This window comes from Rhamphochromis sp. 'chilingali' (assembly GCF_963969265.1).
Source record: "Rhamphochromis sp. 'chilingali' genome assembly, chromosome: 14".
In the NCBI taxonomy this organism is placed as follows: Eukaryota; Metazoa; Chordata; class Actinopteri; order Cichliformes; family Cichlidae; genus Rhamphochromis; species Rhamphochromis sp. 'chilingali'.
Genome location: NC_137941.1, coordinates 8,253,806 through 8,325,894, shown reverse-complemented (window position 1 = coordinate 8,325,894; position 72,089 = coordinate 8,253,806). Strand labels below are relative to the sequence as shown.

General features: G+C 41.9%; 2 protein-coding genes across 4 annotated transcripts; both read right to left on the bottom strand.

The window, feature by feature from the left end:
- Nucleotides 1-25,497: 25,497 nt before the first annotated feature.
- On the bottom strand, nt 25,498-49,028 carry efnb2a (ephrin-B2a). 2 transcript variants are annotated; one of them, XM_080902652.1, is made up of 6 exons: nt 48,872-49,028; nt 48,132-48,687; nt 37,007-37,290; nt 30,234-30,326; nt 28,924-29,031; nt 25,498-27,227 (listed from the first exon to the last, which is right to left on the bottom strand). In XM_080902652.1, the coding sequence occupies exons 2-6, from the start codon at nt 48,242-48,244 to the stop codon at nt 26,818-26,820; spliced, it is 1,008 nt and encodes a 335-aa protein (XP_080758778.1). In that variant the 5' UTR covers nt 48,245-48,687; nt 48,872-49,028; the 3' UTR covers nt 25,498-26,817. The 2 variants fall into 2 exon arrangements, with proteins under 2 accessions (XP_080758778.1, XP_080758779.1); XM_080902653.1 differs by having other exon boundaries at nt 48,132-48,995.
- A 4,535-nt stretch (nt 49,029-53,563) lies between these two features.
- LOC308409455 (arginine and glutamate-rich protein 1-A-like) lies at nt 53,564-66,673 on the bottom strand. 2 transcript variants are annotated; one of them, XM_080902234.1, is made up of 4 exons: nt 66,120-66,670; nt 60,047-60,272; nt 56,383-56,466; nt 53,564-54,863 (listed from the first exon to the last, which is right to left on the bottom strand). In XM_080902234.1, exons 1-4 carry the CDS (start codon nt 66,449-66,451, stop codon nt 54,699-54,701), a joined length of 807 nt encoding a protein of 268 aa, XP_080758360.1. In that variant the 5' UTR covers nt 66,452-66,670; the 3' UTR covers nt 53,564-54,698. The 2 variants fall into 2 exon arrangements, with proteins under 2 accessions (XP_080758360.1, XP_080758359.1); XM_080902233.1 differs by lacking the exons at nt 53,564-54,863; nt 56,383-56,466 and having other exon boundaries at nt 57,020-60,272; nt 66,120-66,673.
- Nucleotides 66,674-72,089: the final 5,416 nt, after the last annotated feature.

The following is a 72,089-nucleotide window of genomic DNA, read 5'->3' as shown; positions in this document are numbered from 1 at the left end:
AAAATTATTTTTTACTTTCTTTATTACAAGCTAACAAGAGGCAGCTCCAGTGTCCACAGCGCCGATGAAGATCTCGTGGACTCTAGAGCCAAACAGCTGAGCTCACATTCAAATAAAATGATAATTGATGAGGTCTGCATGTCATCACCATCATGTGGAAAGCGCTGAGAATCTGGACTCCCTCTGTCTCATCTCCCTCTGCTCTGAGCTCCTCTCTCTCTTTCTGCTTGGCCGTGCTTCTGAGAGTCGGGGGAGACAGACGGGGTCTTTGACTCGAGCTGCGATGCTATCGCCCCTTCAGCACAGGCCCGTCTTTGTCTGCTCCCCTCTGCTTTGGCTCGACAGGTTTCCCGTTGCTTGTGGAATTTCAGAAACACGGAATAATGAGAGGTGTAAATCAGGACAGAAAAAATGTGAAATTCACCGGAGAAGTCAGAGGATGTGGAGATTTGCAAAGAGCCGAGCTTCCCTCGCCTCGTTACTCATGGAAAGTTATGGAGATGTCAAGGAAACATATCAGAGGCACAGCGGGGACCCTCACGTGGACTTTTGCGCCCTATTGTCACTTCAAACAAACTGTACCTCACAGGAGGTTTTCTATCAGATGTTTGAAGCCACTCAGGTTTAAATATTAGCATCTAACTGGCTAAACAAACTGAGCAGAAGCTCCAGAGAAATACCTCCACCCTGCAGCGATGGGAGATGATTCAGTCTCTCTGGACACACACATGAAAACATGAAGAATCATTACTGTTTAGTCATACAGAGAATACACTGCTGTCTTTCAAAAATGCTCATGTCTTCCTGAGTGGATACAGAAATGGTTCTCTAAGTGCTGCTGACACAGGCTGAGAGTTTAGACCCAGGAGCGAGCACGAGGCTTCAACAGTGCTCCTCTTTTAAACCACATGACATTAACTTGTCCACCATTTGAACAGCTCCATTCACACAGCTCTAGAGACCAATCACTGACTGCCTAATAACCAATGGTCAATGAGGAAAATGGTTAGGGAAAAATTCCCTAACCATTTGGCAAAAGGTCGCAGCAGGTTGCCGACTGTCGTTGAGTGAACTTGGTCACAAAGCAGTATTGAGTGAAACCTCTTCCTGATTGCTTGCAGTTTTCCTAAAAGACAAACATGGCTCCCTTTTACAGAGACTGCTCACCTTCAAAGTACAAGTTGTACCTTTTTGAGGTTTCTTCCTGTTAAAAGGGAGTTTTTCCTTCCTACAGTCGCCAAGCGCTTGCTCTTCGGTGTCAGCTTAGTGTCTGGGTTTTTTCCTGTATTGTTGTAGAGTCTCTGCCTTACAATTTCAAGGTGACTGTTGTGATTTGGTGCTATATAAATAAAACTGGACTGACTTCCCAATTGAAGTGAAACGTGTTGGTAGGCACAACTTAAACGTTGAAAGCAACTATTCTCTGTTAATTACCGCTCATTTGGTGGCAGATAGTTGGCTGTTTGCAGATAAGTCATCGTCTTCCACTGCAACAGTCGGATAGAAACCAAAGCAATCACAAGAAGGTTTGTGGTGCAGCGCCCTCTTTGCAAACTATTTCAGTGCTGCGAATCACACTGCATTTTCAACCTGCTGCAACCATTTGCAAATCTAGCGTCTAGCGACTGGAGGTCAGCATTGGGGTTCCAACCAGTGTGACTGAGGCTTTAGTGTGACCACACCTTTTAGAGCAGGGGTGCTCAATCCCAGTCCTCGAGAGCTACTGTCCTGCAGCTTTTAGATGCATCCTTGTTCCGACACAGCTGAATCAAATGAATGGCTTGTTATCAGGCCTTCTCCAAACTTGATGGCATGCTGAAGAGGTGATCAAACATTTGATTCAGCTGTGTTGGAGTAGGGATGCATCTAAAAGCTGCAGGACAGTAGCTCTCGAGGACTGGGATTGAGCACCCCTGTTTTAGAGATATACAGCATCATATCCTCATGCAGGGACATCTAATAGTTTTTTGATGCCTCGAACAGGATTCGAACCTGCGTCGTCACACTATTGTTGCTTGGAGTCAGCATTTATCCCCACTGCATCATCTTCAGCACTGAGAGTCATTTTGTTTGTGTTGGAGCAGGTGAGGAATCGCTGGTTCTCTTGAAACTTGTGATCCTGAGTCAGCTCCTGTTGACCTGCTGTGAGTCCAAACTCAGAAAGCAAAGCCGCAGTCGCAGGTCAAAGGTTCGACTCCCACTGCTGATTATGCAGTTTGGTTGGTTCAGTTCAGGGATTCTAGTTAACCGAGGTGAAGCCTAGCAGACAACTAGCAGCTATAGCCACCTGGGTCAATTCAATTCAGTTTTATTTATACAGCACCAAATCACAACAACAGTCACATCAAGGCGTTTTATATTGTAAGTTAGACACTACAATAACACAACAGAGAAAACCTTAACAAGCACTTTGGCGACGGCGGCCTCTTTGACTCATCCACCTGTAAGTCAAAGAGGCCACACCTCTAATAGTGTTAATTTTAAGCCTTAATACAATTTAAAGAGATGAATTACAAATAAATGATCCCCCTGTTCAGCCAGTATGAAGTTGGGGTGGGGAACTGCAGCTTTTGCTGTCACAGTCCAGCTCTTTGAGGTTGGTGCATGGTTAAAACAAACACAACCCTTCAGGCCTGTTTTCGCATTCGCTTACTCGTGACTATCTAATTGACTATGGCGTGTAAAATCAGCGGTGTGTCCCTTTAACAGCGGTGCTGCGAGTGAGCGCGACATAAATCAGTCGAGGGATTATTCTGCACGGTTCCCTTCACATCCTGCATGCATTAACATCAAGCAGAAGCTCTGGTCTATAAGTAGCTATTGTAATTTGAATTATGAGCCTCGAAACATTGAGACACCCCATGGCCCACCCGCCTCCTCTCTGATGCATATTATCTGTATGTATGAGTGTACACTCTCGGCTCATGCTGCACCTCCCAGAGAGACTCACTCATGTTTAAACTGAGCCGTACTCTGCTAATATCTGCGAAACCTGTCACCATGAGAAATGATCTTATTCGCATCTATTTAAAAAAAAAAAAAAAAAAAAAAAAAACAGGAACACGTTTGTTTCTGGGATTTCTTCGTGTTCAGCGGCTTGTTATTCTCATGAGTGTGTGTATATGTTGAAATTAGCTCAGGAATGTTCTCATTGTGCAGATGTTAATCCTGGACTGCGTTACAGCCCGTGGGATGATCGATAGTGCCTTCGCTGGAACCAGATCTGAATGGGAATTAAAAAATCTGAGAGCTTTAAAGCCAAGATCAGCAAAAGGATCAGAGCAAGCTTTTAAACCGCCTTTTAAAACACGAGTTTCAGGCATAACCTGATGTAATATAAACTGTTTAACCTGCTTTCATCTCATTTCATGGCCTTGATTTATATATTCTGCTGCTCTGGCTTCAGTTCATCTCTTTAAGTGAAGACTCGTTGACTCAGCTAAGGGTAGGAGAAGAACAACAACAAATGTGAGAATTCAGGTGACGAATGTAAACACGAGATGTCGTGTGTTTAATCAGGAAAAGTTTGATCTTCGGCAGCAGAAACATGGCTGTCGAAGTATGTGTTCAGGTGTGTGTGTGTGTGTGTAGACTTCCCCACCTGCTGACGCACCGATCCATCCGTCGAGTGTCTGACAGTCGGCGGTCACAGCTGACTGAGCTCCTCCATTGATCCCCTCTCTGCTCCTGACCAGTCCTGGCACATCCTAATCTATCCTCCACACACACACACACGCACACGCACACACACGCACACACACACACACACACTCCTTCCAACTAAGGCCGCACACCGGGACGGGCAAATAATTGATGCGTGTGAGCCAACCTCTCGCCGTCTGTCTGGACTCTCTGACAGCCTCAGCACGATTACACGACCTCCTCACCTCTAATGACTTCGCTTTGAGTTCTCCCTCATGCAATTGGCTCAGACACCTGCCAATCATCCTGCAGAGGAGCCGCTCGTTCTGGCGTCAGCCTCGCCCTGAGAGGCCACCAGCAAGAGCAAAGGTCTGAAAGCACTGACTTTGCCTCTCACGGGCATCACTTGAAGGCAGCTCGGCTTGGTCCATGTCCACCATGACGCACCAAAAGATTTGTGTGTTTCTGTCTATTTCGACCTTCTGTGCCACTTTTTCAACTCAGGGCTCAGCAGTTAATGAAATTATAGGTCAAATATAAGCTTACCACACTATTAAAACAAGCTAATCAAAATGATAATCCTCCCTCTGATTGCTTTGGTTGCGAACATGTTGCTTCTGTCGTAGTTTCAAAGTGAAAGTTGTGTTGCACTTTGTAAAGTTTTACTACCACTCAGCTAGTACTTTGTGAGTGTTTGTAGACAAACATGAAAAACTACAGGCAACTGTGGCAATCTTCCGGCAATCAAAGCAATTTTAGCGGAGGAAATTCTTTGTAGCTGATTTCATCAAGCGAGATCCAGAAACCAACAGGTTTCCATAGCAACTGTTGGTTGTCTCACAACTAATATGATGGAGAAACTCCAAGAAATGTACTCATGACGCCACGTGGAACACTGAAATAAACCAAACTTTAGCCATGACAACATCTGAGATGATCCATCCACAGATTGAGGTTAGTCGATAAATGTTGCTGTGTGGTGTGGATTGCTCGCTGTGGAAAAGTCCTGATCCTGACCTGTGAGGTGGTGGACTGTAGCTACTCTGAGACATTTTAAAAACGTTACAATTTTAAAGATGTGCTGCACATGGACGGGGATAATAAAAAAGACTGAAGTGTTTTAGTGATTTCCAAGTCTCTGTGTTTGGGGAGTACAAAGCTATCATAAATGTTAGAAGTTACAGGATAAAGTCACCGTTTCTGACAGAATAAATCTTCAGACCTGTCTTCTCCGTCAATGAGAGGTTTGGTGGTTTCTGTGATATTTATTTTATGACAATCTGTTCAATCTTTAATCTAAAGGCATCTTAAGTTGAGCTGTACAACTTTATTTTTCTCTTTTCCATCCAAAGTGGAGGTGTGCCCAGATTTAAGAGCTAGAGCTTCCAAAGATTATTCAGATTCAGGCGCACGGGGTGACTTCTGGTAACCCGACCTCCCTCCATCATCACCCACTGGGTCTCAGTTTTCTGGCAGTGTTTCCCGCTCATTGGCCGGGATAAAACTCTGACAGTCTTCCTGGAAGTCAACTGAAACCCCACGTTAGCTGCCGTCTGGGCGCGGCTGTTTTGGAGGAGCTCTGGAGTTTGAACAAAGCCCAACATCTTTGGCGTAAACTCGCCCTAACTCTCCCGTCTGTCTCCTGACGACTCTCCGAGGAGCAGCTCCACTTTTCATCTGGCGGGTGACATCACAGATGAACTCCGGGTCCCATGGACTGCATCTTGAGTGAGCGAGAGAAGAAGAGTTGTTTATGCACTTAATAAACCAGAGTAATGTCTGCAGAGTAATGTCAGCAGAGTAATGTATGCGCGTTTTAGCCTGGATTATTCTCTCTTTAATGCAGCACAGTCAGGGCGAAGTGAATTTCCTTGCACAGGCTTTAAGACACATTAGGCATATTACAATAAAGGATTACGCTCACTGAGATTTATAGCCAACTACACACATATAAGAATATATAATTTCATGCCTGCATCTTTTATAACTCTTATTTAAGACAGTGCAGCCTTCAGCTATGTGGACTGAGCCTTGTGTAAACTAAGCTTAGAGGGGAAGGCATGAATGCCCTTCTTTGTCTTCTATTTTTCTTGTAATGTGTCCATTTGTTGTTACGCTTGTTGGCTCTCTCTATCCGGGCTGCATTAAAAATTCCCCAAAATAAAGTCACAGTTTCACTCAACAGAAACTGCTTATACGTAATTTGATTTATTGGAAATTTGTCACAGCTCAGCATCAACAGGGATGGGACCCAGATTATCCAGTTGTTTTGTTTTATGGAAACTCATGAGTCATTCTTAAGTGTGTTTAAGCGGTTGCTCACTTCAGATGATACAATTCACGGGGTTGGTTGTTAGATTACACCCACTAGATGTGATGTAATGACTCGTCAAGAACGTCACTTCCTCTAATGTCCACTTGAGGCTATCTCCAAAAGTGAGTCACTCCCCACAGACTTCGTGGCACTGTAGCTCACCTGGTTGAGCAGACACTGACCACTTCCTGTGTGTTACACCCTTCAGTCCCAGCCAGAAGAATACTGTTTTGGTCTCTATAAATAATTGACCTTACTTGATCTAACTCACCTGTTTAAATTGTAATAAACCTCAAAGCCTGCATTATTAGGGGTGTGGCTTCTTTCACTGACAGGCAGATGGCTGTAGCTGCTAGCTTGCTGCTAGACTTCACCCCAGCTAATTGTGAGTCCCTGATCTGGACCTGTGGACCATGTTTGTCCTGTTGGATCACAAACACACAAGACAAGAAGTACAAAAAAGAACAAGATGCCGAAATCCACTCCAAATTATGTCCGGGACAGAAACATCTGGATGTTATATATTAGCAACGCAACATAAGCTCGAGTGATGTTAAAGCAGAGTGTATGCAGACCTCAGCTCAGCATCTTACCGTTTCTGCCTGTTTCTGCAGGAGACTCACTGTGGTGTTCATTTTGAAGTCTCTTTGTGTTCATCTATAAACACTAAAAGAAAAAAATACTGACAGCTGCCAGTGCTACTACCCCTCAGCCTCCTAGTAGATGCACCAGAGAGTTCTTTCTGCTCGTCTCCATATAAGGGTTGGTGGTTTGGGGTCATTATTAATTGTCAATCCCAGAGGGTTGTGTAAAGTGGCCTTCCATACATCCATTAATTATTCCATTTATATGTTTTGTGCCTTTATTCTTGCTTTAAATAGTTGCTGGAAATGTAGTGTCCTCTTTTTTTTATTATTGGCCTGCATGCTGGAAAACCATCTCCATAATGCTGAGATTTTCATCTAATATTCAGTTTTTAGGGTGACTTTGTACCATCTGTCCACATGAAAAATGGCCTGTGTGCTATCTTTGGAACATTTACAGCAATGTTTATTAATGTGGACGTTCCCTTTAAATAAACCAATAAATAAAATACAGAAAACCGTCCTCCATCTTCTCAGATCTACCTACTCCCCATTATTGCTTGTCCGCCGCGTGTCCTCTCATTATTCCACCATAATATCCGATCGTCTGTCACCCTGCTTGCGATTAGCGCCGCGTCCCAGCACCTCATCATCAGCCAATCATACGGATCAGTGCCGATGATCCTGCTGGAACGTGAGAAAAGAAAAGCAAGCTATTGTTTCTGGACTCGCTTCCTCCTTCCTCTGTCTCCACTGCAGAGGACAGACCTGTCAGTGAGGCTTTCCCTCTTTCAGCTAATTCATCCATTTATATGTATATATGCAAAACCTCCTCCACCTCACGATTAAAACAATGCAAATCAAACTGAGTTGCTCTGTTAACTTCTCAGTTTTCTGCTTTTCTTCACTAAAGCTATTAAGATAGATGCCGATCTGAATCTCTGTGCTGGTGTCACACGGTTGGAGATAACAACCGGTTTAAGGCAGATGAGGTGAACATCAGAGATCTGAAGATGAGGACTAAATGAGGAACGGGTGGCCTGAAAGACAAGGTCAGGGCGATCGTGGCTCAAGAGTTGGGAGTTCGCCTTGTAATCGGAAGGTTGTCGGTTCGAGTCCTGGCTTGGACAGTCTTGGTCGTTGTGTCCTTGGGCAAGACACTTCACCTGTTGCCTACTGGTGGTGGTCAGAGGGCCCGGTGGCACCAGTGTCCGGCAGCCTCGCCTCTGTCAGTGCGCCCCAGGGTGGCTACAATGTAGCTTGCCATCACCAGTGTTTGAATGGGTGGATGACTGGATATGTAAAGCGCTTTGGGGTCCTTAGGGACTAGTAAAGCGCTATATAAATACAGGCCATTTTTACAAGGTGAGAGTGACCGCTAAAAGGATCCCGAACAACAGATCTCTGTTCTTTAATATGAGACTCAAAGAGGTCTGTTAAATTGTCATTCAGGTGCTTTTCGAATTGATACATAATTAATTAACCACCAAACAGCTATAACAGTAAATGAAAGCAGGTACACGATTCTGCACAAAGACGTAAACACAAAACACACCCAGCGCATCCGAATCAGTGAACTGTCGCTTTTCCCACCCGACGTCATATGCGGACACGGACACGCCGTCGGGGCTGAAAGCCGACAGCTCACTGATTTTGAAGCGTCGGCGGGCGCTTTGTGTTTACTTCCTTTTTGCGCTCGATTCTGAAGCTGCAGGTTGTATCTCTCTCCAAACAATATTGACTGAACCAGCAGACAAAGACGATCCAAACTATGCTTCACATTTCGCTTCACATAAACATCGTCACGAATTTCCTCTTACTTTTGCTGTTTTGCTTCCACCACGATAAAATCACACTTCATGTAGAGCTCTCTCTCTAAATCTATAATCAAAACCCACCCCTACTTATTACCCACCAGTCTACAGTGCCAGCCGCTATTTTTTGTTTTGTTTTGTTTTTTGTTTTTTTACTTACTTCCGACAAGAAAGCCTCATTTCTGCTGTTCAATACTGAACAAATTTAAACTTTTTAAAATTATGCAAAATTGCAAAATGCTTAGCTGTGTCTCTAATCAAACCTCTGTAACTTTGCTCTGCTTCACTTCGTTTTTGATCTACTGCACAATATTTTTAAGGTCATCTGCTATAAAAACCCAGACCAGGAAAATCTCCGTCATGTTTTTCTGTGTTTTATCCTCAGTTACTTTGACACAAAGGGATCTGCTGTGATGCTTACACCTTTGATAAAGTCTCACAAGTGTCAGCTTTCTTCCAACTTAGGAAGGAGTTTAAACAACAATGAAAGTCAAACAATGTGAAGTGTTTGTTTGCTACATCTTCCACACTTTAAAATTCAGCTTCCTGAAAATGAAGAACATGATCATCCGACAGCATCACAGAGAGTTTCACAGGGAGTAAAAGCAATCTGCCACCCTCCACTGACGCTTTCAGAGGAAGCTGATGAGAAAAGGATTGGTAGTAGAAGAATGGAGGAGTGGGCAGGCGGGGGTCTCTATTGTCACCATCGCATTAGAGACCCAGGAAGAAGAAGATGTAGGAGAAGGGATGTGATTATGTGGGAAAAGGGTAACACGAGGTACTTTACAAAGAGATGGGGGAATGGGAGAAGGGGTGACTGGAGTAAGAAGGTCAATCTCCTTTTGGAAATGAGGCCGAGGGAAGCGGGGCAGCAAAAGCTAGAACGGCATCCGTTCCTTGTCCCCGCTGTGAGATGATCCCCTCCGAGGTGATGTAGATTAATTTAAGAATGGTGATTCAGTTACTTTACATTCAGCAGCCCGAGCGACGGCTCACAGAAAGTCTTAAACAACAACGTCACCCATGCACGGCCACCACGCTTCAGTCTTTTAGTACTGCAGAGGTTTTCCTACCGTTCGAGTTGGTGCTCTCAATTATTAATTTGTTAAAGTGTATTTTATTTTCCTCCATATTAGAGCAGCTTTGCATGATTCAAAGTTCAAAATAGTCTTCCATTTGCTCTTTTTAACTCTGTGTTAGGCTATTACGTAAGTCCTCGGCTATATTTTTAAGACATTATAGTGACTCTCTGCAATCTGTAGTGTTTCTATGTTAAAAAATGTTCTAATGTAAAAGTAATTAGGGTCTTCAGTCGGTTTTATCCAAAATGGAGAAACGAAAGACATTTATGTAGACAATCCTCTGTTGTTTCTCACAAAACAGTCGTTTTAAAAATGAAACAGACATGTATTTCCCCATTTTCCCCGTCCATCAGCCTTACAACACCCACAGATCGATTCATGTTACAAAAAAAAAACTGTAGGAGAAGCTGGCTGAGAAATTCATGGTTGGAAAAGACATTACACTTAAAAATATCTCAGAGAAATGGAGGCAAAGCTCTGCTGAATATTAATAAGAAGGTAGAAAATCAGTCTTTGGAAATTTTATCAGGTTACAAAAGTCGTTATGAAATGTTTATGTTGGTAAGGGATGACATTTAATTATTTGCTGCCTACTTTCTAACATTTTACATTTTCTTCTGTCATATTTGAGTATCTTCTGTTTCTAAAATGTCATTTAGAGGAAAGACTCTCTTTGTGCAGCAGAACAGGACAAAAACACGAGCATGACCTCGCCATTAAACCAGCAACCGCAGTGTGAGTGTGTTTCTGAGTGTTTGGGGACGCCAGCAGATCACGGTGAACTTCAAAACACTCCGCCACCTCCTCGGGGGTCTATTATGGCGAGAGCTCTAATGATGCTGGTGTGTAGGTAGCTGAGCGGTTCAAGGGAAGGGTTGTCCCGTGATGGCGGGATGACTGACAGCTCCCGGGCCGCCGAGGACAGCGGGAGGGACTGACGCCTGCACCGATGCACCCTGTGATCCGATGTCGGCGAGTTTTGATTGACAGATGATGGTGACACAGCCTCAGCGCTGCTTGCTTTGAGGTCCAAGAATCAGTTGGGAGATCAAAAAAAGGTGTTTGTTATTGTCTGTTAAAGGCCAGTTTTACCAAAATTAGACACTTTATGTGGCGTAATTTGTTTGCTTTTTGTATTTCAGGCACTAAAATTGTTGCATAGAAAACGTAAACATGGGATTTTAAACATGCAGCACCATGGATGACTTATCTGGAATTTTATTCTAAGCCAGTGGTCTGAATGTCCTTACACTAAAAGAGAAAGAAAAGTTTTTCTCTCATTTTGTGGCAGTTTTACCAAGTAGAAACATCTGTGGATAAGAAATGAGGTGAATGAATGAGTTAATTTTTAATGCAATTATCTGACCAATAATATAGCTAATGTGCAGTTAATTGTACTGTCCAATAAGTCTCTGCTTGGAAATATTGATGGTTGCCTTGTAATACATTGAATTCTTTCCGCATTCAGTGACTGATTGCAGGTAGTTCCAGGAACCATTTCTGGCAGGCAACCTATCTCCAAACAGTTGCAGCCCAACTCAGATTCACTGCAATCACTCTCAGACTGAAAAATTAAGGTTTGAAAATAACTGCAAATCTATACGTTCAGAGATATTGTTAACACTGCAATCAATCTGACAAACTCTGCACTGATGAGCACATCTGCAGTGCGCCATTCTGCAACGGGAGCCTCGACTCAGCTGGTTGCCAACTTGTTGTATTCGACTCAGTTGAACCATTTTATAGTTAAATCTCTATCCTGTATCAACTATGTCGCTATCAAAGGAGGAACTTCTGATTTGTTTCACATCTCTCAGGTTCTGACTGTAAGCAGTAAATGTGAATTTCTGCGTAAGTAAGGATTTTCAATTTTTGCAGATTTTTCACAGTTAATTGTTGTTAATCACAAACAGATTGCATGCAATTGCTAACTTGACTCCATTCGATCATCGACTGACTCCATTTGTGGCGGGGGCGTGGTCTTTGGCCGGCTGAAGAGGAGGGGTGACGCAGTGAGCTCACAGGGCGGCACCATTGTATTCCCGTTTTCTCCTCTTCGTGATGCACCAAAGTTGCGTTGAAGATGGCAACTATGAGCAATCCCAGACCTGTTCCCCATCTTTGAAGCAACCATTTAAAAGACATCGACATTGTGAATTCACTACACATGATTGCAATAATTTAGGTAATGCTGTGACTGTAGCATAAGTTAGTGCACCACTGTCTCGTCCAAATACAGTCGTTTCAGGCTTCACAAAAACAACAAGACAACAATGAGTAGTCCAAACCAGTTTATATCCAGTCTTGGTTTAACTGCTGTGGCTCAGCCGGGATTGGATTCAGTTGGGTTTGGTTCGACTGTTCAAATCACCTTTGACAAGCTGCCACAGTCTTCTGTGGATTTTAAAGCTATTTCAGTATTTGACATCTATCTGACGTTAGTATCTGATGCCTCCCTGATGACGCTGCATGATGGATTACTATAATGTGAAGATCTGAGGTCTTGGTTTTGTGTTCGTGCGAGTTTATTTACACCAAGTGTGCGGTTACAGCACGTGTTTACACGAACCGCAACATCTTGATGTTTCCAGGCTTAAATAAGGGTTTTGAATGCATGATGGCACTTTCACTAAAAACAGGTTACTCTGATCCTGCTGTTTCAGGCTTTCAGACCTTATTGTCCAAACCCTAAAGTCCAGATTTGCATCTACTGGTTCTGAATTTACCTTTACCAACAAGCAATTTCTTTGTTTCATTCTGTTGATGACTTATGAAAAAGTGAATCTCAAAGCATTATACATCACAGGTTTGTAGGGGATACTCTAGACACATTCCTTAAGTCAAAGTTGAAAGGATTCTTGAACAGGTGTTCCAGGTTCTTGTGATCACCTGTTGATGATTTGGTGATGTCGATGAATCCATGGTTACCAAACAAAGAGTTTCAGTTTCTGTTTGAGCAGTCAGACAACAACAAACCGTGCAGGTATTACTCATGAACTTTTGGGTGTTCACGTTGTTGGTACAGCGACAGAAACACAGCCAACACCTACGGTTAATCGTCCTGACTGTACACACACACAGCTGATAAAAATGTGTGCCTGCTCCCTGCCAGCCGAGCCTCTCTCACCTGTTGCTCTGCTCAGGCATTGTAAGGACGTCCAGCTCCACCCCTCACCTTTGTGTGCATGAATGGAAGGTGTTAGTGTCTGCAGCTTCCATCGCAGAGAGGGGAACAAAAGCAGGAGCTTTAAAACCACTTAATCCCTTCACCGGGCCTCCTCTGGCTTTGACTCTTCCCAGCCTGCATTTTTTGGATTTTGTCAATTTAATAACACACCTTGGCCCCCAAATCCTCATCCCTGCTACATGCTTCTGCTTTTACTCATGACGACGTCACCGTAATACAGGACTTCATGGAGTGCTTCTTGCTGTAGTTTCACTCAGTGATTCACGTGACTATGATGAGAGCTTTCAGCTGGCTCGTTAAAGACTAAAATGACTTTCTAATGATGTCTCAACAGGTGTGATTAAGCAGTAAAACGTCATAACACCTCTGTAGTAAAGTCCAGGCTTTAATTGTGTTTTGTCACGTTTAATGTGTATTTCACTTTTCAGTTTCACATATTAAAGGTCAAATATTATTTCTACATCAGTTTTACCTCAGACTCTAAGAACACGTCAGTGAAAATACTCCAAATCTAACCTACAAATACAACAACATGTTCTCCTGACTGTTGGGCATTAACTTCTGTATTGTGTTTTAATAATCTCCAATAATTCTGATCTTATATACATAATTATCTGTTCCTGATATCAGACAAGAAAAGTAGCATGAAATTTTGACTTTAACAGCTGACAGTTTATGGAAAAATAACCCATATTATCTGTCAGATATTGAGTCTGGTGAGTTATAAAACATTCACCCCCTTTAGACTACTTTTAAAGGTGGAAAATTAGATACTGCAACCTTTTTCATATCAGGCTGTAAACATGTTTATTTCTGCTGTAAAGTTTAACAAACCACTGTAAAGTAAATAAAATGTTACTCTTTTTTTCTGCTTTTATAAAAGATCAAGCGTAGATCCCTGGCTCGGATTAAATTAACAAAGCCGGTCTTTCTGCAGGAGTAGGGATGGGTATCGTTTAGGTTTTATCCGATACCGGTGCCAAATCGGTACTTTTGAAACGGTGCCGGTGCTCAAACGGTGCTCAAACCGGTGCTTAAAGAATGGAGAACACAAAATTGGTCCAAAAACCTCTCATGTTCAGCTGGTTTTTTGTAAAAAGATAACAATGTTAGCCTTTTCTGCAGCTATGGGGCATATATGGCATCACTCTTGGCTGGAAGCAGTGCTTAATCAATGGAAAAAACACAAACTTTATCCAAAACCTCTCATGTTTAGCTGTTTTCCACTTTTTCTTTGGTCATTTTAGCCTTTTTGGCCAGGGTGAAGGGAGTATCTGCCATCAAACAAGAAGACAGACGCATGTAGCTATGATGAGGTTTGTTAGTTCACTTTACATGCATTAATGTAATAACGTGGTTAGCCTACTCAACGTAAATTACACACGAACATTAAGCTACTCACGCAGAGAAGAACAGCTGCTGCTGCATCATCATCCATCATCATTTCTGCTACACTGGCAGGGCTAGGGGCCAGGACTCTCCTCTTCGGGGTTTTTGGGGGATATTGCTAACTCCGGGTCAGATAACAGGCAACCCACGCACAGTAGATGCGCTCGGTGTGAGGTCTCGCAGCAAGCTATCATACGGCGCATTTCTGGGCTTTTAAAAAAAACGCTATGCGTCGCCAGGTGTTTCATCGGATTTGAGGTGTTACCTCCTTTGACAGTATCACCTTAAAGCACTTGTTGCAGGCTGCTGAGTTTGCATATTTTGCTGTGAAGTACAGCCAGACTTTTGACCGCTTCGCCTTGGACATTTTAATCTGTAGCTCTGCTCTAAAAGAACGCACGTACCTGGACCCGCCTACTATCCTCGGAAACGTAAAATTATTGGCTAGAAGTGCACAGCTCAGGAAAAAAAAAGCACCGAAATAAAGCACCGAAATGTGTGCTGCTTTTCGGTCTGGTTACTACCGTTTATGTCAGAACCGGTGCCATCATGGCACCGGACACCGGTACCCATCCCTATGCAGGAGTATTTTAACTTTTCAGAGGCTAGGCTAGGCTGCAAATTCTTGCTTTTTCTATTGTAAATGCAACATCATCTACAGTCTGAATCCCTTATAAATTTTGTCTTTTAGAGGTTAAAATCATGTGAGTTAAGACAGCATCACAGCAGGTTTGATATTCCAAATACAGCATGACAAAAAGCCAGTACATGGGGAAAAAAAGTTGGACATTGTAACATCGGATCTGATTCACTGCTGGAGCCTCAAGTGGACATTAGAGGAACTGCAACTTTTGGACTGAGGCTGCTGATTGGTCTTCACCTTACCAGGAAGGATATAGTTCATTTCAAAGCTGCACTTAAATAAATAAATCTGTTAATCTAGGCTTATCTCGTGTGACCAACAGAGAACCGTTTACCCTGAGCTACACAGCAGAACAGTGGTTTAACTCGGCAGTGACCATTGTGTGTATGTTGAGGCAAAATGTCTACATGTGTTTGAAAAGCTCTTCTGCAAAGCTACAGCAGTGTGCAACAATGGATTGATTTTTGCGTAGGACCACAAACAGTCTGCTTCTTCGCATTCGGCGCTCGTTGACATGATGAATATCTCCCACGTGGGCTCACCCATGATTGGAATCCGTATTCCTGGATGAGTCACACGACAGGAATCAAGAGTTTCTGTGTGGATTATCTTCTTATTGTGCGACGGAGATGCACCCTGATGACTTACTTACTTGTTTACACACGACACAGCCGCATGCATGACTGAGCAATTATCTCACTCAGCTGCAGCCGAGTCCGGTTTGTATCTACCCACGAACGTTGCAAAGGAGAACGCTGAAAATCAAACGCATCTCGGATCATACAGGAGTTTCCCTCCGAGCGCAGCATTTTGAAGTTACTGTGTTTGGTATGCAAAGAGAGCGCTCGAAAAAGCAAGAAATGTACAGCAAGCCAACGCAAGCACAGGTCTGCGTTCTCAATGGCCTCCAGAGAGATTTCATCCCACTCAGGCTCAAACTTTCATTTCCCACCGAGCTCGTAATCAGCGCTGACACTGGAGCCTCCTGGGCTTTAAGACTGTGGCCCTCTGTTCTCAACAATGTTCAATTACAGACATGTGGAGGGAGGTTAGCGCCTAAAAATCTGACTACTCCCTGATGATAAACTCTTCAGACTCCTCAAAACGAAAAACCCATTAAACACCCGCAACGCCTCGTCGCCTCTCTGCAGCGCTCGGCGGTCCAAGCCATGAAGGCGAGGGAGATAAAAAGGAAAAGTTAAATAGGAAAAACATCAGAAAGCACCCCTTTTCCTCATCAAAGCACGAGATGCTAGGAGATGACAGACCGCCATGATTTGAGGCTCACAATTTGTTTTCTCTTTTTGTTTCCTCTTTTTTCTTCTCCTTCTTTTTCTCCCGATAAACAGGAGTTGAGCTCTGCGGCCGTCATGAAGGTATTTTCATTTTCAGCTGCCGCCTCATAAACAGAGGGCTGTGAAGACAATGTGGTTAGAAATGATGAATATGTAGCCTGTGGCTTTAATATCTTTAATGCTCGCCGCCGATGTGGCAGAGCATGGAGGGGTGTATTGGATAATGATGAAAAAGAAGAAAAAAGATGGCGAGTCCATCAGCTCAGAGCTTTGTGCTCCTCAGGGACTTTTCTTGTAGCCTGTAATGCTTCACCCCGAAATAACAAGGTGGCTTTTTACCGTTATCAGGCTTAATACAGGGTGAAGCCAAAATAACAGGAACACCTGGAATAAAGGTATTCAATAATTTTTCAGAAATTAAAAATTTCAAACTTTCAAATTAAGTGTGAATTATTCATTTTGTCTTAATAATCCTTCTTGTTGTTTTTAGTTAACCCCCTGCACCCCATAATGGCCGTGATGGGCCAAGATGCATGTACTACTGTTTGTGTACAAAAGTGTTTTTGTATATTTGTGGCATTTTTTATAACATTAACATTTAGCAGTAAATCATGACAAAAAGGGTGACAATTAAATATTTCTTGATATTTTATGTTAACTCAAACCTTGTGGTCACCATTATTATAGTGAGTGCAGGTCGTCAGATCAATGTTTACCTTTTGTTTTTCTTTTTTACCTATACTCAGTTGTTTAGATTGTTCAGATTTCCACTTTCTTCTGAGAATTCTCAGGAATCTGGACTCAGACAGCAACATGATATGATGAATTAATGATGATTTTTAATCCGAATCATCATTATGGTAAAGATTGAAATCTCAGTGCTAAAGAAATGTTGGATAAGTGTAAGTGTAAGAGTAATTACATTGGAATAACACAGATTTAACATACTTTGAGTTATTGTTTGCTATCTGGGAAACTAGTACGGGTCTAGAATGTTAAGCAGTTCCATTTAGGTTTACACGTGAGAATTCTACAAAATGAGGTGGATGTTAATCAAACTCAAGTCCCATAAGTCATTGCACAGAAATCATGAACTGGTCGTGACTTTTCATGCTTCCTTTCATCTGACTATCTACTTAAATGTGTTCACGTATAAAGAAATTAATATCTTTCACTTTTAAATAGTGAAATCATGATATGTCTATGGCACTAGTCCATTGAACTCACTTTCAGACTTAAACTTTTGAAACTCCTTTATTAGTGACGATCAGAAAAATATTTTAGAAATCTATCACAAACTTGTCTAAAACCAAAACTTACTGAATTCATGTCCATCCATCCCATCCATCCATTTTCATCCGCTTTGTCCGGGGCCAGGTCGCGGGGGCAGCAGCCTAAGCAAAGAGGCCCAGACCTCCCTCTCCCCAGCCACCTCCTCCAGCTTATCCGGGGGAATACCAAGGCGTTCCCAGGCCAGCCGAGAGATATAATCTCTCCAGCGTGTCCTGGGTCTGCCCCGGGGCCTCCTCCCGGTGGGACATGCCTGGAACACCTCACCCAGGAGGCGCCCAGGGGGCATCCTTGTCAGATGCCCGAACCACCTCAGCTGGCTCCTTTCGATGTGGAGCAGCAGCTGCTCTACTCTGAGCCCCTCCCGGATGGCCGAACTTCTCACCCTATCTCTAAGGGAGAGGCCAGCCACCCTTCGGAGGAAGCTCATTTCTGCCGCTTGTATCCGCGATCTCGTTCTTTCGGTCACTACCCACAGCTCGTGGCCATAGGTGAGGGTAGGGACGTAGATCGACCAGTAAATTGAGAGCTTCGCTTTTACACTCAGCTCCCTCTTCACCACGACGGACCGGTGCAGCGTCCGCATTACTGCAGCTGCAGCCCCAATCCGTCTGTCGATCTCCGGCTCCCTTCTCCCATCACTCGCGAACAAGACCCCGAGATACTTGAACTCCTCCACTTGGGGCAGGAACTCATCCCCGACCCGGAGTGGGCACTCCACCCTTTTCCGGCTGAGAACCATGGCCCCTCCTTGAATCGCTACCTTATCGTGGTGGAGGGGTTTGTGTGTCACAGGGATCCCAGGGGCTATGTTGTCTGGGGGCTTTTGCCCCCTGGTAGGGTCTCCCATGGCAAATTGGCCCTGGGTGAGGGACCAGACAAAGAGCGATTCATAAGACCCTTATGAAAAGGACATCGAGGGAACAGTTTACCCTGCCCGGGATAGGGTTACCGGGGCCCCGCCCTGGAGCCAGGCCCGGGGAGGGTGCCCGAGGGCGAGCGTCTGGTGGCCGGGCCTTAGTCCATGGGGCCCGGCCGGGCACAGCCCGAAGAGGAGACATGGGCCCATCCTCCCGCAGGCCCACCACCAGCAGGAGGCGCCATAGGGGTCGGGTGCATTGTGTGCCGGGTGGCGGCCAGGAGCGGAGGCCCTGGCGGACTGACCCCCGGCTGCCAAGACTGCCAAGACTGAATTCATGTTTTGTACCCAAATTTAAGGCGGCACATTGGGCTCCTCTGAGAATTCAGAAATAATTCAAGCGTAACACCAACAACTAAAACATTTTTTTTTTCTGTTTAGGAACAAAAGTAAGTGTAATTTGGCATCTTATTTAAATAATAATATGCTTTACTACATATTTCTGCTTTTTTGTAAAACAGTAAATTTGAAAATTAGCATTAAAAATATTGTTTTGATTAAAAAGCTTGGGAATACTGGTATATTGGTTAATTTTTTTAGGTAATTACTAACACTGTTAATTTAAGGAAGCTGTGACATAAACCTTGGGTGGAGTTGTAATAGTTGTTAAGCATTCTACTTCCAACTGAAACCACATTTTTTTAAAGTCCTTGGAAAATTTGTATCAAACAAATGACTTTTCCTGACTAGTGAACTTTCTACTATGAGACGAGGATGAACTTAAAACAGACCTCAGTGTTAGAAACTTGAACTGTGCTCTGGGTGGTGGTTCTGGTTCTGGTACAGCACTGGGCACGGTTGAACAGGCCAATACAGGAGTGACAGGATGTATTCATGACTTGCTGTGGAGCGTAACGTAGCAGAAACTTCCTGTGTAGTCACCATTTGCACTCTGGGGTTGTTTTGCACAGGTGTTATGTGTTGGAGGTCTATTGTGTGGTTTACATTACACAGTCGGATGTTTGTTATTTTGTTGGTTCCTGAAATCGTGGAAATTGTAATGGTCTTCTTATCCTAATCATCCAGTGGCTGATTACAGCCACATGAGCAGAGACCAGAGCAAAAGGTATGGCTTCAGGGCTGCATTTAGAACTTTATGCTTGATGCTTCCAACCCTGTAACAAGGTTTTAATCTGAAATTCTGTGCTTCATCATTTATCAGAAAGCAAACAGAGACTCTGTGACTTAGTGTTGATACAAGAGTAAAGCCAAGAATCTGACCGCCCTAATCTAGATTTGGCCATAAATGCTGGCCTGCTGGATGCCTGGCTGTCACAGCAGTAATCTTGCCTGTTGCTTGATACCCCTCCTTGCAAGCTTTGGCGGAACAGAGAGTTATGGTGGCGAGTTGACGGCTGATTTGGTGAGCGGTTTCTAGCCAGCTATAGTGGAAGTGATGCCTGGCTTTCTGCGGCTGTGTTCTGGCAGGTCCTTGTCCTGACTCACTGGCAGCGCGGCTGGTTATACGGGCTAGATGCCTGGATATCTTGGACGACAAAACAAGACTGACTCACCGGCTTAGCGACAATTTGGCCCTGTGCTGGTGCTGTTTCACAGAGTAACATCATCCCGCTGATAGAAAACAGGATTCCTTAATCACTGTGTCCACATTACATCAACAGAGTGGGCCAACCTACCCAGCCGACACACCCTCACCTTCATACAGACTGCGTTCGTCTGCTATGTTGTGCAGTATACTGTGAGTCTTAACAGTGCATTAACCTGCAACCAAAACCATTCCACCGTCATATCTCTTATGTTACAGAGCTGAAAGGAAATAAGATGGTGCAGGAAATACAAGAGAAAGATATAGATCCTGTTTCAAGTCCATTGGTTGTCATATGTCTGAATAAATACAAGTTGCAGCTTGGTGAAACTCAGTATGGGGAAGCTGCCAGATTATGGGCGACTGATCTGGGGTTTGGGTTTGTTTAATGTCTTCCGGGGCATCTTTGTGCCTTAAGCTGAAAAGCTGGTTTCACTACAGCCTTGAACTTTTCAGATGGTGGTTTCGTGTGAGAATATAAATGTCATGTTCATTGGAATCAGATGTCTTCATGGTGGTCTTTAACTTCTCACAATTCACCAGGTCTTCATCAACTCATCTTGGATTAAGGGTAGGGTTGGGGTTTGTTTTCGCCACATGCTAAATGGGCAGGTTTTCAGAAAGTAGAAGTACTTTTCAGATTAAGCCTTTCACAGTGACCTTGGCATTTTTGCTAAAAACCTTTTCCATTTGGATTCACATTCGGACAGTGATCTTGAGAATCTACTACCTTCTTAGTACAGACTCCTCTGATGTCCAGTTGTGTCTATGTGAGAGTACAGCAGGTGATTATCTGGGACCTTCCTCCTGGACGTGGCATCACCAAAAGCAATGATAATCCCATTGTTGCAGACATCTCCTTGTTTGTCCATTGTTATATCCACTTGGTAAACAGAGAACCACTTGACCAGGTTTTATACTTTCCGTGTCTGTGTCTGCTTGGGTCCCAACGACATAAATTTCATCATCAAGGCTTTGCACAAATGTCCGTGTAGCTGCCTGTTTTTTGTGACCGCGCAGACTGTTCTACAGAGAATGTATATTACAATTGACTAGCTAGGGATGTGCCCAGGCAACAAATTTCAAACAAGTATAACAGCAATGATTACTCGGCCACCGGGTCCCCAGCTGTCAATGTTTGCAACAAGAGTATAATCCAAGATTTAGGCTTAAGGAGGCATTTCAGCCACATGCTAATGAAGTCTAGTTTCAGAAAATACAATATATTGCTTGACATATCAACTATACCAACATGAAATTTGTCTTTAACCTCCTAGGACCTGGCGTCCACATATGTGAACATCACATTTTGGGTTGTCTAGACCAAAATACAGCATTTTGCTCTACAAGGGCCTGATATCCACTCACGAGGACATTATACTGCCACTGTTCTATCGAAATTTAAAACAAATGTCCTCATATGTGGATCTCATTTTCTCAGAAACATAAATCAGGTAAAAAACAAAACAAAATCTGGTAATTCTCAAATGAAAACCCTGAAGTTTACGCAACATGTCAAATCTTTGTGTTGCTTTGTTTTGTTTGTCAAACCATTAACTACACCTGCCAACTCTTTGAGCCAGTGAGGCAAACCAACAACCCACAGGTCTGACACAGAGACCAGCCACCATTCATGCTAGTAAAATCTTTGAAAAACATGCATCTTTCTGGAGATAAACCAAAGTCATGCAGTTCCAGTGTTGAAAAAAAGCCAGCAGGTCTCAATTTCACCATTTTATTCAGGCCATGTTAACAAATAAGCTCATGTTTTGGTGCAGTGGTCATGTTGAAACTTAGATTTGTTAGCTGTTTTCACACCGTTTCATATTCAGCATTGGAAGCATTCATGATGTTCACAGGTATTTCAGATGAGCCAGTCAGCCTTTTAGCTCCAGGTCTTTGGACTGTGGGAGGACAACTGATCACCTGGAGGAAACCCAGCTGGCAGGTTCCAACCCAGAAAGGCGACTAAGTACTGCACCACCCTTCTCTGTTTCATTTATAACAGATTAACCCTGCTCCATGTGTCGCAACAAAACAACCAAAACCCAACCTGGGCCCATTCACAGAGGAGACGTGTAAGAACTGCTTATACTCATATCACAAATGGCGCCAGGATGTAGTTACATAAATGAAACAGGATGCTGCTAGTCTGTCATGTGCTGATACATGGGTTTCTTTCCATTACTGACGTAGGACCATACAGCTGTACCCCCGTGAACATCACCTTTAGGTCAGGTAGTGGAATATAAATCCTACAACTGCAACATTAATTGTACTCTCGTTATAAAAACAAGATCAAGTCAACTTTGACCTTAATATTTCTTAGTTATAGCTTATAGCTGCTAACTTAAAATTTAAGCCCTTTACCCACTATTTTTAGTGACTGGCTCCAACTTTTCTGAAAAAAATTATTTGCCTTGAGCTACCCCTCGTTTCTTTGGATTTTGCTTCTAAAGAGCCAGACTTTCTTACAACTTTTTAAAGTAGTCTTAAGTAATGGTTCTCCAGGCTTTCTGAAGGTCTTTCTTTCAAAACTGACTACTTTTTCACTCATATTCAAGCCATATCTTGTATCTGATAAGTGTTAGAAGTACTTGCCCTAAAAAAAATAAGTTCCAAATTACACAAGAACTAACTGAAAATCAGTGACAACAGGTCTGATGGAGCGAGTCGTCATGTATGGAGCACGGTGGAGGCTCTGTCACGGTTTGGCACTGAGTTTCAGCCAGTGTTGAGGATCTTATAAAAACCGATGAAAAATTAAAAACTACTGTCATATTTTGATCCACCATGCAATACCAGCTTGCTAGAACAGAATAGCTTTCATATACTGTGTTTCCATGCACGTTTCAGTAAATCACCTCATGTATTTCCTATTTTTCTTGCAAAATATTAAAGGAATGAGGGGTGACTCAAGACTTTTGAACAGCACTGTAGATAATATTTTAATTTGACCTTGAGTAGCCTACACAATACTCCTAACTTCAAACCCATTCAGGACCGCTTTAATAAACTGGAACACACACTCTGAGTAAGACCTTATCTAAACACCCGGACATAAGTAATGCTCCTGTGGCAGAATGGGAGCATATCCCTGCAGGAATCCAACATCTTTTAAGCGTTTATCTGCAGTCACTTCCCACCAATATTTGGCAGGAAGATATACTGTATAAATAAAAACGTAAACGACAGAACGAACAAAGAGCGATGAAGTTTGTCCTCTAGAGCAACTCCGCAGTGATAAACATCTAAAAGAAGCCAGTGAAACTGTAATAAAGTCGCCGCGTGAAACAGTCAAAAACAGACATTATTTATTCATGCAGTAAGAAACACAAAGCAGGCAGCAGCGCATCCATAGGAAAAACATTTTATTGAAAAACATTTTCAGTTTGTAACAGACTGGTGGAATGTGTGTCATTTATCCTCACGTTGAACTTGTTTTAAAGTTTTGAATGTTAAAACCATTTTTCACAGCCTGGCCATCTCATACTGCGAGGAAAAGGGGAGAACCATGACATGACTAAAGAAAACTAGGGGGGACGAACAAACAATGCAAATATAATACTGTGTTACTGACAAACCGGACTGAACTCAAATTATCAACAGAACAGAAGAAAAAGAAGAAAGAAACAAAAAGAAACTAATTCAATAAATATTTATGGTACACACTTATGGCACAAATATGCAGCAGTCAGTTTGGCAACTTTTCTCTCTTTTCTTATTTTTTTTAAACCAAATTACAATGGAAACAGTGCAAAAGGGGAGGGAGTGGGGAGGACACGGGCTTTCCATCGAGCGCTAGCTAAAATACATAGCAAAAAATTCAAATTTTATACAAAACATCTTACTTTAAGAGTTTATAAAAATGATTTTATTGGGTTCTGGTCAATATTTACATAAGCTATTTACCAAAAAAGTAGTATGCTCTGTTTTACTGAAGTGAATTCCATTTTTCTGTACTTTTCGCTTCCATTTACGTTCCTAAAAAGGTGAATAAGGCTATTGTAACAACCCAGGATCCATATACAATACAAACATTAATGTATTTACAGTTTCTTACCTACAGAAGTACGGTGCAAAATTACTGAGTCAAGTGACCAAGGGCTGACCATACGAGCAAGGCATTTTACAGTAGCCTGAGGTGCTTCTCTTAGCTTGCGTGCTGAGACTCTCACGGCGTCGCTACGATATTTCCAAGCAGGTCGGAGCACACCTGTCGACGCTGGGAAAGCGTTAGCAAAGCTAAGAAAAGGACGCCAGATTCAAAGAAACTAATAAGATTGTCATATTCTGCCGCAGACAGACAGCAACTAAACAGCCATTTCTCTTTTCTTAAATACCTGTTTGGGTGTGATACATATGCTTTTTAATTGTTTCATTTTTCACAGTTTACCTTTGTACTACGGCACACGGTCAGAACAGAAGAGGTTCAAATAATACTAGAAACGATGCAGGAACTCAAAGCTAACAGCAGGCTTGTGTTTTGTGGTGTTGGTTTGTTGTTACATCTTTCAGTGGTTAAGAACACTTTCCATAGGTGTTTTTTTTTTTTTTTCCTCAGAATCGATTTAAAAAAATAAATAAGAATTGCATATTTGCAGATTTTGTAGCCTCTCAGAGGCACAAACCTCAGATCATACAAGGCTTGGCTTTTTCGGTGAAATTTGATCATGTACGAATGAGGATGATATATGCTCGGGGGCAGGCCTACGCCAAAGATATTCATGAATGTGAAGTCACTGAAATGCACACGCACACACTCGCACAATCACACGGAGAACATGAGGGGTGTGTATGAGGAGATTCGGGCGCACTGGGTGTTCATGGGAGTTATCCTTTGGGAGATGCTACACTGAGTGAGCGTGGGAGACACAGCTACTCTGCCCTTGTGTACACCAATGTGAGCTATTTAGGGTCAGGTTAACTCTCCTCCCCTGGTCCTCCTTCCCAGGACCGAGCCAGAAAGAATACAGGACTCAGATTAAAACCGTTTACTCTTGGTATTCCTTTAACTATCACCAAAAATATACGCATATAACGGCCGACAACCGTAAACTGAGCCGGAAAAATATGGGACTTAGCGGCTGATTCCTGTATTCTTTCCATTCTTTCCATCTTCGCAGTCAACTTGCTAATAATCTGTTAATTCGTAGCTGACTGAGTTGAAAAACTGTGGTGGTCTGTGGCTGACAACAGATTTTTTTTTTTTATCAAGTGAGTAAAAATCTGAGACTTGGTAGCCAGTTCAAGGGCCAGTGGCCAGCTCCTGGTTTATTTTACTAAGTGGGGGAAAAAAATCCAGGATTTTTTTGGTAAAAATAAAATATGGGATCCGGTAGCCAACTCCTGGGAAAGAGACACCTCTATTCTGGAAAAAATACTATACTTTTAACCGGGTAAGAAAAAGAAAAATAACGGACTCAACAGCTAACTTGTGGAAAGAATACAGGACTTAGCGGCTGACTTGCGGGAAACAACACAGGACTCCCGTATTCTTTTCCGGACCTCAGCAGGATTCCGAGATATTAGATAATCAAAAACCTAGATTGCATATTGTGCACTTATACCATTAATATATTAACATTACTTCTTCTCCTTACCGCCTGACCACACCTGTGCTCTGTATGTGTTTATCATAAATAAATTCTGCTTTTTATTTTTTTGTAATTTTTCATCTTTTAATGTTATTTTTTTAAATGTACATCTATTTAATAAAAAAAGGAAGTAAATCGAAAACTCACAATATGGAAATGCTAATGAAGGAACAGTAACGATGTAAGTAGATGTCCCTGTGCTTTTTTTTTTTTTTACATGTTTTTTTTTTTTTTTAAAGGAGAGCACCGTTCACACTGATTTGGGGCCATTTATTTTAAGGGGGCCCTTTTATTCATCACTGGACCCCTTGGGGTAAACGTTACAGTACCTAGAGCTGTTTCAGCCAGCTAACTTCTGCAAGATCTCGGGCCTCTTGGAGTTTTAATTCCATCACTTCTCCGTGTCAAGGCCCAGATCAGAGGTGACTAAATCTGCCGGGATACAGCTGCTCTCCCATCTCCATCCGTCACTGCGAACCTCTCTGTGGACTGCGAAGAGTGGAGGGGCCAAAGAAATAAAAAATAGGGGGTTAAAAGTGCTGCACTATAATGTGAAAGTCCTCCACTCTTCCCAGAAGCCACCTGGGTTTATTTCTTTTTTGGACACTCTTGCCATTCCGAGTCACCTGAACTATACTAGGATATGAAAAACAGTAAACCGTAAAAGGAGTGTGGGCGGGGTCTATTTTTCTCTTAAAACCTTCAAGTAAGAGAAGTGACAAAATGTGGGAATGAGGCGATCCACACTAACACCCAAACAGTTCACATCGAGAGGTGAGACAGTGTGTCTGTGCCCGAGGGTGGATGTGTGTGCGTGATGGTGGGTGGCAGGATTAATGGGGTGATGTCCGTGAGTCACTCAGGAAAAAGTCCCAGAGAGGATTGATGGGTGCGAGAAGCTCCACAGAGTCTTTTTCCGGCCAGTGAGTGTCAAGGGGCGAGGAGGCCGCCGTTTGGTGAGTCCACGGTCAGACCATATCCTCTTTTAATTCTTCACCTCCTCATTTTATTCCTTCTCTTCTCCTTCTCGCTTTCCAAGCAGAAGTCTCTCTTTACGCGAGGAGAAAATAATTCCTTATCTCATCCTCCTCAGGAAACCTTCACACCTGTCTGTCCATCTCCAAAAAGAAAAAAAACCTTCCCGATCCCACAAACACTCCCACAGGAATGCCGGCTGCCGCAGTGCACAACACAAGACAACACTAGGGAAAGAAGAGAACGTCTTCTCTGCTTCCTGGAGAGCAGCAGCAGTGGCGGCGGCAGCAACAGCAGCAGCAGCGGTGGGCTTCACTACAGGGCCGCCACGCGTTCCCGTCCATGCCAAATCAGAGCGACAAGGTGTCAGCAAAACTCCCAGAAAGAAAAATAAAGTAGTGACAAAACATCAGAGGAGAGGAGGAGTTGACAGAGTGAGAGAGAAAAAGAGTGTTCATTAGCAGGGTGTGCCGGCCGCGCCTGCCGAAGCCAAAAACCCGCTCTGCTTCGTGAATTGTTCCAGTTCCTGCTTCCGCCTCAGACTTTGTAGTAGATGTTAGCCGGACTCTGAGGCGGCATCTCCTGAACTATGTAGACCGGGTGTCCGTAGTCACCGCTGACCTTCTCGTAGTGCGGGCAGAAGACGCTGTCAGCAGTCCTGAGCGGGATGATGATGTCGCTGGGCTCCGAGCCGTTATTGTTCCCGCCGCCTCCGCTCCGCTTCGGAGTTGCCAGGGTGCTTAGAGACAGCGTCGCTGCGTGTTGTGGTGAGTGCTTGCGGTGCCGCCGCCGGTACTTTAGTAGCAGCAGGACCAGCACGACGATGATGATGATTAAGATGACGCTGCCAGAGGCAATGGCCACAAAGATGGCCACCTCGGAAGGCATGACGTTTGAGGACTTGCCGTCGCTCCCGTTGTTTTCGTTGCTTTCTCTGGATGCTGGACCTGAAAGAAGAGAGAGAGGAAGGAATGATTAAGATGATGTCAGATTATTTGTCGTGCACGCTTTTTTTTCTCAAAAACACAGAAGCGGTAAAACAGCATATTAAGATCATTTTCATTAGCCCTCCCAAAACCGTAACTATGACTACAAATTTTTTTAAACATATTATAGTCTGCCAGATCCCAGGAAAAGCAAAGAAATAGTCAAATAAAGCATTATTAGTAATACTTCTTATAACCTAATGACAAAAATCCAAAAGCTATTACAATGCATCCAACTCTAACATGACACATTTCTGATTGGCTGGCCCTTATAAACAGTAGGTTTCAACAGCAGGTGGGTGGGGCTTCCGTGCCTATGACATCATACAGATCCAAGAATAGAAAAAAAACTGCAGTCTCTAAACTGAGAGCTTTTTGGCCGTCAGTAATAAGAATTCCCATCACGCATATGAGGGAAAATAAGGAAAAGCAGAATAGCTCAATGTTAAAATCGAAGCTGATAAGGTGTTTCTCTTCACCATGCTGCTGCCATGAGCAGCTGAGAGTGAAGCCTATACACTGAAGGCGTTTCTGTAAAGGTCACATTCGATTGGTGGCCATTCAGATTCAGCAAGTGAAAGCAGCAACCTTGGAAGTAGGGCAAACGCAGCCCGATGGGACAAACAACGGTTGGGGAGACGCAGGCAAAAACGGCACTTAGACAAATAGCATTTAGAAAGAAAAAAACAACAACTTAATTTTCCAGACTAATTGCCCTCGAAGGAAGAAAATCATAAAGAAATATTTGAGGTTGTCATCATGGCACATCAGTTATGAAAGCCAAGCTGCTCTTACTCCTAGGGAATAGAACTCTAAGGTGAGCGTGCTCCCAAGAGATCCTGTTCTCGAGATGGGAGTTTGTTCGTGGGCAGGCCAGAATAATCGTGTCCCCTCGTCTGTGGCTTCTTCCCATAGGGCCTCAAAGTGCTGTGGTAACAAGAGGGAGGTGGATATGGGATGGCAGGCAGCCCAAAGCAAGGACCCTTCGGTTGTTTTACAAGAGGATTATGCTGCCTCAGCCTGTAGCACCCTGACGCCCATATGCTCCGATAGGATGGAAGGATTTGATATTAAAAAAAGAAAATGAGAAACGAGAGCGAGATGCTGATGTCCACAGAGAGCAGAAGCTGAGCAAGGCCACGCCCTCACTGAACCACGACTGCTTATGTAGGTCAGCTTGTTTTTGTTCTTAACTCCTTCCTGGTTTTTTTGTTACTTCACTGCAGGAATTGCCTGATTGCCCAGTCCTGATTTTTTAATGTATCATTTTTTTATTTTTTACATGGGGAGATTGTGCTGTAATAGAGATAAGAGCTGTAGAAACTTGCAAGAACCGAGTCAGAATGGGTCATTAAGACACGGCAAACAGCAATCAGATCATTTTCTCGAAAAATGTCTCTTAATGTCCCGGGTTGGTGCTGGAGCGGGGCCAGTCTGGAGATACTGTGCAAGTCCTTGAAGGGGCCGGAGATGCCTATCAGTTTTATGGGCAACATTCAATTACTAGCTGACCTTTCATTCCTTCACACAAACACACACTAACTCAGCACTATCTGCTCTGAGATGGGCGAACAATCATGCGCCCCAAATGCCAAATTGTTTCGATAAATCCTCCCCTCGATTACCTCCCTGTCTCTGTATTTAGAGTAATTCTTACTTGATTTCTCCAGCACGTCGTTGGGGTTGTAGGGCTCCTTGTTATCTGGGTGCTTGGGGGAGGAGGGTACTCTGGTAGGGTCTTTGGGTGAGACGGGGTCAGAAGGATCTGAAAAATGCAGATAAGAAGCACAAGGATTAAACCAGGGCTGTTATAATCCAAATCTCATGAGAAAACATGAATTTTAACTCAAATCCTAATATTTTTCTAAATCTAACAGGATAGTTTTTACTGTCTAAACGTATTAATACTTAAACCTAACCAAAACATTTTTATTACCAGTATTAAACAGTATGTATATTTTTTACCGTACCGCGTGGTTTTTATTACCTAAATAGTGCCATTTATAATACTTTTCGTAATACTTTTAATGGAGAAATGCAAGATTCATTGCACTGCTCTCTGGTGTGAGAAGCAAGATGTTCCTTAAAAGTAAAAATGTAAAAGTGCATTCATATAAATTAGCAGATTTGAGACTGGAACACAAAAGACATCAAAAAGTTCAACTTTTGAAAGCTGAGATTATTTCACGAACATTCGTGAGACTGTGTTGGTTTAAACAAGGTGGTAAAACTAACAGAAGGAGTAATGCTAGGCTATAAAGAGTTTTTTTATTTCTCATGGTGGTACAGCCAAATCTTTTCCACTGATTCCACATAAAGGCAAGCTGTTTTCCCTTCATGACTCTGATATGACTGTAATCAACCATAAAGAGCTGCTAATGGTTGAGTTTTAGCTTCCACAATGAACCCATATGGTTTTAAATGCTGATAAAGTGTCTGTCAGCGTACGTGTTTTCTGGTTTAAACGCCGAACACACACTAAATGACGGAGTCATTCGCCGAGCATCTGCTGTTATAATCTCCGGGCTGAACTCTGTGCCGGAACCGCTCTCTGTCGAACATCGCTTTCAATAAATGCAGTGATTTATGCGGAGCTCGCATCAACATTTATAAGAAAACCATTTTCACCGTCTGTTCTGTCTTTCCTTCGATTAATTCCTCCTGACCCTCAATAGAGAGGGTCGACCCCGGGAAATTACCTCTCTGGTGACAGACTGGTGAATAATTATTGGTCCAATATGTCTGAGGTGTTGCATGCAGAGGCTCACAGATCAGAAAACTGGAAAGCCTTCGACCAGAGCGTATAGGAGCAGATGCTACCAGTGCATGGAAGCATACGGGATTACGTGTGTCTGTTTGGTTGAATTAACTTCTGCTAGATTACATTTCCTGGCCCATCACAGCCCCAGGTGTCATGGAGACGATGCTTTAACACACGAGCCTGCAATCCAACTATGAAATACTCACTTTGTCCCACTTTCATGACAATCTTCATGGACTTGGTCTTGCACACGCCACCCTCCTGGTTGTCAATGCCCTCCATGGTGCCGTTAGATGTTGCTGCAGAAAGAGAAAAAGAGAAAGGTCTGAATTAGCCACCAGCGCCAGGGAAAAATCTGTAGCCACGAACGCCTTAAAGCTATCTCACAAAAACAGCCAAAGACAACAGCAGCAGCTCGGCGGCAAGACACGACTCACACCCCCGTTAATAAAAATCACAATTTGCCGTTCATCACCTCCTACAAACTGTATTAGCTCAAGTAAATGCGACAGTAATGTCTCTAACTGTGCTGACACGGAGGCAGTTAGAAGAGGACTGGGATGAGAGGGCCCATGCTGAAAATTCGGAGGCAGGAATATTGTAAGCCGTAAGCCCTTTATTAAAGACGAACACAGTTTTTAGATAGTGAAAGACATTAAATGCTTCAATGTATGATAAAATACTGAACTAAATTAAAGACAATTAAATGATTTGTTCACAAGTACAATTAAATATTTATATTTTAAAAAACAAAAACTGAAATTAGAAACCAAAGTCCCAGTCCCAGAAGTAAAGCTCGGCTTTTCCTACATATAAAAATATTTCGGCACCCACCAAATAGGTTCTGACCTTCTTCCAAAGGAACATCACCAGGACTGTGGGGTGGGTTTTAATTTACTCCAGGTTGAAATACAATGCTGTTTATTAAATACCAAGAAATAAGAAGAACAGGCTTCTATCTAGCAAACAGGCGTAACTATACGTGGACCGGTCGTCCGTGAGAGCAACACCTGGTGAGGGTGGGGATTCAGAACTCCCTTTTAACCATAAAAGGGAGTTCGGGTAACCTCCAGAAAAATTATATTAATTAAGGCATGAAGTAGTTTTTTAGTGCAACTCCAAGTGGCTACACCCCTAAGGCAAGCCTACCTACAGATTTGCTAAAAGGTATATTCTGGCCAAAAATGACTTCTGGCTCCCTCACAGTAAGACTGACCTTCAGAGCGAGTACCTCCTGATTTTTATATAGCTAATGGCAGTAAATATTTGGATGGCTCTCAAATGAAATGAATTACGAGATCTTAAAAAAATGTTTAGATACGAGGAAACAGGAACTCTGGAAAGGTGGACATGCACAAATATGGCCCACTGCTTCACCTCTCCGCTGCCTCTGGAGGACGCTGGCAGAGTTGCCGCTGAATCACAACAGAGAACAGGCAAACACAGAGAGGAGGATGAAGAGGAGGGGTTAGTGGAGCTTGTGGTCTATCAGGTCAGTAACACAGAGAGCTAACGAGCTGCCGGGGCTTAGTAGCTTGGCTTTCGGCCAGCGCTCAGTGGCCCGCATTCAGCGCCACTTACTCCCTGAAAAACATCATCACATCCCGATCGAAACAGGTCTGAAATTTTAACTGTGCCTCCTCCTCGTCCTTCCTCTCTTTTCTTTTCCTCCCTTGCCCAGGCACCAATCATTTTGATCCAAATCCACTGGATTCAATAAGACGGTGATGAGAGCGGACACAAAGAGCATGTTAACAAGGACTCCCTCCTCCTCCTCCTCCTCTCTGGCTGACCTATGGCTTTCCAGGAGAGTCCAAAAAGCACATTACAGACAAAGCTCCTTATAGGCTCCTCGTGAGAGTGTGAGCGCTGATTTTATAAACCTGTTAGTTCAACACGCTTGAGTTTTAGTATCTTCAACCACCGTGAGGCATTAACTACTGTCACCTCCTCTTCTTCTTCTCCCCTTTTTGCCCCATATCACCATTTAACCCATCGGTAGCTGAAACACCTCTCTTTTTTAAAATAAACCCCTTTGTAATCTAATCCCTCTCAAACACGGCTGCACCAAATAAAAACACACTTCAATCTGGAGTCATTTTAAACTTTTAAATTCTTCTTCTTCCCCTTTAAATGTGAAAACACACACTCTCCGTGTGCCAAGGCTGCAGTCCAGGCGAGCCTGACTTGGATTTAAACAGAATGTGATTGTTGAATCGGCTCAGGCTGGCTGAATGACCAGGCCCTCCTCGGCCAGCCCGGCAATTGGCCACTTTTTCCCACTATCTGGCTAGCATTAACCAGCTAATCCATCCTGCTGGGGGTTTGCTTGGTGGAAAGAAGGAAGGGGGGGGGGGGGGGGGGGTGAATGGGACAGACCCCTCAGAAAATTAATTTAGTCACCAACTACCACTAGAAAGAGGAGGTGCGTGACCTTCGGGAAGCACGGGGAGAGAGAAAAAGAGCGGAAAAGGTCAGATTTTCCTTCAGAATTGGCAAAAGAAAGGCCAGACTGTGACAGCTCGTAAAGTCACACACCTTCACAACAAATGGGAGTCGAAAAGAGTCCTCACTCAGTGAAATCAGCCTCAAGCAAATCCCCCATCCTCACCCTCCTAACTTCATTTTCTCCTGTTTATCAAATCAAGAGGGTGGAAAATCACCCCGTGTTTAACGAGACAGTCAATTGTGAGCTGAGCTGCAATCCAGATAAAGACTGTGAGAGCAGCTCTCAGCTGGTTTTAATTTCTTTTCTCCTAAACAGCGAACAGCAGGAACAAAAATAAGGAAACCTTGAGGGCTCCAGATTTCTCAGCTGACTCTATGATAAGCATGTGATGCTTTAGAGAGACCACGAAGAACAAACTACAGCAGAGGAGGGACAGAAGATAACTACCTGGATTCTGCTGGTTCAGAGCCGCTATGGTTTGACTAATATGAACACATTAGCACAGGGAAGGATGGCGAAAGAGGGTAAAATAGTTCATGTTCACCTCTCCCCAGTGGGTTGAGACAAACGTGTGACATGGCAGGAAGAAGATGCTGAAAACAGACCTAACTTCAGAAAAGAGAACGTCTAAGATGATCCATCTACAACATGATCATAATCTCAGTCTGCCTGAGTGAGATTCTTCTCTGAAACGACACCGTGAGTTTCTAAAGATGTGCTGCACAATGAATGGCCTCATTTAAAAAAAAAATTAAAATAAATAAATAAAAAAAGCTGTCTGAGAATGACTCCTGGAAAAACGATGAAGAGACCCTCAGATCCGGAAACACGGTCGATATGTCATCACTCAAAATGCAGACTGGGATAATGTGGCACTATGAGGTCTTGAAGATCATTCAAAACAAAAATGTTCCTCTAATTCCGGATTTACCACTCTTTTGACATTTCCGAGTCCCGATTTGAGCCTTTCCCCTGATCTGGTTTTACGTAACTCTCAGCAAAAAGATTAATTATTTGTATTTCAGCTTTGTAAAACTGTCCCGCTCATGCTGCCAGATTCCCTGAGTATAATTAATACACAATGCACTGCCGAAAGACAAAGCTGGGCCGCCCATAAATAGTAGAACAGAGACATGGCGGCAGACGGAGAGGAAAGTAAGGAAAAAAACGATGGATGGATGGATGGATAGAAGATGTGATTACCAGCCGTCGTGCAGGTCACGGGCTGGTTGGCGCCCGTCACAGCAGCGTGTCCTAATGGATCGTGACAGGAAGGGTCGGCAGTGACCCTCGGAAAGAGGTCGCGGCAGAGCCGGGTCATCGTGAATATCAACGCTCGCTCACAAATACGATTTTAAAAGCAGAGTGACACGAAAAAGAAAAGAATCCACGTTTTGACGCATGCATTCAAATTCTTTCGATCAGACATTTAACGAGGAAAGTCTTTCTCACGAGAAAGAGGAGGAGAAGGGTGACGGTGGAGCTTTGGCTCCTCCTGCTCCTCCTGCCCTCTTTAGCTCATCTTTCCCTTACTCTGTCTGCTGCTATCCTCCCTTTCTCCCTCGTTAGCTCCCTTTCTGCCCCCTTTCCCTCCACATTCATCTCTCTCTCCCTTTCTTCTTCCTCTTCGGCTCATGTAATCATCTCGCTCGCAAGCTTCTCGGCTGCAGGCCACGCTGCCGCAAACAATCACATCAAACTCATCTGCTCCCAACTGCAGCAGCATTGTGTGCGGCTGCTTCAAAGAGGCACGCAGGCCGATACAGGACACACAGCTGCATCTTTAAACGTATCCGACCAGAAAGCCCCGAACGTAAAGAGCGGCGAGCAGGGAGGTCGAACGTGCCTGTCTAATTTCGGCCGAGCTTTGGCACAATACTCAACGCGAGGCAGCGCTAGCTAATCCAATTGGTTGAGACTCCAAATCTGTGGCATTGGTGCGGGGGCCTCGGCAATTGTGAGAAGAAATGGAGGATTAAACAGCGCTTAATTAATTACGTATCAAGCGCTGCTTTCCAAAACACTAATGAAATGCTCGGCGTGAACTTTCCCGAAGCTGTGTCACACTTCAATGGAAGTCTGTATATCAGTTGACAAACACACACACAGGAGCTTTCAGTTTAAACAAGCCAGACTGCAGGGCTACTTTAGGCCCAGCTATGGCACTTGTCAGGCATGACTCCAAGAAAACTGCAAGTATGGGCCACATTTGGCCCTAACATTCAGTCCATTTGGACCAATTCCAAGTCCAAAGTTGGTCCAGAGGTGGACTAAACGACCTATAGCGTTCCTAAAAGTAGAAGAAGGATGTTTGGAAGTATTATCCTAGATTCACCCCAAACGTGGACCTACACAGGCTAAATGTGGACCTGAATCGGTTTTATCAAGATTACCCAGATGCAGACCTACTCAGCCAAATCCGGGCAACCTTCAGTTCAAGCGGGGGTTAAGGTTTACAGGAAGTGTTTTGTGGGCCACACCACACCTGACATTTGATCCACGTAAGGTGGATCTGGGCCAAACATTAATTTGTATCTGGAATGGTGTTGATTAGGGTTAAGTGTCAACCCCACATGGTGGCTAATGTGCGCTAAAATGCTCCCAAAAGTCAAGGCTGACATGTGGGCCAAATGTGGAACCACACATATTGTGGACCTACATGGGCTAAATCATGCTACATATCAAATAACGAACACAGATGTCACACCACACCTGACATCTGGCTCATATGAGGCGGATCTGTGGCTCAGGTGCGGCTGCCAAACGTGCCCTGAGTCAGCGCCGGCATTTAAGGCCAAATGCGGGAAAAGCACTTAGCACTGTCTCAGGTGCTGGCTCGCTTTAGCGCTGCAAGGTAATGGCAACTGCACGCATCTTTTTTCTTTTCTTTTTTTGTTGTTGTTGATGTTTACTCGTGCAAAGCACCACCATGCAGCTGTTAAAGCTGCAGAAGTGGGACCAGAGCTAACAGAGGAGAAAAGTGAGGCAATTAAAAGTAAAACTCTCCCTCTCTCCCCTCTTCGGGCTATGTATTAGCATTTTGAGGGGAGCTGTGAAGGGAGGAGCGAGGATGAATCTGCAAGAACTGCAAAATTGGATTTTCCGACCATCTTTTTTAAGAATTGAACTTTCCCACCGCCCCTTTCTCTTCCAACTTGTCGACTCGGCAGGACGCTGAGTTTCTTTAGCGTGAAACTGAAGGATTTAGAGAGCGAGAAGGACGCACAGCGGACGCAACCTCGGGCTCCGCGCTGTGTAAACACCAGCTCATCAATAATTAACATCAGCTTTTGAGGTGGAGGGAGCCGAGGAGGAGACATCGCGTCAGTCAGAAGCCTTTGTAGTCCATGTGCACCTCCTCTAACACCAAAGTGAGCATACAGAAGCTAAAAGAAACATCTAACCTGCTATATTTACCTGAATACAAACCTCACCTGCAACACAGTTCAAGTACCTGTCAGGCATGCCCCACCATGCAAATAACCTGCAGCTATGACCTGTTAGAGCAGCTACTCTTACATGTTTGCTTGAAGTTAAGAGGAGGGTGTTGTACCTGCAAACCTGTTACCTGCACGTTTGTTTTGCAAACATTCGGCGTCCTGGATAAAAAGCAGTATTTCCTGCTCTCCTTTCATCCCCTCTTCTCCCTGCTTTCTTCCCCTTCCTTCACTCAGAAATATGGCCTTCCCCTTCTGTGACAGCTCACAGATGGCAGTGGCAGGGACTCACAGATGGTCCCCCCACCCTCCACCCTCCGTCAGCGCCACACAGATGGTTCAGTCCACCTCCCGTGTTTCAAACCAGGGGGCCCTCGCTAAGCCCCATACCAGCTTCCTCCCAGGATGGTGTTAATGCTGCACATCGCCAGCAGTCAGCAGCCACACCTGCACCCACAGGACTACAACCATCAAGATAATCAAAGATGATTTTACAGTCACGGGAAACAACACCCAACTTTAAATTTAAACGGATCCAATATGTTTATTTAATAGTTGGATTTTTCTTGGAACTTTGGATTTTCCCTAACTTCTCCTGGAAGCATTTCTGTTTCGATGGCCATCTTGGCAACACCTCAGGGCAGTTATTTTAAAACGATGAATGAATGAGGATAAAGCCACAGGTTTAACTCTATGGTAACCCAGACTTAAAAAGTTTGCTGACTTTGTATAAAAACGAACAACATCATCACTGACTGGATTCAAGCTTAAACATTAACATTTTGGCAACTAGCATGTTGTTGATTTTGAGCCAGAAGTGATTATCTAACAAGTAACATGGAAATAAAAAACTGCCACACCTTTAATGTTGCAAACTTTAAGCCTTGATACAATTTCATGAACCTGTACTGTGCAACAACACGATTGGCTATTTGGGACCAATCAGCCACAGTCTTCTTCACCGTCTTTGCGCTGAATTTGAAGAATCTACAGAGATCAAACTAGACTCTGAAATTTAAGGTATATATCTGTTTAAGGTTAACTCCCCCTTTAATTTATGTAAGCTATAATCTACCCCTCTGTGGATACTTACAGATAATGTAGTAGTCCCTTCCCCTGAAGAACTCCAGTCCCCACAGGTTGGGGCTGAACTCCTGAAACTTCAGGGTAAACTTGACGTCCTGGTCGGGCTTGACGCAGTTGAGCAGCGGCGTGTCGGCCTTGGTGATGGTGCAGCTCTCCAGCTGCTCCCTGGGCACCATGTACACCTTGTAGTACTCCACACCCTCGCCAACCCCGCCGTCCACACGTGGGCACACAATGTCCAACTTATCCCCAATCTGGGGGTATAATACCACGCCTTGGCCTGGCACGAATCTGAAAGGAGAGAGGGATGTTAGTGAGGCACCGAAGAACTGATGAGAAGTCATTCATTGTGCACTGTGGATTGGAGTGTTTGCCATTGAGCCTCTCCATACTCACAAAAAAAAAGAAAAGTCGGTTTAATAATTGATGTGGTAATTACTGATTGTGTCCATTAATTTTGGATGATGAAGGATAATGGAGGAATGGGAGCTGTGTGTGAGTGTGTGTGTGTGTGGTACAAAGTGACCCCAGTATCTGCAGATAAAAATCACTGAGCTTTTCTGGAAAGAGCGAATAATTAACTGGATAAATGAGGAGAAGGCGGCACGGTTGAGAAAATGGTGGAACATCGCTAGAATACAAAACAGGAAATTTAAAAAAAAAAAGAAAACTGTAAAAGCTCATCTCGGAGTTTCAGCAAATCCACAACAATACTGTCACAGAGAGGCAGAGAGCCTTGAGGGTTGCAGCTGAATTTCCCTAAATTTCTTCCCAAAGTAAAATAATGTTGTCATTTAGTTTCCGAGTGATGAGAGCCCCTGCAGCATTCCAGTGACTACACACACACACACACAGACACACACTCAGAGGTGAAGCCTCGTATTTATCTGCTAAACAAATTTTCCCCCATGCTCGAACACAATTTGGAGCGCTAACCACGGACACCCTGGAGGCTTTTTACGGTGTGCTGCGAATACCGGTGCACGTAAACACACACGAAGGCAAAGCAAATAATGAAATGTACTCTGGGTTTACGACCAGGAAAATGGGTCTTTACCCCAAAGAAATGGAGCTGAACAGAGAGTCTTACTTGACATGACTCATTACATGTATTCTCTGCTTGTCATGTATATAATGTGTCTCTCTAATGTATTTTGTATAATTTGCCTAAGGGTGTAAGTGCAGCAAGTTTCCTTCTTAAATTATTTTATTTTTGACCATTAATATGCACAGTTCCTATCAAAAAAATAAACAAATGATACAAAAGCTACTTGATCATTTACTGCATCTTTCTTTTGCTTTTGTTGAAGATGGAATAAAATAATTTAAGGCACACATGGTATAAAATAGCAATAAAGAAAATGTGGAATGAATTATTGATATAGAAAAAGTTGCATGAACCAGCAAAACGGTAGAGTTGGGATGGTGATAATGGTATATAGCAATAAAGTAAAGGTAGGATAAAAAAAATGATTGGGTTTGGATAAAGTACCAATACTGTAACGGACACGGTAATATTTTAATAATTCTTAACCCTAAACTATCAACAAATTATTAACAAAAAGATTTTAAAAACAATATTATTTGAGAAATTGCTTTGTTAACGTTCATTCTCATCATGTTTTTCCCCTCACAAACCTGCATCCCTTCATACATATTTACAGTAAACATAGCATCTCTGAGTGAACTCTGACCTCTGCCTGAAGGGTCGGCTCATTTCTGAAGCACTGAGATGGAAAACAGTCCTCTGAGCTCCAGGATTTCAGTTTTTTGTTTTTTTTTCTTTAAAGCTGACTACAAAGACAGGCACCGCAGGGCAGCTGCAGAACCTTTACACAGGAGACCTGATTCATAATTAACATATTTTACACAGGAATACGTGTTTTAATGGCTCTGTTTCTTTTCTCATAAGTATACTGGTTCCTTTCTCTATTGCAAATATTATTACATTTTCTAATGCGCATAAATATGACTTTCAAAAAGGAGCATCATCAAAACAAATCGTTATAGTCGAGCTGTTTTTCCCATCCTCCACAACTTCTACGCTTTATTATACGCTTTAATCCTGCAACTTTGGTCTGTTAGCCATCACGTTTAAGTGGGAAAAAAAAAAACAATGTTAAAAAACAAAAATGTACTTCCATACAACTTTCCATGATCTTTGCCACAGCAATGATCAGTTCTCGTAAAGTCCTGTAGTCACGAAAACATAATCGATTTTCCCTGTTTTTCATGCTAAAACAACATCCAGGACTAAAAACATGGTCTCAGGTGTGAGCCACGTCCTCTCTATCTCTGAATGTGGACTTCTTTGACCTTTTAAACAGGGAACATATTAATTTAATGTACACAAACACCAATCAGGAACATTTTAGACTAGAAAGAACAATAACTGCAGCAACATGAAAAACCCGTAATATCTGTGTCCAGAAACGTTATTCAGTAGTTTAGAGTTTATGACTATTTCACGAATTTCCATGAGACTGCTGGTAATAAAACATCTTCAGTATGGAGAATGACATCTTTTCTCTTAGGCTTAAAAAAATATAGAAATTTGCAAATCTGTCAAGGCTTGAAAGATATCTGCTGTTACTGTACAGTATGTCATATCATATACAGTGGCTGCTTCTCTTCTTCTGCCTGTCTCTATCGCTCTCTCTTTGTCTTTGAAACGTCCACATGCACACACACATACATTATTCCTCTGCATCATCTTCCCCGCTTCCAGTACAAGCACACACACATGCAGTGGATAACTAGGCCGAGCGAATATTTTCTATGCCCCCCGCCCCCCTCCAGAGACACACTCTGTGAAGATACAGTACGACCAGTGGTGGACAGACAGTGAAGAAGAGGAGAGGGAGAGAGGAAGGGTATGCAGCACCATCTGGCATCATCATCTCGTGTGTGGATGTGAGGGAGGATGTGGAGGGAGGGAAGGTCCTCTGAAGAGCCTCGGGGCTTCACTCGAACACAAATACTGTAGAGCTGTGCGCTTTAAAAACATGGACGTGTATATGTGTGTGTGACTGGAAGTGTTCATTCATGCGTGCAAGTGGGCATGTGTGTTTGTACAGGGGTAAAAGCAGGCAGGCATGCATGTGCTCATTTTAAACGTCTATAGGGCAGATTTACTAACAGGCCTGCACCCGTGGAAAACCGACTGTGGGATTTATTAAAGAGCTGCAGTGACGTTAGCAGCTGAAAGGCACGGACACGGTTGTTTTGTGTATGTATCTGAGAGCACAAAAGCTCCCCGTTAACAGGGCATTATTTAAGGCAGATAATGATGGCCAGAAGATCAAAATCAAGGCTTCAAAAACAACAATTAAACCTCCTTTATGCTAGATCAGACTAAACCCACCCTGATTCTAGCTACAAACCTGAAACACGACTTTAAATTCACATAAAATATTTTAAAAACGTGTGTTTTGCCACACACAGGCACACACCTCCTGAACACACATACACAGATGAAGCGAGTTAATAATTTCCGATGTTTTTCCGATAGCAAATTTGATCAAAACCTCTGTAACAATATTATCAAGCAGGGTGTAGGAACTCCTGCTCTGCTGCCATCAGTGCTATCTCTACAGGAAGCTAGCTACTAGCAAGAAATCAAGCATGACTCAGATATTTAAGAGCCACATGAATACACTGCAACGCCAACATTAAGCAGTTATTAGACCTCGCCGGCTCCTCCTTTTATGCCTCAAACACCCACTTTAGTATGACTTCAGCCCCATAATTTAAACAAATAGCAACACCCAGGGCTACTGTACAGTTTTAAAAATCACAAGCAATCCTGTTTAAGACAACAAAATAAAAACAGAACCCAGCAATTGTCAAAAGAGCATATTACAGTCCATGTAACAGACATTATCTGATGCTTTTATTTGCCACAGTAAAGTGACAGTAAAGTGAATCTTTTTAGGAGATTTTGGACTGTAGATCTAAAATGACCTTTGACATCAGGAAGGTTTTATATTTTTAGTGTTTTACAAAAGCCTAGTTTGAATTTTGGAGGTGGCATTGCTGTTACATTGCTTTTATTTCCCTTAATCTGTAAAAAAAAAATAAAAAAACTAGTTACATGCATGTACTCACAGAAAAACAACTATATCTCAAAATAAAATAATAATTAAGGGATAAAAAACTCAAATAATTAATCTTACTTTCTCTTAAACACACCATCAACAAATGCAATGCCTACAGTGAGTTAACGAGAAACTTGAGTCATTTTCAGTCCAGCGGGATCCTTGTCACCACTTTATGCGTTAGCCGGAGGTAAAAACACAATCATCCATCATATTTCAGATAAAGTGCTCATAAAGAGAGAGTTCAGCAAAAAAGAAAACCAGTAGCTGCTTAAAAGGGGCTGAAAAAGAAACACAAAAGGACAACAACACGGTGTTACCGGATACCTGGCCCCCCGGTGGGCAGGTAAGGCCGAATACAGAGAGGCTGATGACAATGCCAAATGGGGACACACAAAAACAAGCCTGCCCCTCCACCTCATGATTGTAAATGCATTTGACCCCCACCGTGCTATAAGGCCCCTCACCCCGTCTATAGTGCCCCCCCCCCCGGCCATCATAAATATTCCTGAACCAAAAGAGCCCCAAGTATTCTGGCACGCATTCTTCAGAATAAAAGAAAAGAACTTCCACAACATGTTTACCAGCTTATAGGGTGCTGATTTCCTCATTAAAAAGATGACCTTTGACCTTTAATGGACTGCTGTTGTTTCTGCAGTAAAAAGTCACATGATGCTAAACAAGTCTGTTTCTTTTTGACCACGGTGGTTAAACAGGACCTTTACTTCACATTATTTTAGTTTATGTCATTTGATCAACTGGAAATTTGTTATGTAAAGTGTGTTTTAATCTACTGCCTCCATTTTAGTCACTGACATGGAATAAAAACAGAAATGCCTTTTCTATGACGGGAGGGAGAAGCTAAGTACTGTTAACGCAGAGTGAAAGCCCTGAATTCAACATGTTACGTAAGTAAAAGCAGTTAACTATTATCCAGAATAACACATTAAAGTATTAAAAGATACATGAAGCTATGACTAGATTATTATCTCACATTAACCCATAAAAAACTGGATTTTATGGTTCATTAAAGGGTTGAAAACTCTGACATCAAAAGCACATTAAAATAATCAATTTACTGTAAAATCACTAATCCAAATGTTGTTTTCGCCCTTCAGTCTGTGTGCAAAAATCTTATTTTTCAAATATATCTAACTAGCATTTTGAGTTTGAAACTGTAATAAACTTGCCTCAAAACACCCCGCATTCAACATGTTACGGCAGTAAAAACATGTAGGTATAATCTCAAAAACATCAGTTAAAGTACTAAAAGACAGATGATGACATGACTGCATTTTTCCCACTTGCGTATTCATTTTAAAAACAGGATTTGAAACTGCAACTAATGACGACTTCGATTATGATTTATCGAATCAACGAATTTTAGTTACGATTCATTAAAATGTTTGAAACTGTGAAAAACACTGTGGTAAGAGCCCTTAACGTGCCAATTTTCTGTCAGATCACTAATCCCCTCCTTTGTTATATGCTATACTCAATGATCTTCACATGTTTGTGTGTGAAAATCGCTCAGAAAAACGTACTGTAGTAAAAATTCAGTATTTTCCTGTGTTGGTGATGTACTGGAGCACAACAAACTACAGCACTTCAGTCATGAAGCGGTGGAGAAAACATGTTAAAGTATCAGGCAACAGCCAAAATTAAAAGATGAAGTAAAAGAACCTGAAAATCCTTACACGTACCTGCTGAACCCACGAACAGGAACTGAACAATAACCGTGCCTTCTCAGGAATCACTCTAAACGCACTTTACACGAGTTTGACAAGAAAAACTGAAACTGATCAAAAGAAAAATGTCCCTGTGACTCAAATGACTGATTTTTCATATCGGATTCATAATAAAACAGGAGTTCCCAGTTTTGCACCACTGGAGCACATTTTGAATTTTACATAGATTTTATTGTTAACAAATGAGCTGATTAGATCCTCTATTAACCGACTTGTCTGTAAACAAGTGAATGCTGTTCATAGTGAAATTATTTAAGAGAACAACGTCTTCATGTTTTCTTTGTGGAAATCTGAATTTTCATTGTAAGCTGAAGCTGTCAGAGGAGTTACGTGAATTTAAAAGTGCAAAGAACAAAAGTAAAGGTGTGAAAAGAAAAGTTCTTAAAGGGCATGTAATGGAGTTCATAACACTACTAACTTGGCCCCGTCTCTGTCTGTTAATCTTACTGCGACTTCCTGGTAAAATGAAAATAAAAATCTAAAAATAAACATCCCAACACTGCCTGCGCCACTGAAACACAACGTCTCAGCCTTTAACCCTCCAGAAAACTGTGGAAAATCTTCTATATTTACGTTTATTTGTTTGATTATTCAGCAAAAAGCAGCTAGATTTCTGTCAGTAATTTCAAAGTTTACAGAAAAGCTTTGTGTCACCCTCACACCAACAATTTAAACCTGTTAAAGTCAAATACTTGCTGTGTGTAAAAGGACCGAGGGTGTTAGGAAGCCGTTAAACGACAGTAAAAGTTTCCTACGGGGCAACAAAACCTGACCAGAGAAACCGGTTTAAATAAAATAATCAAAAATTCTAATCCATACAGCAATAATCATTACTATCACACATACAGCTTTACAAATTCATATTCAGAAGGTAAAAAAAGATCAAAGTCAAAGAGCCAACTTTTCTTTTGTTCCTGTTATAACTGGATACACAGTCAGATTGGAGTAAAGCGCAGGTAAAAACAAATAACACAAAACAATAAACCACAAACACGTAGGTGGACAAGGTGGGTTTTTAAAACAGCGGGAAGAAAAATAACACTTGCATATTTTATATTTAGTTCAACAAAATCACACTGAAGACATTGAAAGCTACAGCTGAAAAGGATTTCTTTCATTTATGTGTCAGAGTTTTTGCAGTTTCTATTGTTTGAGGCATTTAAATGTTAAAATTCATTAAATCTATGTAAATAAATATAAAATCAGAATGGAGTTAGTTTAAAAATATGCACATAAGGCATAAATTAATGATTTTCACTCCTCCCCGACACACTTAGTTTACTTTACACTTCTGTTGTGACAAACTGCCAACTTTTTTACTACTTCACATACTTATCTGTTAAAATACTTAACTATTAAAAGTTTTTCCCCAACAACTGTTAGTGAACAGGCAGAAAATCACAGGGAGAGGAGCTGGATGGAGACCCCGGGCCTCACGGGGCCTCTGTGACGGCGCAGAGAGGAGGCGAGGACAGACGGGGTTCATCTCTACAGCAGCAAAAAGGAGTTCAAGATTTTTAAAGGTTTAACTTTGCTGTGATGAAAGTGACATAAATCAGGCTCACAGGTAGGCGACACTTGAGTGAGTCTTCAAAGGCTTACATCTGTTTTCTCGTTTATCTTCTAAGTGTTTTTAGTGTTTGTGGAGGGCAGGGTAACAAAAGGAGCTCAATGGTAAAAGAAGAAAAACAAACAGAAAGAGGAGCATCCTGTTTGTCCCTCCACTCCCTCTATTTTCAGACTTTCTGGTGGATTTGTGTGACCAAATGGAGTCGCTGACCTCTTCCTGCGGCCCTTAAGTCATGAGCAAACGGCGAGGGGAGCTGGATGTTTAGCTGCAGCGAGGGTTAATCGCCCTCTGTCGGACGAGACGTAGTGGCCTCGTATCTTTCATCTGACCCTAGGCAGCTAAACATAACCATCGTAATCACCCAGAGAGATTTTCGTCTTCTTCTTCTCTCCCTGTTCTTTCATTATATAGAGGCAATCACGAACTGCTTCTCCAACTTTTCATCTGAATCATCTTTATGCCTGAGACTGAAATGCTAAATAAACATTGGGTTGGCGTTAAAACGCAGAGGAATCCAGCCAGTATGCTGACACTGACGCTGGAATAACATTGATTTATAGCTGCTGTAATTGTGATTGGTTGAGCATCTGTTTCTCTGACAAACAACGTTGAGGCAACACATAAACCTCCTCTGTAAATATGTCAGGCCAGTATTTATTTATTTTCTAATGTCTTAAAAACTGAATATTCATCAAACACATGCATTTTATTTTTACTTACACTGTATATGTAATCATTCGTGGTTTTATTAAACACCTCTAACACTTAACCAACTAACATAACTAATGACAAATAAAACATGAATTATTTTACACCACTGCCCTCAAGGAAGTAACACTAACTTTAGTCATCTCAATTAGCTTACCAGTCAGACAGTATCAGTTAGCCTGGACTGGTTAAGTTACCTAGGATCAGCTAGGTTTGGCTCACTCAGTTAAGTTTGCTACTATTTCAGTTATCTAGGATCTGTTAAGTTAGCCAAGATCACTTAATTAAAACTGGCTATCTTAGCTAACTGATACTAGTATCAGTTAGCTAAGACAGATTAAGTTAGCTAGGATAAGCTAGGTTTAGGATAATGAAAGTTAGCTAAAATTACTTAAGTTAGCTAAAATAGGTTAAGTTAGCTAGAAGAGGTTAAGTTGATTGGTATCAGCTGGCTTGGACCAGCTAAGTTAGCCAGGATCAGTTAACTAGGATCAGCAAGGTTTGCTAATCTTTGAATTATCATGGTTCAGTTTACCAAAAAGCAGTTGTGTTATTTAGGATCAGTTAAGGATAAAATAAGTTAGCAAAAATACTACTACTAACAATTTTTTAAAATTATTTTCTACTGTAGTATAGTTATATTTCAGTTGCTCTAACAAAACAGACACAAAAACACTAGAATCGGACTCCTCGTCACTCATTCAGGAGGTTTCTGCATCTCTGCGCCCCCTCCCTCCGTCCCTCCCTGCATCCCTCCACATTCACAAAAGGACCCTGAGAGGTGCCCCTGTCGCTGCCCGGTCACAAAGGGCCTTTGGGGGCTGCTGTGTAATCTCTTAATGAAGTGCAGAGGAGGAGAGGGAGCGCTTCTTTTACATAAAACCATGTAAAGCAGGCCTCGCTTTTGTTTCTCCCTCCCAACTACAAAATGGATTACCACACGAAGGAGGAGGAGGTGGTGAGGAGGAGGGGGTCATTCTCTTGTTTTTTTGGGGGGGGGGGTTTGGTGTTGTTTTTTGAGGGCAGTAAAGTAGTAAAGCTACAACAATGAGGCTTAATCCTTCAGATTTCCAACATCCATCCTCAGTTGAATAGTCAAAGAGGAGGAAGAGGAGGCAGGGGGAGCTCGACCTGTTGATGAAGACACTAAGGACTTTCAGGGTGTTATTTAACCCAAGCAAAAGACGGAGAGTTTAAAAACTACCAAAAAAAAAGAAAGAAAAAGAAAAATCAGCCAATGAGATCATTGTGTGACCTCTGACCTCTCCACTCAGACACAGGAATACTTTTGCTTTCTCCCCCCCTCCTGTTTGTCTGCTTATCAGAAGGATTATTCTTAAAGGTCTGGATAAAAATCTGAAGAACTGAGTTTAACTTAGACGTGATGATCTTCCAGAGCTAATCTAGATCCAAATCAGGGAGTTTTTAGAAGGAAACGTTTGACATTTTCAGTCAAATGTCATAAAAACTGACTTTTTAAAAATAATAAGAAAAAATAAATAAATAAAACAAACTAATCCAGTTCCTGCAGGTGAGGGTGCTCCTACGTCTTTTTAAAATAACTACATAAATAAAACTGAACTGAAAGTATTTTTACTAAACACTGTCTCAGGTGTGCAAACTTCAAATACTTAAAGATTTAATTTAAAGATTAATCACAGCAATCTCTGAAATAACCCGAAGATAAATAAAAATAAATTAAATTATTTAAAGTGCGCACACACATAAAATAATATTTTTGATCAAGATTAGCCTCTAAAGGTCCAGACTGAACCAGCATCTAAACTGCGCCCTGCACCAACACTCGCCTTAATGAATTTTTAAAAAGCGCATTTTTTGCGCGTCTTTTCTGAAATTGCGCTGATTTTCTGCGTCACAAAGGAACACAGCGCCAGTCAGGTTAAAGGCGCACATTTCCATGACTTACACCTGTTCTAGTGCGACCACCAACCAGAAAACGTTCCCGCTCTGGAGCCTTTTAGCTGCAGGAGTTCGCCCGTGACCAAACGGCCACAAAGACGGGCGCCCCCCGCCGGGCTGCACGCAGGAGTACCACCTCCTCTCTCTCCTCTTTTATTTTTATTTTTTAATTTCCATTAGAAGAGTTTAACCGCCTCTCTGAATATTCACCAGAGCAGAGTTCAACCCCTCTGAGGCCTTTTCTGTCCGTCTGGCAGCAGCGAGGAGCGGCTGGAAGCGTTTGGGGAGCCGCCGGTTCACTCCAACTTCCAGAAAAACTTTTCACGTCCTAAACACATTTACCCCACAAACTAAAAATCCACCTCATTGCTCAGGGGGTTGAATTCACTGTTTTATATTTACCCCCCACACGCACTCTCCTACACACACACAACCCGCAGCAGAGCATCTGAGGCCCGGCGGAGCGTCCCGGCTGCCCCCGCGGAGACTCCCCGCTTCTCGGTAAAACGAAACATTAACATTTCAGCCACTGAAACAGCTCCTGTCCTCTCCCCTGTCACCACAAACACGCGTGGCAGCAGATTATTATCACAACAAAGCGTGAAAATTTAACTTCATCCGCAGAAATCTGCCCCAAACACGCCGCCGTGACGCACGGCCGAGCGGGCCCGAGCCGAACGCTGCGCGTAAAGACGCCCCGACGAGCCGCAAATCTGACACGGATCAGAGTTTAACCTCTGAGAAACTGCGCCGGAGGAGTGCGAGAGCACACAAGCGGGCTATTTTCTAACCAACCATTAACGTGAAGCTCGAAGGCGAGCTGACACGAAGGGTTAACTCCGAAAAAAACCCCAGCTTTTCTCGCTCGACACGAGACAGAAACCCAGTCAAATAGACCCTGAGAATACCAGCCCAGGATTAAAATCCGAGGCTCTTTGTTCCGCTCCTCTGCGCGCTCATGGGATGGATTTCAGTCTAGTTATTACTATTATAATTTTTATTTAATTATTATCATTATCATTATTATTATTATTATTATTATTATTACTACTACTACTGCGTCTGGGGGGGTTTCTGAGCGGCACTTACTTGGTGTTTGTTGTGTTCCAGTAGATGGACTCCAGGATGAGCGCCCGGCACAGGTCCACTTTCAAGGCAATAAACAAAACTCCAAAATAATATCTCCACATCGAGTCCCCCATGGTGAGCCTGTGCGCCTTCAAACCAGCCAAACGTCCACACTGGGAGGAGAATGGGAAAAATAAACAACAACAACAAAAAAAAGGCCCCAGAGAGACAGAGAGGGCTGAGGAAAGTGTTTTCAGCTTATATCCCGATCCAGGGGGGATGCGCACGGACCACAAACCCCGATCAGAGCATCTCCAGATGCACCAAAAACCAAACGGCAGCAGTTCATTCGGCGCACAGTGCGTTTGTATTCTCCCCGCTCAGCGCGTAAAGGCTGGAATACATCCCATCAGAGAGCAAATCAATACCAATATAAATCCCTCTGCGTTATAGTCCAGCAAAATCCAGCAGCAGCACAGAAAAGGAGAGATGGCTGGTGGTGGTGGTTGGTGGTGGCTGTTGTTGGTGGTGGTGGTGGTGAGATATTCCCTCTTTCTTTCAGCTGGTGAGCAACAAACTGTGGGTGACAGCAGCAGAGAAATGAGGAGGGCGAAACAATGAGGTCGGGTGGTCAAAATGAAGAAAATGATCACATGTGAGAATGAAAGAAATAAAAGGAGCTGGGATGGAACTTCTCATACTATACACCCCTCCAAAAAACGCACACATTCACGGATATAAACACACACATACACACACACCAAAGTGTTTCTGCTGCTGCGGCGCAATCCTGCAGATCCGTCCTCCCGCAAAATAAACCAAAGAGCGCAGGGAGGATGAAGCCTCAGCGGCTGCTCCGAAACCTGGATGGAAAGTAACTGCAAGGGACGGCTACTGGGAATATTTGCTGAGCATAGGCCCCGCCCCCAGCGGCCGCTGATTGGTCCTCGTTTGGTTGGGGAAGTCAATTGGAGCCGGGCTGTCACTCAAAGAGGGCAACTGGTTCAGTTCAGAGGGGCGACTGTGCGCAGAAATGGGAGCCGAAAACCCACCGACTCACAGTCCAGCCGGAGTCCGTGCAAATTCACCCACATTTTAGCATCAGGTATAAACCGAAAAACGAGGGAGTGCGAGCGTAAAGCTCCTCATCTCACCTTTTTAAAGGTTTACGCAGCGCACCGGAGTCCATGTAAATAAAGTGCGTTTTTGCTCCGCAGCGCGTTCATTGCAAAAGAAACATCATGAAAACATTTGCTCCCATCAGGCTCGTACACGGGACTGTATGTGTGTTTGCTGCAGGAGCTCACACACGTACACACTCACACACACTCGAACTCAGCAGGTCGAGTTTTTCCGCAAGCCAAGAGCGCCCACTAGCGGAAAATCTGCATCAGAGACAGCCGAAGAAAAAGATTTAGGTTTATCTTACTTCTAAATTAAAGTTTAAAAAGGAAAAAAAAGGATAAAATATATAGTTTTAATTAAGAAGGAGTGACTCGGGACAGAGTTTAATGGATTTAAAGGAGGAATTTAAACACTCTTAAAGGTTAAAAGGGAGTTTTTCTATGTGCAGTTTTTTTGCCCTTTAATAAACGTTTTCCACTTTTCTAGAAACTCAGACTGATTAACATGAGTCATGACCTGCATGTTCACTCTTAGCTGTCATTAAACACGTTCACACCTTTAAAACGTTTTTTAAAGGCTCGGAATGACGTTTCAGGACTCGGTCCCTCCAATGGAGACATTTTAGAGACTGTTAACATGCCCACACTTTGTCTAATTCACTTTTTATATTTTATCTCATACCTGTATATTGACATGAAACACATTCGCACTTTTATGAAAAAAAAGGGTTTTACAGGATTAAAGTTTTTCCCCTTTAATAAATAAAAATTCCAGCCTTCTGACATTCTCACAGTTGGTTTAAATAATAAAAACGAGACTTTTTACCCGTTTATTCCCCTTTTATTGAGATTACAAACATTTAACCATTTTGAAACGTCTTTAGAGGCCCCAAACCAGTTTATTTCTCTGTTTCAGGACTTCCCCCTTTAATAAAAATATTTAATATGCTCAGACTTTGCATAATTACTTCTAAAAACATTATTTCCCGCCTGTGTGTTGCCCAGTAAATTAAATTTACACACATTCACACCTTTAAATAAACATTTTCAGGGGATAAAAATTAGTTCTGCTGTGTCCTAGGACTCCTTTCCTGTAATAAATAATATTTTCCAGCCGTCAAACATGCTCAGCCTTCGTTCAATTAACTCTACAAACATTATTATTACTGTTTTATCTGTTTATTGAAATGAAACAGTCACACCTGCTGACTTTTGGTAAACAGCTTCTAATTTAATGAGCACTCCGCTCTGTGAAGTTTTCACACTCTCTCACACTTCACGCTATCTGCGGTTTTAAAGTGGATTGCGGGTGTTTGTTTTGCGGATCTTCACCCGGGAGATAATTGAGGAGTCCCCCCGTCCTCCCCTCTCCTCTGCCGGCCCGGAATCAACACACAGAGCTGCATTCGAAGCTGGATGTTTATTGTCAGAGCTTCACTTTAATTGAATTTAGATGCCGGATGGGCACAGCTCTAAATATGCTTTACTGTATTATTGCTGCTGCACCTCTAGTCTGTGACAAACCTACAGGAAAAAAAAAAATCCTTTTCTCACCTGAAAGTCCTCATGAGCAGCCTTTAATCCCCACTATTTGTTTTTATTGATGTTTCTAATTGTTTCTGTTTGAATCAGGACAGAGGAAGCTTCTGCCAGTCTTAAAAGCTCTTCCTGAAGCCGTCGGGCCACGAAAGCGTCTGTGCGCAAAGATCAGCCAAAACAAGCGTAAAACACACGCACGCACTTACCAGTGACTGTCTGACACTTAGAAACAGGAGGTCAGTCTGCACAGGATTTAAACTCACCTCTGTTTTTTTCAGCAGTTAAAAGATGTAGGGAGTTGCGTGGAAACTTAATTTCATTCAAGTTTGTGGAAATAAAAGTGGTTTTAAGTTTCGTGTAAGTTCGGTTCAAGAGAAATTCAAGTTTAAAAACACCTTTTTTTCTTGCACACCTTTACTTTCTTGCAGACAGGTGAGGAGGAAGAGGAAATAAGTTCATTCCAGGTAAAAGGAAACAGTGCGGGATGTGTCTCTTATCCAAAAACTATGAAAACACACTGTCGTTTAAAAACTCCCTCGTTTCACTGTGTTTTAAGGAACTCTACTAAGGCTCAGTTGTGTTTTTACACCCTAAACTTGCTCCAGCAGGTCCGGGCTCCGGTCAGCTGCAGCGGGACACGCAGCAGCGCTCAGCCCGCAGAGGAGCGCACCGCCGCGGGCTGTGGGTCCGCCGGGCACCCGGGTCGGGCGGTGGATGTTTTCGCAGCTTCTGTGACAGTCTCACCGACGTGTGGCTCCAGACTCAGAGGGACCACCTGACTCCGGCAGGAAGTCACAGTATGAATAAATGAACCAATATTTTATTTAGCTCCGGTTCTGTGCACCGCTTGGAGAGCATTAACAAAAATAACAAAGTAAGTTGTAACCTGCACCTGCAGGCTTGGTTTCGGTTTGAATCATATGAGCTATTCTCACCGCTCTGTAAATATTATTACATTTAAACTGAAGGCTTAAATTAAGCTTTCATCCATTCATGTTTTAATAATTTTATTTAGTGCCTCTATAAAAGCCGTGGAGCCCTAATGGCGCTGCTTTGTTCTGCCTGCAGACACTTGGGTGAGGTCTGAAGGTGGTTTACATGTTTAAACACAGTAGTTATTTACCTCTGACATTTACACTCACAGCACCTTTTCTAGTTCCCGATTTACTTTGAGAAATGAACGCTTATTGTCAAAATATATGTAATGTGCATTGACCATGCTAAAATAATTCAAACTGCATAACATGTGTAAATAAACAGCAAGTCAATGTAACTGTCCATAACCTCAACATTTAAAATTTTTTTTTACTAATTTAAAACTAAACCTACATATTTAATTCTCAGACTGACTTGTGATTTGAGCTTTATTAGTTTGAAAGGAGGTAAACTGAAACAAATGAACTCCCAATTTAAAGTTTAAATGATAATTTAGCTAATCTAGGCCATCTTAAGCTACTGGTGCTAATTTCTTTAAAACATTTATTTTTATTCTTTTTGAAAAAAAGAAAAGAAAAGCACAGAAGCAGCACTTTTAAAGTGCGGGAAAAAAATCAACAAGGCTATAGCTACAGCTATTACTAGCTAACCTAGCCAAGTTATTTAGAAAATAGCAACCAATGCGACATTTGTTTCCAAAGAGTATCCTCGGCCATATAAACCAAATTAAAATGAACATAAATATAACAGCCCATGTACTCATTAAAAAAAACAAAAAAAAAAAACCCACAAACACAAGGACAGGCACAAAGGAAATAATAAATAAATTATTTATGTAAAATCAGGTAAAACTCCTAATAGAGGCAATTAAGGTCGGCTAGGTTACTGTTCACTAAGCTAATTTAGCAATATTTCGTTCTTTGTTTAGTACCATTTATGAGATATAGAACTGAATCACAAAATTGTTTCAGCAATAAAATGAATCTTTTTTTTAAAGAGGGAAAATGGTCATTTTAGCTAAGCTACAGTGAACAACTTATTTCACTTGAAAAAAAATAAATAAATCAAACCACCATCTTTTTCTTAGTAATTAGCTTTAGTGCCCAAACCCAACCAGACATTCAAAACGAATTAAATAATATAAAAATAATTTACTAACAAACATTTTTTCCAGATTGTGTTAGCTAGCAAGACTAAGCTTAAACACGGAAAAAGTTTATTATATCCTGTGAAATCTCAGTGCTGTTTTTTGTTTTGTTTTTTTTATTTATTTTAAGCAAAGCTTTGCTCTTTGGTTTTATGCTTATATTGCTGGTCCATCTCCATTCAGCAGAAAGCACTTTGGGTTTGCCCGTTTTAAAATGGACCGCAGCATTTTGGGTTGTTCCTCCGAGTTTAGTAACTCGCCACATTAATATCACCATCCGTCACCGCTTCACTTACACCCTCAAACGCAGGTTGACAGTTTCGATTGGATTCATTAGAGTTGGGTTTGAGCTGCATTGAAATGCGGGTTTGCCGAGGTCATTTGTCATCCTCTGTAATCTAGCGAACGGTCGGCTTGCAGCGACCTCACTTGCCGTTACGAGCTGGAAACAAACCAGCAGCTGCAGAAAAATCTCAAATTGCAGCTGCCAACTAATTAGGCAATGTTGTTACAGGGATTTGGTTAACCTGACAGTGATGTATTGACTCGAGAGGAGAAAATGGACCGCTGAGAAAAAAATAAATAAATTTCCAAAGTGGTGCCAACGGCGCCATTAAAATTTGTCACTGATCGGGCTACCTGATTAAAGATGAAACTGTGAAGGGCTGAATTAAATAAGATAGAAGCTCAGGAAAGCATCACACGGGTCAGTGTAGGCATTCAATGGATTTATTGATCTGTTCAGTCCCTTGACAATTGGGGGGAAATTACATGACAAATTCAAAATGCCACAACATAACAAAAAGTCTTTATATACCCACCTGAGGTCAGCCACACGCAGACACACTCACATTCACACACACTTAAAACACATCCACGCTCGCGCTGACCTCAATCCTCGTCTTACCTGAACTTGTGCGAATCAGTCCTCTACGAATCAACACTTACCTCGCCCGTTAATTTACTAGCACATGACTGAGGGACAGAACACAGACTGTGGCTTTTTGTCTCCTACACATTTTTATCTTTAACTCGGAGTGAGGAGGGAGATGCAGCACATGATATTACATCAGACAGGAAAATGCCATCTCTCCTCAGTTTCCTGCAGGAGGTTCCGGCAGTTCGATCATGGGCAGTCTGGGAGTCGAGCGGCGGGTTCACCTCATTTCTATTTCTTTTTTTTAAATTGTTCCTCTTAGGACAACATTTAAAAGCCAAAATGCATACGGCAGGCGGAGCTGAAGCAGAGCCACAGAAGAAGAGGAGCAGGATTTTTAAAATGGAGGGCGAGCTGGACGGGAAGTTTGCTGTGCTTTTTAAAGTCTGTGATTTGGTAACCACAGAGTCTGCAAACAGGAAACCCACAGGCCGACTCCCATGCTGCACATGAGCCGAGCCGAGCTAGACAGTCAGATGCCTATCAGGTCTGCCTTTCAGGCCGTAAGAAGAGCACGAGAGTTAAGACTTAACCGGGTGGCAGGGCGAGGGACACGTTAGAGCATCTACATCAAAAAAAGTTCAAGTTTTCTAAAAAAAGAAAAAAAAAAAAAAAAAAAAACCAAAACAAACAAACAAAAACAACCCAGAAGCACAAGAGTCATCTGTGCAGCAGGGTGAGGATGAGGAGGAGGGGGCGATGGTCCTAGGGTGAAGAGCTGCCTCCTCTTCAAAGCTGGGAGGGAGCGAGTTAACACGCTGGTTGCGCCCCCCCTTCTTTCAGCACTTCCAAAACGAAGCGAGCGTTCCACAGAGGAGGAGGAGTGGGGCTGAATGATGAGGAGGAGGAGGAGAAAGGAGCTGGATGGGGGAGGGGGATGACCTGCGGACGAAGGGGGAGCAGTCTTATTCTGTGGCCTTCAGGGTGAAGGAGAGCTTGGGCCTGGACTTGCCCTTGCCGAGGATGATTTTCTGCTCCTCCTTCTGCTGCTTCTGCCGGTCCTGCTCCAGCTTCATGCGCTCCTCGTGGATCTTTCTCTGCTCTTCCACAATACGCAACTGATCCTCAGCCTGCGGGACAGACACAAAAAAGGAATCAGGGGCGGGGTCACGTAAGGCCATGATTACACTTACCGCCAGGTCAAGTAAATCCAAGTAAATGAAGCTCCTTAAATGTGCCGTGTTTCCCAGAATATTGCTGCTGAAGGAACTACAACAGGTGTTTGTATTTTTTCCCCCCATACTAACAAATAGTAGTAGTAAGTAGCAGTAAAATTACTTCATTAAATTTAGGCAATAAAAGTTATTCTGTTAGATTTAGCTGATTATTTATTTATTCTGCTATAATATAATAATAAATTATTTATTTATTTTTCTATTACACTTAAACAATGAAATTAATTAATTAATTAATTCCGTATCAATTTTATTAAACAATAAACACGTACTCGTTAGATTGAGTTGTTAAAATCGATTCCATTCAATTTAAATAGTAAATACGACTGAGATTTAGACAACACGTGATTTTACTTTTAGATTATGTAATTAGATTTATTTCTCGTCACCATCATAGAAGCATTATTGTACTGTGTAACTTGTTCTACGGCTCCCTTGTAAAAGCAAAATAAAAAAAACAAACAAAAAACCACAATACACAATTTTGATTGGTCCTAATTTTTTTTCTTCTTCTTAAACATTCATTTTGGTTTTTGAAGTATTACAGGAATGCTGGTTTTCTATAGTTTGACCCTGATTCAAATAAACAAAACTGCAGAATTTATTTTTTCCCTGTCCCACTTATTTGCAGATCCGTTTCCATGGCTGATAACCATCAACTCAAAGCCACTGCGTAGACACTGTTTCCTGCCAGTGGAGTGTTGCCATACCCAGTAATGTCACAGCAAAAAGCCTTAAGGTCTCAATCCGTCCTGATTTTTGGATTAAAGATGTAGTCACGACATTAAAAGCTGATGAATGTCAGTTTCTCAAATCAATCCAATTTTTCAATCCAACTTCAGTCTTTGAATTAACCACTAGACCTCTTTCTGACCCGGGGTCCCTTCATCAACACCAAATAATGTTTAAACTATGTTCTTGCATGTAAATATGCAACGACTCAACAGTGCAAGGATTTCTAGAACATACACTTCTCTGGGGGGGTTTTGAACATTACTTTGATTTGAAATTTCACAATTTATTTTATCGATACCTGTTTATACAGCCCAGTATCGTGGCCAAAGAAAGCCATTTTCTTGTTAGCATAATTAGAACGTTAAACGTTTTTCCAAATTGCAGAATTTTGCATGTTGATGACAAATTGGAAATTTTTGTATTTTAACTCAAAGAGATCTCTCTCTGAATAAGAGAAGATTCATCACGATAATCAAACAGTTTTCAGTGTCTAGTGCGAGCTGAATATTTTATTCACAAACCCTAAATGAGTAATCTAAATAGTAAGCTAAATAGTTTTGCCTTATTTTTAAGTTGCGTTAACTTTTATGTGTTGATAATGTAAAATTATTGCTGATGGTGAGAACACACTGCTCAGTGGATGCTAACGACAGATAGTTGTGTGTCCGTTTTGGCGTACCAGTTTGGCCTGAGCCTCTGCGATCTTGCGGTTATTCTCCTCCAGGATTTTTTCCAGCTCCTCCCGCTTCGATTTTTCTTCTTCCTAAACAAGCAACACGATGATATGTTAGCGCACGAACAGGCCACAAAAGGCACGCACGCACGCGCTCACTCACACACTCACGACAAGTTTGTTCAGCCTCTCACACATTTTTAAAAATCCCTCTAATGCTGCCTAGAGAAAAATTAAAGACTAACACACACCTAGTGCTGCATGATTACACTCATCAATAGAAGACATATATAAAAAAGACAGACAATCAAAGCTGCTGCTGCTTTTTAACATGTTTATAAGCAAGAGAAAAATAAAGGAGGGAATAGTTTTGGCTCACCAATGCACGTATACCATTTTCCTGTGTACCTACACAACTGGTGAAAGCGTTAAACGGTTGAATATTTACTGTCTCGTCCGGACTGTGTGGCCCCTGCAGAGACAGGAGCGCTCCTGGTGTGGGTAGGTAGATATGGGGGTTTCTGCCATACGGCGCCATTCCTCTTTATTACTGATCAGTTTACGGCTTAGCCTGCAGCCGCGGTGAAGGAGTGCAGTACAAAGATGTTTGTCTGTGTTTGTGTGCAGGTGTGTGTTTGTGCAAGTATGTAAGTGTGTGTGTGTGTGTGTGTGTGTGTGAGAGAGAGAGAGTGTGTGTGTGTTCGAAGTGGACCCGCCCACGGTACACTTACAGTACAGGACGCGGGTCACGGCTGAGCTGAAAGGTTGCAGGTCAATGCTAGTTAGGAAGGTGGTGTTTCCAAAAAATTAACAAAAAAAACAGCACAAACACATTTCCAAACTGAGCCTACAGGAGAAGCAAGTTGTCAGCACAAAAATAAATCAACACATTTTGTTCCAAAAGCTCCACAAAAATCATCAACAGGTGACACAGGTGAGAGGGGATTAACCTGTCAGGACAGGAAACAGGAAATGAAGCGTCCCTGTAATGTTCCCCTCCCCCAAAGAGTTAAAGAGCAGGTGAGGTGGATTAAAACAGACGTGATGAACATTTCTACACATCGCTGACCTTTCTTCCTAGTCCTGAGGGTAAACAAAGAGTTGGGGGGTACATTTCTTAGCCTATTAGTCCCGAGTCAATGGCCGCTGCGCTTTAGCTGGACCGCTCATTCACAATACTGTGATGTAAACAAACGCCATTTTTCTTAATAGTGCCCAGGGAGGGGAGCCAGGGTTGTTTGTTCTTAGTTTAAAAAGGAACCTTTAGGGCGACTAAGCATCTGAAAAGAAATCAGTTTGAATAAAGTTAAAGGCAAGACCCCAGAAGACCTTACTTAGCAGATGTCCTAGCATCTTTCCTGTGCAAACTCTCACTTTTTGCTGGAAAACAAATTAAATTACAATGTTTTTGTCCATCTGACCTTCATCAGGTATACAGGCTATTACCAACTGAAGACTAACGACATTAATCTGCTTATTACCTTCCAAAATTCAACAAATTCACAGCACAAATCAGGTTTTAAAGCAAAACATTTTGATAGTTAAAACATGAACAGGAATACCAAATGAACCAAACAATGTCACACAAGTACCAAACTAAAACAACCAAAACAATTGGTATGTGTATATAGTAACAACCATGTAGTGGTTCAGATACCTGAAATGATTAGTTTAGCCTAAATCAAGATAAGCTCCAACTAATAAGCTGAAACTATCTAAACTCATCTTATGCTAAGTTAAGAATTAAAGCCAATTTAACTAATCTGAACTTAAATTCAAGTAGTTTCACACAAATTATTATCAAGTATAATGAGTAAAAGTAAGTTACTGTGCAGTAAGTTGCAATAAGTTCAGCTCAGCTGTGTTCTAGAAGTTAAGCTTTGGATAAGTTAACTTGAGGTAAGTTCAGATAAGTTAAGACAAGTTAAGTTCAGGTAATTTAAAATAAGTCTGTATGTATTAAAATAATACACTTAATCCCAAGAGTTGGAAAAATCCAGCTTTATCAGCTAAATGAAGTTAAACACAGCCTAGCCTAATAGCCTAAAGTGCAATACAATGACAAACATCTCAACAAGGTAAAATTTGGAATAAAAATACTCACACTTAAATTAACAAAAACATCTGTAGAGCTAAAGATTACATAATATAAATAAATAAAAACTGCACTGTGAAATACTGAATTCAAAAGACTAATTACCTGTATTCAAACAAATTAGCTATTCATTATTCAATTAGAAACCTGTGGGCTTTTTTTAAAATGAATAACTAAATCAGTTCAGATCCCTGGCTGATTAAGTGAATAATCCAGAAGTCTCTCTTCCACTTATTAAAAAGTCATGGTCTATACCTTGACTATGCACAGAAACAAGTTAAATAACACGTTTCACACCACTGAAGATTTCCCTGATAATAATTGAACGTAAGATTCGCAGATAGAACGTCTGTAAATCTTACGTTCACTTATTCTGATAAAAGTCGGAAGAAAAAAAACTTTCAGTTTAATAAATATTCCAGCAGTGAGACAGGACTTATGTAACTGCCTCTATAAGTTTTGTTTTCGCCTTGAATATTTTATATCACGGTTTCGATTGTTAGATTCAGAAAAATTTGTTTTGGGGCCCGGGAAAGAAAAAAAAAAATCCACCCTAATAATGGCAGTTACAATGTCAGACTTGTAATAATTGCATAGTATATTTTTTATGTTTTTAAAAAGCCTTAAAAAACAAAAGAAACCCTAAAATAACCACTGACAGGCAGCAATCTAGTTGGTAAAGTTTAATCTTTAAATTTAAAAGAAAATATATATATATGTATATATACCTTAAATACAAAACTAAGAAATTTGAGTAAACCAGAAAAGAAATGAATATTGTTTTGAAACCCGCCATGGCAAAACTCTCACCAGCAAGTTAGAAATGCACTGCTATCCTCTAATCTCTTTTAAATTATAATTTTTTTTAAACAGAAATAAAATGTCAACTTTTAACCTTTTAACTGTAGCACGTTACATCCTACCAAACTCAGGGTAGACACAAGATAAACACATAAACAATATAATTTTTCAAATACTCGAATATGTAAAAACATATCACCTTACCCATGATTTCAGGAATAAGTGAAATTTTTTGGATAAACAGCTGGAGAGTTGAGGTAACATGGTAGTTTGTTTCGATTTAAAACCCATTGGATGGTTTTTCACTATGAGAGGTCCACTCACTGACTAATGAAAAGAGAAACTAAGCTAACAGCCTGAAAGACTCCCACACTGAGCTGAAATGCAACTACTGCAAAAAAAAAAAAAAAAAAAAAAAAAAGTGAATGACAGGAATTTCGTTATTATTCTCGTCACTGCTGTTATTATTACTTCAGTAATTTACACCAATGAAGAACATTCATTATACCCTTGGATATATTGATTTGCTTTAGTATCTGAAGCCAAGGTACTCCCTTTTCCTTTTATTCTGAAAGCTGCCACTTTCCTTGAGCACAGCTGCATCCAACTGTGTGAAACTTGTGCCATGGCTGGGTTACACTTTAAACAGTTAAAATAAAAGACCAAAGACCCAGTCAGAGTGGGAAACTGAGAGGTGAAGGGAGCTGAAGGGGTTTGGGTACGGGGTGGTGTAGGGGTGAGGGAGGGGCTGCGTTCCAAACGACCGAGCGTTACCTCTCTGGCCTTCTGTGCCGCCAGCTCGGCTTGCCGCTGCCGCTCCAGCTCTTCCAGCAGCTGCCGCTCCATGATGCGCTTCGCCTCCTCGACGCGTCGCAGCACTTCCCGCTCAATCTCGTCTTTCCGCTTCTCGAGCTCCTCCTCCACACGTTTGGCCACGAGCTCCTCAACTCGCCGCGCCGTCTCCTCCTCGATCAGCTTCTCCTCAATCTCCTGCTGCCGGCTAAAGGAAAGAACAAAAGGTTAGCATGTCGCTAATTCGTGTTTCGGTTTTAAAACGGAGAACTATTTAATTGCTAATCAAATAAACCACACCGAACCGCTTTGAAATATCTCAAAATAAAAGCTTAGTCTGTATTTACCCAAAGCTAACCAACCAGTTTTTAATTCATCATACCTGAGAGTGGTTTTTACGAGCCATACCAAACCCAATATTACAACACAGCTGATCAGGTAAAAAAAAAAATTAACAGAAAGGCTATTGTTCAAATGGATATTTAAGAATTTACTAAACTGCTTTAAACAGCTCTTAAATATACATAATTCAACAATGAGGACATTTTTAATTTCAAATGTGAGATTGGGTGCAATTTAGACTGTTTTTCTGAGTGCTTTGTGGAATTTAGATGGAGGTCACCTGCCCTCCTGTTTATCTTTTCTTTAAACTGTTCTTTTTGTGTGAACAGGAACTTATTAGTAGCGATGTAAACACACACTCTCCACCCTCTCAGGGATCTGGTTTCACTCTGTCAGGCTGTGGAAACCAGAAACTGGACCCAGCCCTGCCCAGCATCCTTTATATTTACATTTGTATGCCCGGTTAATGGGCCCTGTGGCTGTTAGGCAGCAGGAGAAAGGAGACGGGACAGACAGACAGGAAGCCAGGTGTGGGCTGTGTGTTATATTACCTGGAGGCTCTCACACACACAGACACGCACCTGAAAAGCTGCAGTCAACATGGATGTATTTACGGTCACAGCTGTTTCATTAAAATCTGAAATAGGATTATTTCAGTAACGAGGATTAAGTTAACACAGTTACTCAATTTTTTTTTTAAGCTGTGTGTTTAAGTCAGTTTGTGATGTTTAGCTGTTGCAGCAGGTTTTGTGGTTGTTCAATGCGTCCTGATTCTCTCTGCATCCTGTTTAAACCAAATAAGTTTTAAATATCAATAGAATTTGACTTTAAAATAGGCCTTCCTGTTAAAGCCAAGTATCCACTTTTCACTCACATTTGTGTTTCTTAAATTCAACAAGTTGTATTACTTACTTTTGTGGGAGTACTGCATTAATCGAGCAGACTAATGACATGAAGAATAGCTGTTTTTTCACTAATGAAAACTTTGATTTTTCCTCTCAGTGGACCATTGTGTTCACATGTGGACTACAGGGTGAGACATTTACTGAGTTTGGTTTCAGTTGATGTTTTTTAGCTTTTTATTTCGCTTCGACTGCAACTGTGAACTACTGATTATAGCAGTATTTGTACTGAGTGTTTGACCAAAGAAAAGATGGCCAGCTGCTTCAATGGAGATGTAGCAGCTGAGTTTGAAGAACAGCAGGAATCAGCACCTGCATACCTGCTAACACCATGAGCCAAACTGTAAATCGAAGGTTTCTGGTTTGAGTCCCTGTGTAGATGCCTGTATATAATCCCTCACAAAAAAATAAAAATAAAAATCAGCACAACAGAAACCCGCCTTAACTAATAATAAACAATCCAGATGGTTTTAACTGCAGGCATCAACATCTGTGCATTTATTCTCTATAAGAGAAACACATTCTCTCCAAATGCTCAGAGCTACAGCTGTCCAGCTGTTTGTGTCTACAAAAACACTCATTACTAGTACAGCTACAGCTGAAGTGAGATAAAATAATCAATGAGTAAAGTTAATATTCAATAAATCAAGAGGTTTTCACTGAATGTCTCACTCTCCAGTTTATATGTTAATACAATTATCTCTCCAGAGGAGAAATCAAAGTGCTTATTGGAGGAAAAACACTCATTCAACATAGAAATCATGCAAGAGCATCATCAAGAACAATTCAACCCCAAAATACACCTGTGAGGGGAAAGTTAAAAGCCCCACTGCTGGAACTTTATTATTGTATGAACAGTACTTTTAAATTTGCCTTTAAACTTTTTTCTGAGCATCTTTGCTTTAAAATAAAATAAAGCGACTCATCTATACAAGTAGGGCTGCTCAATTAATCGAATTTTAATCTCGATTACGCTCTGGGCTTTCAACGATCATTAAAAATGATTGAGCCGATTATTAGCCTCTCCCTCGTGCTTTACTCTCGTGCTGCTCCGTGTGGCAAATCGAGCGCACCTCTCTGCATTTCAAACCCGTCACAACAATTAAGAGGGCCCGAGGGAAGCTCGGAAAGCTAAGCAGAAGTTATTTGGAGAGGAGAGTGACTGCCGTTGGTTGAAAAGAGAGGTAAAAAAAAAAAAAAAAAAAAAACTTCAGTGGTGTGGAAACATTATGGGTTCGCGGAGTCAGACTGGATCAAGTAGACATAGTGTGTAAACTTTGCTACGGTGTCGTAGCTCCACCACAGAGCAACACTGCAAAGTTCACTAAACATAGATGTTTACATTTTTCATTTATTTCTTATATTGCAAACATTTGCACTGTTATCAGTATTTGCACACTATTTTATATTATTTTTTAAAGTCATTTTTCAATACATTGTTATTGTTAACCCTTTAAATCCCTGTAGAACCGGAACCGCGTAAGCTAGCGCAATAATTTGTTTTGCATATGAAACCGGAGGAGATGTACTTACATCTTATGCCATCAGCTTGTCCTAGGTCACAGTTTCCTTCCACATGAAGCTTTGCAAAAATTGCATAAAAAGCGCTTGCAGGAACAAAAACATAATATTCCAGAAACATGCTTTGCCGATCCGATCAGCTGTTCGTAACACTTCCCACATTGAAAAAGACGTCAACGCGAACTATCGCATGTCCGCCATTTCCTGTCCGAAACCGGAGGTGACGTCATTTTCGCGGAAAATGTAGTTTTTTTTACTTGTAGGCCTTAAAAGCCTATACTGGTGTTTTTATAAGTCATGATTGACTCTATCCGGTTGTTCAGTCTGACGTCACTAGCCGTGTCTGGGTCTAAACTCCGCTGCAGGTCCATATATCAAACGATCACTATGGCATTACTGAGACTTGAAAAACTGTCTAAAGTCTTTCATCTTTAATAAAATGATCAGCGTTCTGCTCTACCAGGTGTAACAATTGAGTTTAACATCCAGGCATCCATGAAAATGGAATTTATGAAATTTAACGGAGTTAGAAGTTAGCAGGAAGTTAGCTCGCTAGCTTCTATCTAAATACAATATAGCATGTCCTGACTGCGGGGTTTTGGAAACAAATTAAAACGTACAGCTCTGTTATCACTTCCAGCATAAATGAAGACAGAAAACCAAACAGCAGTGACGTTTGTAGGGTTACTGAAGTTGGGCTAGCTGGTATATAACGATGTGCTACGTGACTGCTAGCGACACAGCTATGTTAGCATAATATAAACAAGCTAACTTTTTTTCCACTCGATAAAAGTTATCGTGAGTGTTCTCGGTGGTCAGGAACAAATGTAATCGCATGCCAGGATGCTGTAAAAGGACCAAACTTCAGCCAGGAGAACAACTGAGATAATCCATCCACAATACGAGGTTAGTCATTCATATACTGCTGCATGGGCTGGGCTGTAGTTACATCCTAAGGTTTTAAAAACTGAGCTTAAATAAATGATTAGCGGTAATAAAAGCTGAGGGAGGTCAACAGTGATCACTGACTGTTTTAGGAGCTTTTTGAGATTCCATCCATCCATCCATTCGCTTCCGCTTATCCTTTTCAGGGTCGCGGGGGGCGCTGGAGCCCATCACAGCTGTCATAGGGCGAGAGGCGGGGTACGCTCTGGACAGGTCGCCAGTCTGTCACAGAGCCAACACACAGGGACAGACAACCATTCGCACTCACATTCATTCACACCTAGTGGCAATTTGGATTATCCAATTAACCTATCCCCACAAGCTGCATGTCTTTGGACGGTGGGAGGAAGCCGGAGTACCCGGAGGGAACCCACGCAAACACGGGGAGAACATCCAAACTCCACACAGAAAGACCCCGGCCTGATGGTGGAATTGAACTCAGGACCTTCTTGCTGTGCGGCAACGGTGCACAGTAGGTAAAGTGGTCGCCCCATGATCGGAAGGTCGGTGGTTCGAATCCACTTAACGGCTACCCTGAGGTACCCCTGAGCAAGGTACCGTCCCTACACACTGCTCCCCGGGCGCCTGCTTAGTGGGCTGCCCACTGCTTCACTGAGTGAATGGGTCAAATGCAGAGAAAAACAAGTAATTTCCCCATGGGGATCAATAAAGTATCCATTATTATTATTATTATTATTATTATTATTATTATTATTATTATTATTATTATTATTAAACATGTTAACAACACAAAAGCCATATTAAACGCAGACTACTTTCGGCCCGGAAGTAGGATTCGTCACGTCATCACTTAACAATCGGATACTTTTCTGAATAGTTTCTGGGATGCTTAGAACTTGAATTGCACTGCTGGAAATAGTTTATTTTGATGCACCTGCTGTTTTTGCATCATAGGATTGTTTTTTGGTTTTCCTGCAGTATATAAAAATTGCTGTATCTCCAAAATAAAACTGTGAAGAAACTCAAAATAAATTCCCTGTTGGTGTAAACTATTTTTTGCAACTTTTTTGTATTTAAAGTTTTGAGGGATAAGCCTCTTAAATTTCTCCAAGTAGAAATATATGTAAAAAAAAACAAAAACGATTTTCAATTTTTTTTTGTAGTTTATTACACTTTTTTGCAATTAATGTAGTTACTATGGACTTAATGCATACATATTATTAAAATATGGGCTATAACAGTTGTATTGATGTATAGCAACTTGAAATGCTCCCAAAAATGGCACTACAGCATGTAAAAATATAATATAAGCTCTGGCGAACTTGGTTCTATGGTAGGTCTTAAAGGGTTAAATAAATATCGTCAAATAATCGAGATCTCAATTTCAGTGAAAATAATGGTGATTATCATTTTTGCCATAATCGAGCAGCCCTATATACAAGTTAGAGCAGATTGTGGGGATTTTGTTTTATTTACACGAGGCTGTGATGCTCCTCGCTCTTCTGGATTTACATCAACTCCACTGCTGTTTGTCCTTTCAGTGTCCTTGTTTTTTATTTATTTATTTGCATTTGTATGTATGCATGCATTCATTAGTGAGCACTCCAGGTGTTGTCAGTACACCCTCAGCTCTGGTTTAATATTGGGCTCAATGTTATTAGATCACTAACTGTGCCAGATTTATCCTCATTCGAAATGCAGGATTTTCAAGAATCTATGCACTGAAATTGATGCCCTGATGTCTGTGGAGAACCTGGAGCTAAACCCACACAGATCGCTTTCTCTTCACTCAGCATGGAAACATTAGGCATGTCGGTAACTGAGCATCAGCATCTCCTGAAGCATCAACATCACTACTGATCTGACCTTCAGTGCAGGTCAGAGAGTCAAATCTCTGCCTGCTGCAGGAAGTTTATGACTGCAGGATTAACTGACAGACCTGCACACCAATAGCCACTCATTTGACATATTTAAACGTTAAAAGAGAATCCAACATGCATTACTTCGTTAGTTCAACTTTACCAGCACGATTCCGGGTTTTTTTTTTTAGTTTTTTTTTCCAAAGTGAAAACTGCAGGTCAGTGAGAACAACCTCACAATTCTATCATGATGCTTAAAATACGAGTTTATAGTTATGTTTATCTGAATTAATGACGGTAGAACTAGAGGTGTGATCCACCTGAACAGGTAAAGCTTTCCTCTGACAGGCGCTGCGGCCTTTGCAGCCTGTTAGCGTTAGCCAACTAGCTCAGAGAGCTAACGATCGCCATGCAAATGACCGCAGCTAGCCTAGCATTTAGCTTAGCTTGTAGCCGAACACGGGCTGGGGTTCAGTATCGTTATGTAACAGTTTACGTGCCGGTTTCTGTATTAAATATACCCACATCTTCCTCTGTCGCTCCATCTCCGCCTTCCTCTCCTCCTCCTCCTTCCTTTGCTTCTCATCAAGCGCGTTCCTCTTGCTCAGTGTCCGGCCGAAGATGTCGATGCGCTCCGGCGGTGAGGCTGCTCTCTCTCTGCGGGACGACGCTGTGTTGGACCGGGATCGGGACCGGGATTCTCTGCGCCGGTTCCTCTTCGACTCTCGGGACTTGGAGCGTTTCTTGGAGCGCTCCCTGTCTCGAGATCGCGACCGGGACCGGCTCCGTTTCTTACTGTGCTTGCTGCTTTTGGAGTGCTTGGACCGGGACGAGCTGCGGCTCCGAGAGCGGCCCATGGTGCCCTGCGGACTGCTGGATTCTACGGCTGATATGTGTACCGAATCAGGCCCTCCACTCCGCCCGCTCCTCTTTAAGCTTCTTATTCACACGAACAGCTGATGTTGCGCTGCTCCAGCGGGTTAATTTTGGAGAAATAACCCTTCAAACTAGCTGTTGTTTTGCCCTACTAACTCGCTTTAAGGAAAGATGGCGGTTTGATGAGTTTTCCCAGCAGGCACCGCGGGCTTCGGGATTTTCCGTCGCTCTTCGGCATTTCCCGCTCAAAGCAAACTAATAGACTGAAAAGACCAGAAACCAGCCAAAACATTTCAACAAATTTAAGTCCTTTATGAATGGGAATATATGATTTGTATATAATTTATACATTTTAAAAAAGTGTAAAATGCATTTTATATAAAATATATAACTGGGATACATAAACTTATCTTTCCACAAGTGAAGTAATCACATATTGAAGGCTTAAGAAAAGTTCTGGCATTCCATTTTGAACTTTGGATTTTAGAAGACTCAATAAAAAGTTTTCTAAACTAACGCATGATTTTATTTTTTTCTCTTAATGAAAACACGTATACTTGTATTTGTTTGTTATTCACTAATGACATTTGACGTGTGGTCAATTCTGGGAGTCTAGAACCAAGTGGGTGACGTTAAGGCAGTTAAATCTATATTTGTATTTAGCCTGTGGTTTTAACATCACACCAACGATAAAGATGACATTTCAACACACAGCTGTATTTGTATTTTTAAAAAACAGCCTGAGTACCATCTGGTATGTCTCCAGTTGTTCTGGTTGTATTGTCAGATGCATACACATTTTTATGTCGCTTATCAGTCGCTTTCTTCCTGCCCCTGTTTCAGCTCCAGTGATCTCTTGATTAGGGCAGGTGTATCGATAGGTTGCTAGACACCAAGTTAGCTTTAGTTTGCTCCTCCTAACAAATAAGTTGTGAAAAGTAAAAAGTGGTGTAATTTCTGACATGTTACTGGACATTGACTGGATTGCATCCATATTACTCTGTGAAGGAATTTGTTATTTCTGTTGATTGAATCCAGTCTGAATCAACATGCTGCTTGGTTTCTTCAGCCTGACAGAGAGGTAATCCAAAATACTGAGACTATAATGAATGGATAAAAATCTATGGCTCTCTTCCACAGCATGTCTCTTGTTTTGCCTACCTCCCCTCAAACCCAACCGTTCACAGCAGATGGCCGCTCCTCCCTGATCCTGGTTCTGCTGCAGGTTTCTTCCTGTTAACAGGGAGTTTTTCCTTCCCACTGTCGCTCATGTGCTTGCTAATAGGGGTCATCTGATTGTTTTGGTCTCTCTGTATTTTAGGGGGTTTACCTTACAATATTGAGTGCCCTGAGCTGACTGTTGTTGTGATTTGGCTCTATGTAAATACAACTGAACTGAAGCAATGGAACCAGACCATCTTCTGCATCATTTACTGGACATGCAGCTGAACTCTTTCTCACTTAGCTCAAAACATATTTTCAAATTTTCATCACCTCATACACAATACTTAGATTCATTTGAAACTCATTGTCATGTCATATTTGCCTCTAATTTTCTGAGTTCTTCACTTTTTTGTAATTTCTGTTTACTTGAGCTCCTTTAGCTTTTTGAACTATTTAGTTCTGTGATATTATGTTTATTTTAATAAGCTAGGTTGTTATTTCCAAGTGTTGATTTTCAGTCATTTTAAATTTTTGAGATAAACTAGTTTTCATTCTTTTTTATAATTAACTGAATTATAAAGGCCTTTAAAGACCCAGTCCAGCTGAACTCCCAACCCAGGCACTTTTCACTCATTTCTCCTCAGTTTATTTTCTTCATGTGGTTATGTGAGGTTTTTTCCATAAATGTTACCACCTCACTGTCATTCAGGGCCTTTAATCTCTATTAGGTTAGTAAATTTAAATGTCATTCAATACCTTTTGTGAAGCTACTGTTATAATATGGGGTTGACACAAAATCCCAAACCACATCATATGTGACCAACTTGGCAAGTGATCTCATTTTTGACAAAAATTAAGTTTAAACAGTAAAAGTTATAAAGAGTTGACTGGACGTGTTGCTCTGCTGCAGGAGCTCGACAGCGATTTGAAGTTTTGTCCCTGTTTGACCTATCTCTAACGTCGCCGTGTCCATTTTTAAAAGCTGTTTTCATGCACTATCAGAGCTGAAAATGACGCTTTTATCCAAGCTTGTAAATATAGAGACACGAACATCAGATAACAGACAGAACGAGGGAGGAAAAAGGAATACCCAACTTGACAATGACACAATCCTGCACGCAACGTTTGCCATCACGCTCTGGCAAAATGAGGCCATTGTGATAACTCTCCCCGGAGTGCTGCGCTCAAAATAAACTGCCATTACTATATTTAAAAACACATAACTCACCAGCCCAGCTTCAAAAAGGTCACACCGCTCAAGCTCAAAATGAAAGTGTTCTTACTTCAGAGGGTTTTCTCTGTTTTTGTTTTTTCTAATTACCTGCAGCGGCATCTAATTTTAGTAGAAAGAAATAATTTGTTCACAGGGAGTCACACTGCGTGCTGCCTCGATTGCACATCAAAAGCACTTTTACTTGTTGTGAACTGAGTTGTCAGATGACTCACTTATATACCCACACAGATGGAAAAGGGCCTTTGTGTTGAGCTGCTGTGCATTCATCCGTGAGCCTGTGGTGTCACATTGAGTATGAGCACTTCCTCAGAAATACAAATTTCCTCTGAATTAAAGCAAAGTCAGAAATGAGGTGATTTTACTGCCACAAATTGAGGGCAAGTCGCAGTTGATCCGTCCAGGAACAGCATCTCCTCCCTCCCTCTCTGCTCCTCGTGCCTCTGCTTGAAGCCAAATAATCGATTTTCTTTAACTTTTATTTTAATGATCCGCGGCGTTCTGTCCCACAGATGAGAGGAATTGGCATTAAAGCACCAGAGATGTCTTGTTTTTCACTTGGAAAAGGCAGAAGTGCTTAAAGCCCCCTTTTGATGAATAATAGAAAATGCTTCATGGAGGTGGAGAGGAAAGGAGTTCCAGTGTGACTCCGGTCGGGGGGAGAGGAGGAGAAGCAGAGGATGTGTAAATGAAAGACTTTGCCTCAGTTTGTCTGCTTTGCTTCTGGGTGGTTTGAGGTGAAAGTAGAAGAAGAAGCAATAGAGTTGGTTTAATGTTTCTCTAATCCTCTTTTGAAAGAGTTCAGAGGTAATCTCAGGAGAAGCAGTTTGGATAAGTCACAGATAATAACGTCAGTCAAGGCTTAAAGGTGTATGTGATACAGGAATGTCACCAACTCCTTTGAAGAGCAAAATATCCACTGAAGTGGGCAACTAAAATCTCAACAATGGGCTTCAGTGTCCATCACACCACGATGGGAATAAAATGATACGTAAAAAAATGGGTTTCACACCTGAAAGCACCATTGACTCACCTGCTTTCTTGTCCTGTGGCGTCCCTCAGGGCTCTATTCTTAATCCTCTTTTTTTGTGCCTGCTTCCATTATAATATGTATTTAGATAGATCCATCTTCATTTATATAGATGATGTCCAGTTTTAATAACCCAAACTCAAACTACCAGCAACAGACAACAATACAGCAGGAAATAACATGACAGGCCAGTTAATCTTGTTAGATTTTGGACTACTGATCAGACAAAACTAAGGATGTGAAGATGTCACCGGTTACTTCATACTGAGAAAAGTCTTTGATAAATTAAAAGCTGATAATTGAATGTTATTCAAAGATTATGTGAGAATTAAACTGGGTGGTTTGTAATAGGTAAATGGTACCATGTACAAGCTATGTTGTTATCATCACCATCATCATCATTATTATATAAGGTCAACTGTCATCACTTTGAATTTTAACCAGTGATGCTCTTTCCACATTTATAGAGGTTAGAAAGCAGCTGTGATGAATCACATGACATCTGCTTGTACTGTATACTTTCAATGTAGTTGGATGAATCCACAGAGAACAACAGCACAGGTAAGCTGATCACAGCCCGTCCACAAAGAAAACAACTGAAATTATCTGACTTATTTCTAAGTTTATTCATTTCCCCCACGCTGTACTGCAAATCCCACGTTAACCCCTGATTACAACCCTTCCTGTTTACATGCATGAGTGGAAACAGTGCTTTCAAAGATGGCGCATGCTGTTGCTTCAGGGGGGAAACCTCTGCTGATCCCATTGATATTCATGTGTTGAGATGAACCTCAGCAACACTGATGCTCAAAGCTGAGTATAGAAAAAAAATTATATTGTGACTCTTGGAGTGGATATAAAACTGTTTTGGTTTCAGTTTTAGCAGAGTTTAAACGTGTTTTTTAGCCCAGAAAGTTTAATGTGGATGTCTCCTGAATTCATAGGGCTGTGAGTCATGACATCTTCATATATGTTGGCAAAGTTACTTTAAAAAATATGAGCTCATTTAGACCGTGTCTCTGAAATGGTGGGATGATTCCTCTAATTTGGCGGATTTAACATGAAATGTCCTTCAAATAATTTCCAGTGTGAGCCGTTCTGTGTCAGACCTGTTTAATGTACAGATTGAAGAGTTTCTTTAAAATAAATTCAGCATTGATCCGGGAAATCAGAAAACCTCCCCGGCCTGCTCGGCTCAAGTTAATCAAAAAGTCCGTCCTTTCACATCATGTGATCAAAGTTCACCCTCTGCTTTCACAGCTCCCCTCTCCTGCCCCGTGGTGGCTCTTCAGGGGCAGAAACACTTAACAAACACAGGATCTCTTTTAAAAAGCCCCGCCACATTGTCACATTGTCATGTTGATGGCCCAGGGGTCCCAGCATAAAGAGCTATTGAGGATGAGGAGGAGGAGGAGGGGAGCCTGAAAGGCCTGAATGAGAGCAGCTCTTTCTCCTCGGGCTGGGTATGGGAGAGGTGAGGAGCAGAAGGAGACAAAAGGGGAGGATGGTGGAGGTGGAGGTTGTAGGAAAGGGAAGGAACTGAGGAGGGAGGACTGAGCAGTGATACCAGGAAACAATCGTTACTCACTCATTAGAGCCGTTTTCTTTTGGGTTAAATGTTGGCGGTGTTGTATTGTAAGTCCTCTCTGGTCCACCTGATTCCCACTGACTGGATTTTTCTTTTTATACGCCCACCTTTGACTGGCTTTAGGCAACAAACACGCTACAAAAATTTACCTTCAGCTTAATTTCCTGCCATTCTAACACAGTCTCACAGCAGTGAGTAAAACCATCATTTCCCAGACTTACTTTTAGATTTTTCATTCTCAGACTGTGAAAATGTCCACGTTAGGAGGCGTGACTCACACCAGATTAAACTATAACGAGAAGCCTGAAAGAGGAAGACAGCAAATAAACAACAGCACCGACGTGATGATCGCTTAATAAAGAACAGCAGGAAGTTTTTTTCTATCTGAACCGTGCAGTTTGTGATTTGCTTCACAGTTTTAGTCATTACTTTTTCATTTTCTCTTGGAAAAAAAATGTTTTTTTTAGGATTTAAGTTGGATGGAACGATCAGATTATTAATAGTTTTTCATGTTATTTGTGCAAAAATACGATATCCGAGAAAACACCTGCTTTTGTAACAACAAAATACAACAGTGGAAAATGTCATGTGGGCAGGATGTGGCCT

What these genes read in the sequence shown, in the direction of transcription:
- efnb2a (XM_080902652.1), bottom strand. Translation starts at nt 48,244, where the DNA reads ATGGGGGACTCGATGTGGAGATATTATTTTGGAGTTTTGTTTATTGCC. An exon ending in TGGAACACAACAAACACCAA is followed by an intron (nt 37,291 to 48,131) that starts GTAAGTGCCGCT and finishes CTCTCCTTTCAG; the next exon opens with ATTCGTGCCAGGCCAAGGCG. An exon ending in AAGGGACTACTACATTATCT is followed by an intron (nt 30,327 to 37,006) that starts GTAAGTATCCAC and finishes CTCTTTCTGCAG; the next exon opens with CAACATCTAACGGCACCATG.
- LOC308409455 (XM_080902233.1), bottom strand. Translation starts at nt 66,451, where the DNA reads ATGGGCCGCTCTCGGAGCCGCAGCTCGTCCCGGTCCAAGCACTCCAAA. An exon ending in ATGGAGCGACAGAGGAAGAT is followed by an intron (nt 60,273 to 66,119) that starts GTGGGTATATTT and finishes TCTTTCCTTTAG; the next exon opens with CCGGCAGCAGGAGATTGAGG.